The 60,948-nt window shown below is 44.3% G+C and overlaps 8 protein-coding genes and 1 long non-coding RNA gene across 14 annotated transcripts; 4 read left to right on the forward strand and 5 right to left on the reverse strand.

The window, feature by feature from the left end:
* Window positions 1-18,968: 18,968 nt before the first annotated feature.
* Window positions 18,969-19,805, forward strand: LOC136544403 (probable E3 ubiquitin-protein ligase XBOS36). The gene has a single exon (XM_066536581.1). The coding sequence runs from the start codon at window positions 18,969-18,971 to the stop codon at window positions 19,803-19,805; it is 837 nt and encodes a 278-aa protein (XP_066392678.1).
* A 2,181-nt stretch (window positions 19,806-21,986) lies between these two features.
* On the forward strand, window positions 21,987-29,376 carry LOC136542399 (protein ACCELERATED CELL DEATH 6-like). 6 transcript variants are annotated; one of them, XM_066534802.1, is made up of 6 exons: window positions 21,987-22,898; window positions 24,865-25,397; window positions 25,533-26,217; window positions 28,590-28,714; window positions 28,793-29,097; window positions 29,233-29,371. In XM_066534802.1, the coding sequence occupies exons 1-4, from the start codon at window positions 22,103-22,105 to the stop codon at window positions 28,616-28,618; spliced, it is 2,043 nt and encodes a 680-aa protein (XP_066390899.1). In that variant the 5' UTR covers window positions 21,987-22,102; the 3' UTR covers window positions 28,619-28,714; window positions 28,793-29,097; window positions 29,233-29,371. The 6 variants fall into 6 exon arrangements, with proteins under 6 accessions (XP_066390899.1, XP_066390898.1, XP_066390897.1 ...); XM_066534799.1 differs by having other exon boundaries at window positions 21,989-22,898; window positions 28,567-28,714; XM_066534801.1 differs by having other exon boundaries at window positions 28,590-29,097.
* LOC136544404 (protein ACCELERATED CELL DEATH 6-like) lies at window positions 28,674-30,219 on the forward strand. Its single transcript, XM_066536582.1, has 2 exons — window positions 28,674-29,069; window positions 29,233-30,219. Exons 1-2 carry the CDS (start codon window positions 28,674-28,676, stop codon window positions 29,965-29,967), a joined length of 1,131 nt encoding a protein of 376 aa, XP_066392679.1. The 3' UTR covers window positions 29,968-30,219.
* Window positions 30,220-30,973: 754 nt separating this feature from the next.
* Window positions 30,974-31,351, reverse strand: LOC136544405 (GDSL esterase/lipase At4g10955-like). Its single transcript, XM_066536583.1, has one exon. It carries the CDS (start codon window positions 31,349-31,351, stop codon window positions 30,974-30,976), a length of 378 nt encoding a protein of 125 aa, XP_066392680.1.
* A 219-nt stretch (window positions 31,352-31,570) lies between these two features.
* LOC136544406 (GDSL esterase/lipase At4g10955-like) lies at window positions 31,571-32,044 on the reverse strand. Its single transcript, XM_066536584.1, has one exon. The coding sequence runs from the start codon at window positions 32,042-32,044 to the stop codon at window positions 31,571-31,573; it is 474 nt and encodes a 157-aa protein (XP_066392681.1).
* A 3,550-nt stretch (window positions 32,045-35,594) lies between these two features.
* LOC136546862 (uncharacterized) lies at window positions 35,595-37,611 on the reverse strand. Its single transcript, XR_010781441.1, has 2 exons — window positions 37,197-37,611; window positions 35,595-35,847 (listed from the first exon to the last, which is right to left on the reverse strand). It is a non-coding gene; the product is annotated as an uncharacterized lncRNA (long non-coding RNA).
* A 10,915-nt stretch (window positions 37,612-48,526) lies between these two features.
* LOC136542401 (ankyrin repeat-containing protein At2g01680-like) lies at window positions 48,527-49,314 on the forward strand. The gene is made up of 3 exons (XM_066534803.1): window positions 48,527-48,657; window positions 48,736-49,040; window positions 49,176-49,314. The coding sequence occupies exons 1-3, from the start codon at window positions 48,617-48,619 to the stop codon at window positions 49,226-49,228; spliced, it is 399 nt and encodes a 132-aa protein (XP_066390900.1). The 5' UTR covers window positions 48,527-48,616; the 3' UTR covers window positions 49,229-49,314.
* A 1,600-nt stretch (window positions 49,315-50,914) lies between these two features.
* Window positions 50,915-51,292, reverse strand: LOC136544407 (GDSL esterase/lipase At4g10955-like). Its single transcript, XM_066536585.1, has one exon. The coding sequence runs from the start codon at window positions 51,290-51,292 to the stop codon at window positions 50,915-50,917; it is 378 nt and encodes a 125-aa protein (XP_066392682.1).
* A 219-nt stretch (window positions 51,293-51,511) lies between these two features.
* LOC136544408 (GDSL esterase/lipase At4g10955-like) lies at window positions 51,512-51,985 on the reverse strand. The gene has a single exon (XM_066536587.1). It carries the CDS (start codon window positions 51,983-51,985, stop codon window positions 51,512-51,514), a length of 474 nt encoding a protein of 157 aa, XP_066392684.1.
* Window positions 51,986-60,948: the final 8,963 nt, after the last annotated feature.

Consider the following 60,948-nt stretch of genomic DNA (forward strand, 5'->3'; position numbering starts at 1 on the left):
TACTCGTCAAGCTGCACCTACAACAGGGGTAAATAAACCCTGAGTACACATTGTACTTGCAAGACTTACCCGACTAGTGGGAATAATTTTCTGACTCCAAATGATATGATAAGCTTTATGGGTTGCTGGGTTTCCTTTTTGCAAAAAGCAATACTAGTAGTGAATCCTTATGTATGTTTCTTATTTGCAGTCATGATTAGTTCATTATCTAGCCATTCTATGTAAGCACTTGTTCTACTTTCAAACAAGAGTTGAGCAAATAGGTCCATTTCACCATCTTTCATCTTTCAGTTCTTACTACGGTGCTAGACTGTAGACAAGTCGTACTGGATTTTCTAGCAATTTGTGAATTAATGTGCCCAGCTGATTACCCCAAAACACACGCACCCGCTTGTACCCCAGGCATAAGCAGGACCAACCCATCACTCTTTTGTCAAGGGGTCTAGGTCCCCGCCAAACTTGGACTCCAAGCCCCCACACCTGAGTCCTAGACTCAGTGTGGTGCTTAGACCTCCACTATTGCCGCCTCCAATCAGTCGGTCTAAAAAGAGCCGAACCCCATGACAAGAGAGCAACGAGCCTTTTCTGCTCTCATAAACAAGTATGTGCTCAGGATAATAAATATGTGACTTGACTAGAACCTAATGCAATGGACAGTCCTTAACCGACATGGACAGGGAAATAGTGTAATCAAGGTATGCCCTGTTGGCCGCGGTACACAATCTCTTACACCCACCAATACCCGTATCATATCCCTGCCCGGTCTCCATTTCCTTTCACCATTTTATCATGAGAGTGATAATATTAATCACCTATTGTGAGTAACGGCAGGTTATGCTACCAAAAAGTCTAAGCATAGCAGCTACTCGACCTATGCTAGTAGAACTCATAGGTAGGTATATCTATACATGTAGTTTCCATAAAATGCCTATAACGTACATGCACATCACATATATATATTTAGTGATTATTCAAAATAAGGGTTATGCACCGGGGCTTGCCTTGGGCAGACGCGGTGTTATCTCAATCAGTCAGTGGCGGCTCCGGGACCTCCTCCTACACGAGGATCTCCTCCTCGTACTCTTCAATCACCTCCTCGAACTCGTGATCTCCGATGGCTACGATGTCTGCCAACTCGTTCTCTACATGCATGCAATGATGATGCAACACTTAGCATTTTGGCAACAGCAACTCTTAAAATAAGAATACACATGGTAAACTACTAAGCTAGCTCTAGTGACTATGATACTAAGCTAACTATAATCTTTATCAAGTAAAGTGTTGGGTTTAACTAACAAACACCTAGTATTACAATTGAAGAATATATCTCTATTTCTACTAATAATTTAATGCATATTTGAAACAAAGAGCATTTAACTACCCTTATGTTAAGTCTATTCTAAAGCTACAAAAATTACAGTGAGCATATAATAATACTATGAATCTACTATAAAATTCTTAAAGCTAAAGCTATCACCATTTTGCCACAAAAATTCCTACAATATTTAACCTAATAATATTAAGCACTCACAAATGATTTAATAGCCACTGGTATCAACAAATATATATATATATATGAACTAAATACACTAACAGGTAGAGCACGATTTTAAGAACCTAACAAAATTTATTTCACAATTTTTAGACAACTATGCGAATTGATATTAATTTTTAAAGTTCAGCTCAAAAATTAAAATATAAAACTATTTCTAATTCCTTAAGAAAAGGAAAAACGAATTCCACTAGGCGGCCCACATCGTAGCCCACGCGATGCTGCGTGCGCGCGTGCGACCGCACGGTGGCCCACGGTGAGGCCCACGCGAGGCGTGGCCCACGCGCGGAGGTGGCCCACGACAAGGAGCCCCGTGTGCTGGCACATTAACAAAAACGCCCCTAGACTACGAATAAAACAACCCTAAGTCCACGTTACTATTTCTAGAGACAACATTTATATGAAAGAACCCTCAGACCTTTCTCCTCTTTACAACGGTGAGGCCCTCGACCTTCCCCACACGCTCTGACACGGCGAGCAGTGGCACTAGCGCTTGCGCCAGCCACACGGGATCCCCGCTGACCTATCTATGAGGCCGACGCTCACCTAGGGTCCGACGCGAGACGATGGACGGTGGTTGCACGAGCCGGGACGCTGTAGAAGGACCTCTCCACGACGAGGGGCACCCTGCGGCAATGGCAACGATGTTCAGGTGAGCCACAGCAACAACAAGACGATATGGGTAGTGGGTGAGCAACGACAACTCACTAGTGACCTTATCAAGAAGTCGGCTCAGCCGGAGATGACCTGAGCGAGGCTGGCCACGTGCGCGCTGAGAGGTGAATAGCGGACCGCAAAGGCACAGCCGCGTCAGCGGTGAGAAAGCGGCACTAGAGCTACGACTAGCGTGCGCCCGACGAAGAAGGAGCTAAGATGAGCTAGTGGTGTAGAGGAATTGGCGTGGGGTGAAATGGTGGAGACTGGCCACGATGCGGGCGGCAACGGGCCTTAACGGCACGGCGATGGGCAAAGCTCCAAAATTGGAGCTCGGCGTGACGCGAGTCAAGGCAGGGTGAGGTGGCTAGAGAGGGGGCGTGAAGGTGGAGACGCAAGCACAAAGAATTGATGAGAGTTGCTCACTCTTTGGCTTCACCGTGACGCGACCCGACAGCGGTGGAAAGCAGAGGGAGAGAGAGACGGGGCGCGGTAGTGGGTTCGGCTCATCCACGCCTTGGCGGGACACAGTCGACTGAACTTAAGGCGGTGTCTGTGTGTTAACACTGGATTTTGGTCAATTCTGGAAGATGACAGGTAGGCCCACATGCGGGGAGAAGGGTGTTCGGCAAACAACGCAAGCGGTCGGCTAAATGCTTGTGCGGTCGGTTATTCTGGAAGGCGGTAACTCCATTCGGGAAAACAGAAGATGGCAGGCAAGACCGATCGGAAAGATGAGAGTTGTATTAATAAAGGAATTTATAAGTTTAGGGTAAGGAATCGTAAGTTTCCAAGTTTGTTTAGAAGTTCCTTTGTAGATCGTAGTCCTTTGGGACTCACATTTTGTCTAGGGTATAAATATTGACCCTCGACCATTGTAATAAGTGTTCACAACCAAATCAATACAACCGGCCCCGTGCCAACTTTCGAGTCTTCTTGTCGTGTCGTCGAGTTCTTCGAGAGGAGTCATCGATCCGTCGACCTCCGTAAGTTCCGACAACCTTGCTATCATGTTTAGTATCATGCGGTGGATTTAGACATGGTGCAAGTAGTCTTGTTTGTTTTCAATGATCGTGCGGCGGATCTTTGCTTGACAATCAAGAAGTCTTTGCTTATGCTTCGTTTATGAGTAGATACCGTGCGGCAGGCGTTTACTCATATGCTTAGTGAAAGCGAGATAGTTATCGGCTCTATATTAGATATGGCAAATCTAAATAGATTCATTAAGTTATCCAGTGTTGCATGTTTTAAACTTCTTATATATTTGTAACACACTTCTGCCCAATCTAGATTGATATTGTTCGGCCTTCTTTCTCTTGTGGTTTTATTCGTGCTTCAACGATCATTGTTTACTCTTATATTACCCCTGCAAAAACAGATAACATGCTCATAGTGGCTGAATTGTTTTAATCTAGATTGTCACATGTTGCGGGTTCATGCATGTTAATCACGTTTAAGCTTTAACGAAACTAGGTATCGTGCGGCAGATGCAGGTTTTAGTTTAGTTTAATCGCTTTTATTTGTATGTTCCTCCTTCATGGATCCCAATTCGGCTGGATTGCCGAGCTTGGTTATGCGTTAACTCATAATTAATTTCACTTGTTCAAACGTGTCTTCCCATGCACGTGCATTCGGCAATTAGGTCTTTACGTGTATTTACCCTATGATTAGCTGAATGTTTTATGAACTTGTTGGCAGACAGCTCTCTATAGCCGTATGTCGTTGTAAGTGGCTTCAGGGCCGTATATGTGGAACTGTCCGGTATTACCTGACATGTTCCCGGTTTGACATTTAATTGTTTTATCCCTTGTTAGTTTTCAGGTCAAACTGACTGGCACGCTTCCGGATCACGAAACACCCGGGAACCCGATTAAAGCTACGCTTTTCGGCTTGCTGTGTGTGAGGCACAGTGCGTCACATTTTGTGTCAACACACTTTTTGGCACGCTCGGTGGGACCATCTGCTAGTTCAAGATGGCATCTGAGATCAACAATGATCATGTTCTGGATGTAAGCATGGCAGAATTGCCAGATAATTACAAGGAGTTAGTGCTACAAGCATGTGAGCAATACCAACGGAAGTGCTTGATGTCTTTTTCCAAAAACAAGAGCAATAAAGTATTTCAAAAGCAGTCAATGCCAAGAGTTCTTCTTCCGCATCAAACTGATTACACTGAAGAGGATGATGCTCAGAAGATGGCAGCCCTGGTTTATAAAGCTATGGGAGAAACCATGACAAACCATCACACAGCTTTTCTGAATACCTTTCGGGCAATCATGATCAGTACTTTTGGCCCAATGGTTGATAAATACTTCGAGGAAAATATTGGACCACTCAGTGGGCCGACGCTTTTCAATGTTCCAAAGCATCAAGAGAAGCCTGTTGGAAAAGAAGTAGCGTCGCCTTCAAATATAGGTGGATTGACTCACACTGAAAAGCAATCACATCCCACCTATGGCCAGGTGACATTTGGTACCACAGGAGAAGTGCCACTTTCAGCTTATAGAGTTTCTCCAGCATCAAACAGATTGCAGAAGAATATGTATGGAGATGGATATCAAGAATTTACTGATTACAGTGCTATCAATGCTGTGCCAAATCCAGGGTATAGAAGTGTTTCAGGATTGCCTTCTGGAGTGCAAGTGCAAGGAAATCAGGATCCAGGCATTGATGTTTTGATGCACAGGATGGCTGATATGATGCAAAATCAGTTCGGCTTGAAGCCAAAGAATCAATCCTATTCATACAAATCTCCTTATCCAGAATGGTACAACAGAGTGGCATTGCCTCCAAGGGTGAAGCCTCCAACAGATTTGACCAAGTTTTCTGGTCAAGATGATACTAGTACCATAGAGCATGTCAGTCGGTACTTAATGCAGCTTGGAGAAGCTACTTCAGATGAAGCATGGAGGATTCGATATTTTCCTTTGTCTCTTACAGGACCGGCTTTCACGTGGTTCACGTCTCTACCAGCTCATTCCATTGGTACGTGGGCAGAACTAGAGCAGAAGTTTCATTCATATTTCTATACGGGTACTAATGAGAAGAAATTGGTTGATCTCATGAGTCTGAGGATGAGAACAAATGAAACACCATTGGAGTATCTTCGTAGATTTAGGGAGACCAAGAATATGTGTTATTCTCTAAATTTACCAGATGATCAACTACCTGGGATTGCTATAGCAGGAATGCTGCCGAATATCAGGGAGAAGTTGTTCGGTTTAGAGTTTGATGATCTCGGTCAACTTGCACAGCGTTTAGCAGCTATGAGTAATCAAGCCCAAGGATTCAGGAGAGATAATCGCTTTCAGAAGAACAATGCCACTAATGAAGTGTATCAGGGCTTTCTGGATGAAGCGACTGAGTATATTGATGAAGATGAGATAGCTGCAGCTGAGTTAAATTGGGCAAAGGAACCCACTCAAGTTAGTCAACGCTGGTTGAAACAACAAAAGGGAACCTATGATTTTGATGTTACTAAGGCAGACAGACTTTTTGCATTGTTGATAAAGGAAGGACGCATCAAGCTACCAGAAGGACATCCTATGTTACGTCCTGAAGGAGTGAAAGACAAAAAGTATTGTGGTTTCCATAACACTAATTCTCACTCTATCAATGATTGCCGAGTGTTCAGGATACGGATCCAGAAAGCTATCCAAGAGGGACATTTGAGGTTTGATGGCAAGATGAAAATTGATGATCAGCCTTTTCCACAAAATATGATTTCTTTCTCTATGAATATGGTCTCTGCCAATGATCTCAAAGGTAAAGGCAAGGTGAAGGTGTTGACTTCTGATAGAGCAAAGGAAAGTGGTGCTGTTGACCCGGATCGACAAATCACCAGTAGAGAGCTGCTGCATCGGGTTCGGTTTCAGAATAGCCGAACCGAGAAAGGTCAAACTTCCAAACCCAGAATCACATCACGTATTTTGCTAAACAAGTGGCAGAGGGAACAAGAGAAGGAATACTGTAAGAAGCAATGGTTTATGGAAGAATGCCGGAGGTATGAAGAAGAAGTATACCGAAGGGAGCAAGAAGAATACATGACAGAACAGGAGCAGTCTCATTGGGGTTGTTCGTTCTTTAGGCATTGTTGGAATGAAGGTTTGAGGTTGCCTGCAAGAAATAATTGTCCGGAGTGTAGTGCTCAGTACTCCGAGTATAGGCAATCTCGAGTCAACCGCCGTCCCGTCTATGAAAGACTTGGAACGAAGGTTCCTGAAGATGATCGGCGCTTAAAAATAGGTGGCTTTGAGAATCAGCGAAGGAAAAGAGTTGCAGGTTCAGGTTGGATTCATGATAGAGTGCATGATGAAGAAGCTGACTTCTGTAAATACGTGTGGCAAAAAGGACAGTGGTGTCCTCCAGGCCTGAAGAAAAGTCAGAAAAGAAGGGTGCAATGGTTGAGGAATAGGGAGTTGGAACTGGAAGTTACCGAAACAAAGCAGATATGGCGTCCTAAAAAGAAGCCTGATGGATGTGGTCCTTCGGCTAATGCTTGCATGGCTTTCTTCCTCCCATCAGAGTTTATAGCTCCCGAAAGCCAAGATGTCCAAGAAGAGGTATACTCTGATTTTGATGAAAGTGAATGTCAGGATTTGATGGCCCAGCTTGTATTAACACAGCAAGCTGTTTTTGACAAACCAATCAAGAATCGTCACTTGAGACCACTCTATTTAAAAGGATATGTTAATGGCAAGCCTTTGACCAAGATGTTTGTTGATGGAGGGGCTGCTATCAATATCATGCCTTATACTACCTTCAGGAAACTTGGGATGACTAATGAAGAATTGTTGAAAACTGACATGGTGCTCAGGGACTTTGCTGGCAATCCTTCTGATACCCGAGGTGCTATCCATGTCGAGTTGACTATTGGGTTGAAAACTCTGATTACCACCTTTTTTGTCATTGATGGCAAGGGGGCATATAGTCTACTCTTGGGCAGAGATTGGATCCATGCTAATTGTTGCATTCCTTCAACTATGCATCAAATTCTCATTCAATGGATTGGAGATGATGTTGAAGTTGTACATGCTGATAATTCGGTGAGTGTTGCTGCCACAGAGTCTACCTATTGGGAATATGAAGGCGTTGATTGTTTCTCCGGAAAAGTGTGGAAAGAAGGTCCTGTGAATGTTTTCAGCAAGGACCAACAGCCGATCCAAGCAGTCGGCTCTCATAGTAATTTTTAATGGGAAATCCTGTCGATGGCAACAAAGGAAAGTTGGGACGTGGTTTCATGTCGGCTGATAAATTGGAAGAAATTGATGTTGGTGATGATTCTAAGCCAAGGCCGATGTATATTAGTGCGAAGTTAGACCCAGAATATAAATCAAAGTTGATAAACCTGTTGAAAGAATTTAAAGATTGTTTTGCTTGGGATTACACGGAAATGCCTGGATTGGATCGTTCCATTGTTGAGCATCGATTACCCATTAAACCTGGATTTCGTCCTTACAAACAACCTCCACGGAAGATATACAAAGAGGAGGTATTGGCCGATGTAAAGAAGGAGGTTGAAAGATTAATAGAAGCAAACTTTATTCGGCCATGCAAGTATGCGGAATGGATTTCAAATATAGTACCGGTATACAAGAAAAATGGAAAAATGAGAGTTTGTATAGATTTCAGAAATCTTAATAAGGCAACTCCCATGGATGGTTACCCAATGCCAGTTGCCGATTTACTAGTAGATGCATCGGCAGGATATGAAGTCATTAGTTTTATGGATGGTAATGCTGGCTATAATCAAATTTTTATGGCAATAGAAGATATTTCTAAAACAGCTTTCAGATGTCCTGGTCATATTGGTTTGTTTGAATGGATAGTCATGACGTTTGGATTAAAGAATGCCGGTGCAACTTATCAAAGAGCTATGAATTATATTTTTCATGAGCTGATCGGCAAGATTGTAGAAATATACATCGATGATGTAGTAGTCAAGTCTAGAGATCATGAAAGACATTTAGCCGATTTAAGAAAAACTCTGGAGTGCACAAGAAAGCATGGTTTGAAGATGAATCCAAACAAATGTGCCTTTGGAGTTTCGGCTGGTGAGTTTTTGGGATTTTTAGTTCATAAAGGGGGAATTGAAGTTGGAAAAAAGAGCATGGAAGCAATAGACAAAGTTGTGCCGCCAACGAATCTCACAGAATTACAATCATTGTTAGGCAAAATCAATTTTGTAAGAAGATTCATATCTAATCTATCAGAGAGGGTTTTACCCTTTTCTCCGCTATTAAAGCTCAAGAAAGATCAAAAATTTGTATGGGGCGACGTGCAACAAAAGGCTTTTGATGAGATCAAGCAATATATGAAGGCACCACCTGTGCTGGTACCTCCACAACTTAACAAGCCTTTTAAGTTGTATGTGGCGGCCGACAGCCTAACGATAGGATCGGCCCTTATGCAAGAGTTTGAAGGAAAGGAAAGAGTCATAGCTTATCTTAGCCGAAAATTGCTAGACCCGGAAACAAGGTATTCGGCTATAGAAAAACTTTGCTTATGTGTGTATTATTCGTGTATCAAATCTCGGCACTATTTGTTGAATGCCGAATGCGTGGTAGTTTCTGGCTTTGATGTGATCAAACATATGTTATCAATGCCAATTTTGAATGGAAGAATTGGCAAATGGATTTTAGCATTGTCAGAATTTAATTTGAGATACGAATCGGCTAAGGCGGTAAAGGGTCAAATTATTGCCGATTTTATTACCCAACATCGGGATCTTTCTGTTGAGGCGATAAGCATTGTGCCTTGGGCCTTGTTCTTTGATGGATCATCTTGTAACAAAGGTGGTGGTGCTGGTATTCTCTTGATTTCCCCACAAGGAAAGACTTTTGAGTATGCGGTTCCTATTGACTTTCATGTTACTAATAATCAGGCAGAGTATGAAGCGTTGCTTAGAGGGCTTCGGTTTCTTATAGAAGTAAAGGCCGATGCTGTTGAAATTTTTGGAGATTCTGAGTTGGTGATTAATCAACTGAATGGTCAGTATGAATGCAAGAACAATGTATTAAGAGAATATTATGAGGAGTGTAGAGAACTGTTGAAGAATTTTCTGGTAGTGACCTTGCATCATATCCCTAGAGAGTGCAATGAAGAAGCAAATAAGTTAGCTCAAGCTGCTTCTGGATATCGAGAGAGTCGGGAAATTTTTGCTATAGAAGAAGGTGTTTTAAATACTGATCAAGTGGATGGTGATTGGAGATACGAAGTTACCAATTATCTGAAAGATCCATCTCAAAAGGTTTCCCGAAAACTCAGGTATAAAGCTCTCAAATTTGTGTTTCTTGATGATCAGTTATATTACAAGTCCATCGATGGAGTATTGCTCAAATGTTTAAGTCAAGAAGAGGCCAAGGAAGTGATGTATGAGGTTCATGAAGGATTGTGTGGTGCATATCAGTCGGCTTATCGGATGAAGTGGATAATTAGGAGAACTGGTTATTTTTGGCCAATTATGCTGGAAGATTGTTTTGAATATTACAAAGGGTGTCACAATTGTCAAAAATTCGGCAATATTCAAAAAGTTCCAGCGTCTGCTATGAATCCTATAATCAAGCCTTGGCCGTTCAGAGGATGGGGTATGGATTTAATTGGTCAGGTCAATCCTCCTTCTAGTAAGGGACACAAATTTGTGCTCTTGGCCACAGATTATTTCACCAAGTGGGTTGAAGCTATCCCTTTGAAGAAGGTAACGTCAGAGAATATGATCAGTTTTGTTAAGGAACATATAGTTCACAGATTCGGGATTCCTCAGACTATAACAACTGATCAAGGAACTCAGTTTACTTCTTCAGAATTCTGTGACTTTGCCAAAAGTATGGGGATTAAGTTATATAATTCTTCTCCTTATTATGCACAGGCTAATGGTCAGGCAGAAGCATCAAATAAGATTATGATTAAAATTATCCAGAAGAAGATTGATGAAAAACCAAGGAAATGGCACTTGGTTCTTAATGAAGCATTATGGGCTTACCGAATGGCTTGTCATGGATCCACTCAAACATCTCCCTATGAACTGGTTTATGGACATCATGCTGTGTTACCATGGGAACTACGATCAGAATCAAGGCGAGTTATTTTACAGAAAGAATTGGCAGAAGAAGACTATAAGAATCTGATGATGGATGAATTGGAAGATTTACATTTGATTCGTCTTAAGGCATTAGAAAATATTGAGAAAAATAAATTACGCGTCGCCAAGTATTATAACAAAAGGGTTAGGCTGAAGCAATTCGCAGAAGGAGATTTGGTTTGGAAAACTGTATTGCCGGTTGGAACAAAGGATAGAGCGTTCGGCAAGTGGTCTCCAAATTGGGAAGGTCCTTTCCGAATAGTAGAGTGTGTACCTGGCAATGCATATATATTGAAGACTTTATTTGGGGAGGAGTTTACCAGAGCTATTAATGGAAGATTTCTTAAGAAATACTACCCCAGTGTTGAGGTTGGTTCGTGAATATAGATCGGAAAAACCGACAGAGAGAAAATCGCCTTTGGCCTAAAAGATCGGATACAAGACTGAGAAAATAGCCGATATTGTTCATATCGCCTTTAGCCTAAAAAATCAGATACGAGATTGAAAATAGCCGATATCGTTTATATCGCCTTTAGCGCAAAATAGCCGATGCAGTTTGCATCGCCTCTAGCACAGGAATGTTTATCCGAAACTGGGTTGTTTTCGGTATTTTTCTGACAATCGCAAGTGGGATTTTACCGAAAAGAATCAAAGAAGTAAATATCATTCCAAAGGATGAGATTATTTATGAAAGTTCATCCTAATACAAACTACTCCTCAAATAACTTATTGAGGACGGATTGGGAGTTTGTGATTTCGGCAAGGGCAGCAGCATGATCGTCGTAGGCTTCCAGACGCTCATCGATGTCGTCGACTTCGTCCGGGCGTCCTTCAACAAAGCCAACTGGCTGGGAGGAGTAGTCCTCGTTGGTTTGGGAGGTCATTGCCGCCAGCCCGAGAGAAGCACCGAGGTGCACACCTTGGATGACGGCCTGATCAATGCGGCCGTCCACAGCATCAAGGCGTGCCTCGGGTGTCTCTCCCTGAGCATTCACCTTGTCGGCAATCTTGTTCGCCGCCGTCTTCAAGCGGTTATTCTCCGCGGAAAGAGCTGGGCATGAAAGAAGAAATGGGTCGGCAAGCAAAGGAAATCAGGATGATAAAACTAAATGAAGATATCAAACCGGTGATGGCGTCGCAGAATTGTTTCCGCTGATCTTCCCACTCGGCTTGATCGATGCCGAACTTCTTGGAGACGTCGCCTAGCTCCTCCCGGGCTTCGTCCCTCTCCTGGCGAAACTTAAGCGCCTCTTCGTGGGAGTATGGATGGTGTGCATCTGCTGGCTCTGCCGAACCCCAAGGGTTGGAATGGTAAGAGCCTGAGGAGCTGGAAGACCCGGAGGAGCCGGATGATGGAGTTCCCGGTTGAGCTGCCGACACCGGAGGGAGGAGATGGTATTGGCTGGAGCTGATGACTCTTATCCTGATGAATGGGGAAGGAGAAATCGGAATTAAGAGATGAACGAGGAAATTACAAAGGGGGCAAAGAACCGAATCATACCCGCGGCGCCGACAGCGCGATGCTCTGCTTCCTTCAGCCTCTCCGTCGGCAGAACGCTTGCCACGATTGCCGCTGTTCGTCATTTGCTTTGACGGAGGTTAGGGTTTCCTTCTGGAATGAATCGAACGAAGGAAGTGGAAGAGACGGATGTGAGAACGCTGAGGCAAAGATAGTGATAAAGACCAATGGAAGGAGCTATTTATAAGCCGAAGCGAAAGATCGTGGCGAATTCCACGGGGTTGTGGGACGAGAATCCCGAACGGCGGAGTAGGTTTGTTCCCTTTCGGATGGGCCGTTACTGGATTGGGCCAGGCCTGAGTTAAGTCGAACGCCGCTTGAATATCTCCATGATTTATTGGAGCCAACATCGTTCGGCTATACCCTCATAGTATTTGGATTGGATTCGTTCGGCTATCGGAAGGATGGAGACAATCGGCTACATTCTAATCGAGTAATTTAAGGGGAAATGGCCGATTACTTTTTTCCGAACGAATGAAAATAAATGAACATAAAGTTGTTTAATCAAGGACAAAGGGTATCACACTTAAAGTTTATTACAAGCCTAATGTCTACTGGTTCAGAAGATGATTGATTGCTTCTATGGCCTCGGTCCTGATTCGGCTAACATTATCTAGCACTTTTTGATCTTCATCTTCAGAACTCTGGATGCTGGATAACTTGTGTTTGATCTGCTGGTCTTCTTTGATGGTCGAAGCTATCTTTAGTGAAGTTGCTTCTATGTTCTTCGGCAGATTGGCTATATGTGCCCTGTGAGACTGAATTTTGGCATTCAGTTCGGCTAGTTGAGCTTCTAGTCTGATTTTTTCATCCTCCATGGATCTCAGTTCAGGCTCCAAGGTTGCCAAAGAATTTCTCGTAGTCTGGATATGAGAATGAAGATCTTTAATCTCCAGTTTTTTCAAAGATCTATCCTTCTGCAGAGCGGCCCTCGAAGATATGTTCTTGGTTGCCCTTCTCACCATAGCGAAGTGATCATCAAGATGGGCTGCAGATTCTAGGGGAGCCTTGAGAGCAGAAGGAATATCTTGATCAATGAGTTCAAGGAGGTCTTTTATCTGGTCTGCATCCTGAACCAGACTAATGGTATCCTTATTCAGCAGAATAATCACTTCTTTTAGCCGAGCCTGATTCTCCAGTGACAAAGTTTGATGAGAAGTGATCTCTTCACCTTTCTCAATAATGTAGTCCTCAATAGAGAAGGAGTAACTGGTGGTCAGTTTAGTGATGTTCTTCTAGACAAAGAGAAAGGAAGAAGGTGTTAGCCGATTGGGTAATTTTGCTAAAATATAGTATGAGGCAAGGCATTACCTGTTGGGCTGATTGGTCATCAGGATGGGTTATACCCTGGCTTGCTGGAGGACTTGATTGAAGGTTCAGAGGAGACGGATCTGGAGATTGATTAGGAGAAGTTTCCCTTGCCAGTTCATCTAAGATCTCATCTATTCTCAGTAAAGTAAATGATAATGTGCATAAGAGATAGATGTTGTTAAAGAGAAAGGAAAAGAGAATTGGTTGAATAATATTACCTATAGTCTCATCAGGTTTATGAGCCTTTAAACATTCAGCCTCATGAGTCTCCGAAATTTCTCTATCATGAATTTCTTCATCTTCAGTAGAGACTTCAGGGGTTGGTTCTGCAGGTGCTGAGGTATTGCCCAGTGTTGGAATTTCAACTTGTGGCTGCAATGGAAGTAATGGATATAAAGGTAGTCAGGCTTACTGCTAAGTGAAATTGTTGACCTGATAAAAAATAAAAGATTCATACCTTAGGAGGTAATCTGGCTTTCTTGGTCCTTGGTTTCTTGGGTAAGAGGAAACTTTCAGGTGTTTTCCTTTTGCTTTTTCCTCTTGAAGATGCAGCAGCTGAAGTAGTAGGAGTTTTCATGAATGCCTTTAAAGGTGCTGAATCCAAAGTTACAGGAGTTTTCATGAATTCCTTTAAGTCTGGAGCATCAAACCCCAGAGCAGGTTTGGGACCAGCCGGATAATACTGAATTGCTTTGGCAGGGGGAGTGAACTCAAGATCCTGTGCATGACCAGATGTTAAAATAAGAAGTGGATTCAAGAACAAGAAATGATGAGCATAATAAAATTACCTCACTGTCAGAAGCAAAATCGGGTTGCAAGTTTTTGCATAGAGAATGAGCTGATATATTGAAGATATGAGCATGCCATTCTTGCCACCAAGAGACAAAGAGGGGATGAGCAGCATCTATTAGCCCAAATGGAGATGGTTCATATATGGGTAATTCCCATCCTAGTTCAAAGACCTTCTTGGCTTCCATTCCTTCTGTTATTACTTCCCTTGATTTTATGATTGTTGAGAAGAGGAATTTTGGAGGCAGTTGGCCGCACCCTAATTGTCTGGCCACCATGTTTGGATAATAAAATTCATAGGTGGACTGTACTAATCTCCCATGATGAAATTCGGCTGGCAAAGTGCAAGGTTTGATAAAAGAATTGAAGATCTCTGTGGGTTCTTGGCCTGAACAACCAATTTCATAGCTAAACTTGCAGGGTAGAGTCAGATCTTCATTTTCTCTGTAAGGAAACCAGAGCACATTGCCGAATCCTTTGAAAAATAGCTTGAAGAGATGACCAATGTCTATATCAATGCTTATAGATGCTGCTGCTTCCCCATAAGTCTGGCAAGCCTTAACCTTCGCTGTGCTGCCTTCAGCATAGTTAACTGAGGGGAAACTTAGGTTGATGAGGCTCACAGGGGTTATCTGATGCATATATAATTGGAGCCACATTTGAATTAGCCACCAGGGACCATTCACACAAGAAATTTCTCCACTTTGGCGCATCTGAAGGGTGATTTGATGCATCATATGATAGGCCGACCCTAAAAGATATTTGCCTAATGGGATCTGGGTGCCTGCAGCTAGGTCTTCAGCCATTACCATGTGATTCAGGGTTGGTTCATTGGATTTTCCACAGAAGATGAATCTGCATAACCACATGTTCATGAAGGCTTTCAACTCTTTGTCAGAAACGGTGCCGGATGCATTCATATAGTTCTGGATATGTTTGACCCATCCACATCCAGAACTGACGGCTCTTTGATTACTCTTGCTTTTGTACTTATGAGGATATACTGGCAATGACACATTCAAACCAGTCATCATGAATATGTCGGCTAAAGTGATGGTCATAATACCATGACCAAAGATGAAGGCATTGGTAGCGTCAGACCAAAAATGAGAAGCTGCTATCAGAAGGGAATCATTCCTGGGTGTTTCAGCTAAAGATAACTCCAGACAATGACTGATGTCCTGACTTTCCCAGTGGCTGCTGCTCTTCTCCAACATTCTCCTATACCAGTTGCGCCATCCGGTGATTGGGGGAAATGGCCAATTCTTGAATGTGTTTGGCCATCGGTTTGGTGAAGTAATCCCAGACTTGAAAAGAATCCTTTGGGTTTCCTTCTCAATGATCTCAGAGGGGTCAGGATTTCCCATTGGGCCGAGGAAATAAGAATCGGGGTTGGCAGCATAAGGGATCAAAATCTGGCTCTTGTACTCCTGTAGAAGATGATTGAAATCAGAAGGGAGTAAATCAAGAAAGGAGCGGAAGAATAAAATGAAAAAATTGCCGAATATAAATAAGGTTTGCCTCTGGGATTTCATCCTGGGTCGCCATTGAAGATTTGAGGAAGGTCCGAGGTTGCGCTGAAAGCTTTTCTTGGGCAGCGACTGCGATTTTGAACGGTGATGACCTAAGAGGGTGAAAGAGCTTGTGGTCAATTTCAGAATAAAACAACTTTTATCCCGAAATTGAGGGGGCATGTGTTAACACTGGATTTTGGTCAATTCTGGAAGATGACAGGTAGGCCCACATGCGGGGAGAAGGGTGTTCGGCAAACAACGCAAGCGGTCGGCTAAATGCTTGTGCGGTCGGTTATTCTGGAAGGCGGTAACTCCATTCGGGAAAACAGAAGATGGCAGGCAAGACCGATCGGAAAGATGAGAGTTGTATTAATAAAGGAATTTATAAGTTTAGGGTAAGGAATCGTAAGTTTCCAAGTTTGTTTAGAAGTTCCTTTGTAGATCGTAGTCCTTTGGGACTCACATTTTGTCTAGGGTATAAATATTGACCCTCGACCATTGTAATAAGTGTTCACAACCAAATCAATACAACCGGCCCCGTGCCAACTTTCGAGTCTTCTTGTCGTGTCGTCGAGTTCTTCGAGAGGAGTCATCGATCCGTCGACCTCCGTAAGTTCCGACAACCTTGCTATCATGTTTAGTATCATGCGGTGGATTTAGACATGGTGCAAGTAGTCTTGTTTGTTTTCAATGATCGTGCGGCGGATCTTTGCTTGACAATCAAGAAGTCTTTGCTTATGCTTCGTTTATGAGTAGATACCGTGCGGCAGGCGTTTACTCATATGCTTAGTGAAAGCGAGATAGTTATCGGCTCTATATTAGATATGGCAAATCTAAATAGATTCATTAAGTTATCCAGTGTTGCATGTTTTAAACTTCTTATATATTTGTAACACACTTCTGCCCAATCTAGATTGATATTGTTCGGCCTTCTTTCTCTTGTGGTTTTATTCGTGCTTCAACGATCATTGTTTACTCTTATATTACCCCTGCAAAAACAGATAACATGCTCATAGTGGCTGAATTGTTTTAATCTAGATTGTCACATATTGCGGGTTCATGCATGTTAATCACGTTTAAGCTTTAACGAAACTAGGTGTCGTGCGGCAGATGCAGGTTTTAGTTTAGTTTAATCGCTTTTATTTGTATGTTCCTCCTTCATGGATCCCAATTCGGCTGGATTGCCGAGCTTGGTTATGCGTTAACTCATAATTAATTTCACTTGTTCAAACGTGTCTTCCCATGCACGTGCATTCGGCAATTAGGTCTTTACGTGTATTTACCCTATGATTAGCAGAATGTTTTATGAACTTGTTGGCAGACAGCTCTCTATAGCCGTATGTCGTTGTAAGTGGCTTCAGGGCCGTATATGTGGAACTGTCCGGTATTACCTGACATGTTCCCGGTTTGACATTTAATTGTTTTATCCCTTGTTAGTTTTCAGGTCAAACTGACTGGCACGCTTCCGGATCACGAAACACCCGGGAACCCGATTAAAGCTACGCTTTTCGGCTTGCTGTGTGTGAGGCACAGTGCGTCACATTTTGTGTCAACACTGTGCACACGCTATATGACACTACGGCCAAACCACATGCGCGCGTGCGGAGGCAGGTGGGGGCATGACATGCCCGGCCGCAGCGCAATTAAGGCAGGACGACGGCGCTGGGCAGCCCACGTGCGAACTGGGACAAGGCAAGTGGCAGCAGCATAGTGTCGCAATGGCGTTGGTAGCGGCAACATCGCAACATGAGGCAGGTCGGCAGTACGGACACGACGGCAAGTTGATGGCGCTGGCAGCGGCTCCGTCGCGGCACGTGCGGGGCAGTCAGCAGCAGCGGCGGCGGCTCCGCGCGGTAGGGCCAGCGGCAGCCGAGACCTGGCCAGGCCAGAGGCGGCCACGGCCGACCATGCGCAGCAGCGCGCGCACGCACACACGCGACCAACGCGGCGATGCCGAGCGCCCGAGCACGGTGATCGCGGCTAACCAGCCCGAAACAGTGACACACACGAATTTTAAAGCGTTTAACATGTCTAAACCGTTGATTCAATCCCCAAACCACTTTTGCTATACCTTAGAGGGTATATTAGGCTACTAAAACAAGCCATGATATAACCCTACTCCTTAATCCAATCTTTCGCAATAAATTGCTAAACATAGCAGTGTCTAACTGTCAATAGACTTGGAAATTTTAAGTTTTGAGTTGAACTCTATTTCAAATTGCATTTCTAAGCTATTGAAAATATTAGCTAGCAAGGTTATTTTTCAGCAGCAAGTATTTCATTGTCATCTATAAAATTTGTATTTCCAACTTTATTAAAGTTCACATACATGTTTTATAGCAATTTTGCTTAATAAAAATTAGTTTTAAACCCTAAGTGATATAACATGACTATCGAATTGACTTCCATTTAGCACTTTTGTCGATCGTTTCAATATTAAGAGCATCTTTGGTTCGTCAAAATTTCAATAAAATCAATTTATTTTCATAGAAGAAACTAAGGAACAGAAAATTTTGGCCTTAAATTAACACGACATTCACTTAGCTACTACTCCCTCCATTCTAAATTCAAGTCATTTAAACTTTCTTGGAGAATTAAAGCATATCAAGTTATAGAGAGAATTACAAAATTTATGACATTAAATAGGTATACTATATACTATAGAAATATAATTAATAAAAAATCTAATGATACTTATTTGGTATTATAAATGTTATTACTTTATTTTATAAATTTGGTCAAACTTGTGATATTTTAAATCTCCAAAAAAAATTACAATGACTTATAATTTGGGGTGGGAGAGTAAATACTAGTAGTAAAAAGCATGTTTTCTCCGAAACTAAAAACCTATCACATTCTCCTATTCTACCTTGTTCCATATAAAGCCAAGAGCAAGAAATTGGACCGTTTTGCTCCATGTAAAGTCAAAGAACAAGAAATTGGACTTTATCCATAATTATGAACATAAACGAGGACCGAAAAGCAAATACACTTCACAGTTCACAGCACAGCTCTGCAGTTCACAAGTCATCAGGCTATCCGCACTTGTCGACCTCTATTTTCATTTCTAAAAAAAATATTTTATTATAGTCATCGAAATTCTCTACTCTATACTAGGGCCTATTTGGTTGGCAATTTTTTTAGCGAAATGCTACTGTAGCATTTTGTTGTTATTTGACAATTAGTGTCCAATCATAGTCTAATTAGGCTTAAAAGATTCGTCTTGTGGATTTCGTCTAAACTGTGTAATTAGTTTTATTTTTTATTTATATTTAATGCTTCGTGCATGCGTCCAAAGATTCGATGTGACGAGGAATCTTGAAAAATTTGGTAAAATGAAGTGGAACTAAACTGGCTCCTAGTTTCTTCTGCAGCCATGTTATCTCTATCCCATCTTCTATACCAACTACTCCATATTTTATTTTCCTCCCTCCCTCTTTCTCTCTCTCCACATCTCTCTTTTATTGCTACAGTGGTGCAGTACTGGTGCTACAGCGGAGGCATAAATAAGTCCAAATGACACACCACCATCCGACGCCCGCCCGCACGATGGCCTCGCCGGAGGCGGCGGAGACATCACCGCCGTCCACGCCCACCACCAGCGCGTCCCCCTGCCCGACCCCGCGCCCGCTGGCAACCACACCGCCGACCATGGGCGCCACGCTTCTCCGCGCGGCGCGCAGCGGCGACGAGCGGCGGCTCGTCAAGGCGCTCCTGGCCGACCCGGCGGCCCCAGACCTCGAGACCGCGGCCACAGCCGGAGGGAACACGCTCCTCCACGTGGTCGCCGCGGGCGGGCATGCGGACCTCGCGTCGCTCCTCCTCCGCCGCGCCCCGCGCCTCCTCGCGGCGCGCAACGCCGCGTTCGACACCCCGCTCCACCTCGCCGCGCGCCTCCTCGCGGCGCGCAACGCCGCGCTCGACACCCCGCTCCACCTCGCCGCGCGCGCGGGGGCGCACAAGGTCGTCGCGCTCCTCGTCGCCTCCTCGTCCTCCCCCGCGTGCTCCCTGCGCGCCCTGACCCGGGCCACGAACCGGCGCGCGGAGACGGCGCTGCACGACGCCGTGCGGGGAGGCCACGAGGCCGCGGCGCGTGCGCTGGCCGCCGCGGACCCGGGGCTCATGGGGCTGTGCAGCGGCGCTGGGGAGTCGCCGTTTTACATGGCGGCGGCGGCCGGGTCCCTGGGGATGGTGCGCGTGCTCTTAAAGACATATAGGGACGCGGAGGAGGAGGAGGAGGTGCCCGGACTAGGTTCGAGCATGGGTCCGGGCGGCCGTACCGTGATGCACGCCGCTGTCCTCACGAGCAATGGTGAGTCCCTCCTGACTGCTAGTTTATGGTGCTATGTTTGTGATGAATTAATGAGCAATTTGGAGTGTATTTAATATCTAGGTTGTCAGATTTAGTTATTCTAGTTTGCTATGTTTGGGGGTTTGATGTACCGTGGGAAGCTTGTGAAAAATCTGGAAATGCTTCTTTGGGTAGAGTGATTGGACTATACTGTGGTTGGATTGTATGGAATTCAGCAGTTCAGATCTTAATTTGTTAAAGCGAGGATGCCACTTCTTCTAAAGCAAGTGAATGGAGTATGAGTTGGACGTTTTGAGTCTCTGTTTGATGTGATGACTCATGTTCACTGTATTATGAACGTTAGTGTACATTATCTAAACTCAAACATTTGAAATTGATGTAACCTGTAATCTAGTGATAGCGATCAAACACTGTGCACACGCTATATGACACTACGGCCAAACCACATGCGCGCGTGCGGAGGCAGGTGGGGGCATGACATGCCCGGCCGCAGCGCAATTAAGGCAGGACGACGGCGCTGGGCAGCCCACGTGCGAACTGGGACAAGGCAAGTGGCAGCAGCATAGTGTCGCAATGGCGTTGGTAGCGGCAACATCGCAACATGAGGCAGGTCGGCAGTACGGACACGACGGCAAGTTGATGGCGCTGGCAGCGGCTCCGTCGCGGCACGTGCGGGGCAGTCAGCAGCAGCGGCGGCGGCTCCGCGCGGTAGGGCCAGCGGCAGCCGAGACCTGGCCAGGCCAGAGGCGGCCACGGCCGACCATGCGCAGCAGCGCGCGCACGCACACACGCGACCAACGCGGCGATGCCGAGCGCCCGAGCACGGTGATCGCGGCTAACCAGCCCGAAACAGTGACACACACGAATTTTAAAGCGTTTAACATGTCTAAACCGTTGATTCAATCCCCAAACCACTTTTGCTATACCTTAGAGGGTATATTAGGCTACTAAAACAAGCCATGATATAACCCTACTCCTTAATCCAATCTTTCGCAATAAATTGCTAAACATAGCAGTGTCTAACTGTCAATAGACTTGGAAATTTTAAGTTTTGAGTTGAACTCTATTTCAAATTGCATTTCTAAGCTATTGAAAATATTAGCTAGCAAGGTTATTTTTCAGCAGCAAGTATTTCATTGTCATCTATAAAATTTGTATTTCCAACTTTATTAAAGTTCACATACATGTTTTATAGCAATTTTGCTTAATAAAAATTAGTTTTAAACCCTAAGTGATATAACATGACTATCGAATTGACTTCCATTTAGCACTTTTGTCGATCGTTTCAATATTAAGAGCATCTTTGGTTCGTCAAAATTTCAATAAAATCAATTTATTTTCATAGAAGAAACTAAGGAACAGAAAATTTTGGCCTTAAATTAACACGACATTCACTTAGCTACTACTCCCTCCATTCTAAATTCAAGTCATTTAAACTTTCTTGGAGAATTAAAGCATATCAAGTTATAGAGAGAATTACAAAATTTATGACATTAAATAGGTATACTATATACTATAGAAATATAATTAATAAAAAATCTAATGATACTTATTTGGTATTATAAATGTTATTACTTTATTTTATAAATTTGGTCAAACTTGTGATATTTTAAATCTCCAAAAAAAATTACAATGACTTATAATTTGGGGTGGGAGAGTAAATACTAGTAGTAAAAAGCATGTTTTCTCCGAAACTAAAAACCTATCACATTCTCCTATTCTACCTTGTTCCATATAAAGCCAAGAGCAAGAAATTGGACCGTTTTGCTCCATGTAAAGTCAAAGAACAAGAAATTGGACTTTATCCATAATTATGAACATAAACGAGGACCGAAAAGCAAATACACTTCACAGTTCACAGCACAGCTCTGCAGTTCACAAGTCATCAGGCTATCCGCACTTGTCGACCTCTATTTTCATTTCTAAAAAAAATATTTTATTATAGTCATCGAAATTCTCTACTCTATACTAGGGCCTATTTGGTTGGCAATTTTTTTAGCGAAATGCTACTGTAGCATTTTGTTGTTATTTGACAATTAGTGTCCAATCATAGTCTAATTAGGCTTAAAAGATTCGTCTTGTGGATTTCGTCTAAACTGTGTAATTAGTTTTATTTTTTATTTATATTTAATGCTTCGTGCATGCGTCCAAAGATTCGATGTGACGAGGAATCTTGAAAAATTTGGTAAAATGAAGTGGAACTAAACTGGCTCCTAGTTTCTTCTGCAGCCATGTTATCTCTATCCCATCTTCTATACCAACTACTCCATATTTTATTTTCCTCCCTCCCTCTTTCTCTCTCTCCACATCTCTCTTTTATTGCTACAGTGGTGCAGTACTGGTGCTACAGCGGAGGCATAAATAAGTCCAAATGACACACCACCATCCGACGCCCGCCCGCACGATGGCCTCGCCGGAGGCGGCGGAGACATCACCGCCGTCCACGCCCACCACCAGCGCGTCCCCCTGCCCGACCCCGCGCCCGCTGGCAACCACACCGCCGACCATGGGCGCCACGCTTCTCCGCGCGGCGCGCAGCGGCGACGAGCGGCGGCTCGTCAAGGCGCTCCTGGCCGACCCGGCGGCCCCAGACCTCGAGACCGCGGCCACAGCCGGAGGGAACACGCTCCTCCACGTGGTCGCCGCGGGCGGGCATGCGGACCTCGCGTCGCTCCTCCTCCGCCGCGCCCCGCGCCTCCTCGCGGCGCGCAACGCCGCGTTCGACACCCCGCTCCACCTCGCCGCGCGCCTCCTCGCGGCGCGCAACGCCGCGCTCGACACCCCGCTCCACCTCGCCGCGCGCGCGGGGGCGCACAAGGTCGTCGCGCTCCTCGTCGCCTCCTCGTCCTCCCCCGCGTGCTCCCTGCGCGCCCTGACCCGGGCCACGAACCGGCGCGCGGAGACGGCGCTGCACGACGCCGTGCGGGGAGGCCACGAGGCCGCGGCGCGTGCGCTGGCCGCCGCGGACCCGGGGCTCATGGGGCTGTGCAGCGGCGCTGGGGAGTCGCCGTTTTACATGGCGGCGGCGGCCGGGTCCCTGGGGATGGTGCGCGTGCTCTTAAAGACATATAGGGACGCGGAGGAGGAGGAGGAGGTGCCCGGACTAGGTTCGAGCATGGGTCCGGGCGGCCGTACCGTGATGCACGCCGCTGTCCTCACGAGCAATGGTGAGTCCCTCCTGACTGCTAGTTTATGGTGCTATGTTTGTGATGAATTAATGAGCAATTTGGAGTGTATTTAATATCTAGGTTGTCAGATTTAGTTATTCTAGTTTGCTATGTTTGGGGGTTTGATGTACCGTGGGAAGCTTGTGAAAAATCTGGAAATGCTTCTTTGGGTAGAGTGATTGGACTATACTGTGGTTGGATTGTATGGAATTCAGCAGTTCAGATCTTAATTTGTTAAAGCGAGGATGCCACTTCTTCTAAAGCAAGTGAATGGAGTATGAGTTGGACGTTTTGAGTCTCTGTTTGATGTGATGACTCATGTTCACTGTATTATGAACGTTAGTGTACATTATCTAAACTCAAACATTTGAAATTGATGTAACCTGTAATCTAGTGATAGCGATTTTTGTTTGGGGTGTCTTGACAACAGAGTGATTAGTGTGCTGTGAATCAGACTATGTGGGGATGCACATTTAGTGTTTGATCGAATAATTGGTTTTTGGGTGAGCGGTCGGGACTCATCAAATAGCCAGGGCACCCAATTTTATATTACTTCTACTGTCCCACATGTGAATCATGACACAAAAGAGAAAGGAAGGTACACGTCAAGAATCTTGCTGAAATGAATATGTGTAATCATGGACATGGCGGGACTACGGTTTAAGTAGTACTACTCTGTAGCAAACTGCGGGTGGTTCTATTGAGAAAAAGTAACTTGACAAAAGTAACATAACACTTAATTGCACCTTAGAAAACATAAACCAGTTGTGTCGAAAACTAATCATAATGTATCAAATATAGTTTTCATGATGACATTATTGTTAGGTCTCTTGCAATTTAGATTTAAAGTCCCGAAAGAAAATTGTGTAAATAAAAAAAAATTGTGTAAATCTTGAAATACATCTAGTTACTCCCTTCGTTCTAAATTATAAGTCATTCTAGCCTCTCTAGGCACATTGTTTTTGCTATGCACTAGATATAGGCTGTGTCTAGATACATAATAAAAGCTATGCATCTATAAGAGCCATAACGACTTATTATAATTTGGAATGGAGGGTATATATTTGAATATGAGGCATGAGTATGAATTTATTTATTTTTGATAAAAAATTACTTATAGCAATCTATCCAACAACAAAGCCTTTTAGTCCAATATTATTAGGTGATAACATCACTCTGTCCAATATTATTAAAACCTCTCTACAAGCAAGGCTTGTTGTTTAATTTGCACAGTGGGCTCCTTGTAAGATGACTCCTAGGGTTAGCCCCATATAAATTGATGACATATTTGATCAATTACTTTTGCTTTTGTGCTTCTCTTCTTTACTGGGCACCTTTGACTGCCTTAATTACAAGGTTGGTTTTGTGGACATGTATGAAATATGTTTCTTTTGTAAAAGCTCAAAACAAATCATTATTACTAATATTATGTGGGAAAAGGTGTACTTGAATTAATCATATGGGAATAATGCATACCTTCTAATTCTGATAGGCCACGGTGATAAAGTGCAGCATTTTATCTGGCCTATCTATGCCTGCTTCAACTATTTGCATGAAGTGTTAATTAGGTTAAAGACTTAACATCATCAATGGCGCTGAGTGACCAATGGCGTTGGGGTTAGAGTTTTGTTGGACATGCATCAGGAGGGTTAGAAAAATCTGCCCTCATGGGAGCTTTGGTGGAATTTGATGACTTGACACCCTAGCACATGTTCTGGTTAAATTCACTTCTCTGTCATTTCTGTTTTTCATCTGTATTTAAGAAATATTAGGTAAGATTTGGCCCTCAAATGCTAGATGATGTACCTTGAGGTCCATAAAGCTTTATAGAAAAAAGGCCTGCCAGATCATGGGCCTTCATTCAATCCTTATTATAAGACCATAGGGAGTGCATATATTATTTTTCTTAAGAGTGATAGTGTTTCAGGTCTTATACTTTCTATTTACTGAAGTTCTTTCGTAACAGAAATGATACGGGAATTGCTGCAGTGGAACCAAGCTCTTGTGAAAGAAGTTGATGACTCAGGCAGTACTCCTTTTCACTACATTGCATCTGTTGGAAATATTTCCGCAATGAAGCTCTTATTGCGCCGTGAGAGTTCTCTAGCCTACAGCTCAGATTCAAATGGTTTATTTCCTGTACATATTGCTGCTAAAATGGGATACGGACAATTCATCTACGAGCTTTGTAGATTCTGCCCAGATTGTAACGAATTGCTTGACAGTAGAGGAAGAAATTTCCTACATATTGCTATTGAGCATAAGAAATGGAAAGTTGTTTGGTGTTTCTCTGGTACTGAAGATCTTGGAAGGATGGCGAATGTCATGGATTCAGAAGGCAACACACCTCTGCATCTTGCAGTCAAGAATGCAGACCAGATGATAGTGAGCCTTCTTATGGCGACAAAAGGTGTACTGCCAAATACAGTGAACAACCAGGGCTTCACAGCCTTAGATCTTGCTGTACTGGCAACTGACAAAGGCATAAGTTATACACTGGTAAGCCTCACCTAATCTCCTAGGACTGCATTCTTCTTTGCATCTTCTAATTCATGTTCTCGGTCGATTTTAAATTTATTTCAGTTTTTAACTTGTATAGTTTGATTTCCTGAAATGTTGATTTTCTTCTGGTAGAATCCTCAGGTCATCATACTCCGCTGTTTGGCATGGACTGGAGCTGTCCTTAGTCCTCGTCGCCTCGATCATTTCATGGATGAATTTGGCGTTGGCAGAACTTCTGGAAACGAGTTCAAGAAATTCACCAACATTGCACAGAACTTAATTGTTGGGTCTGTCCTTGTCTCAACGGTCACGTTTGCAGCAGTTTTCACTCTGCCTGGTGGCTACATATCGGATGGGCTACATGCCGGTACACCAATTCTGTCGCACAGGTATACCTTCAAGGCGTTCGTGATGGCAAACACACTCGCATTTGTCGGCTCCACGTTGTCCACCATCTGGCTCACCTATGCTGGGTCAGAACACGTCCATCCACTGCTTCGTGCAATCTACATGTTCCTCTCGGTAATTTCGATGGAGCAGGCAACGAGAAGTATGGTTATAGGGTTCGCATTGGGCGCATATGTCGTCTTGAGCCCTGTCAGCGAGCGGATTGCCATTGTGGTCTGCATGTCTACGTTCATGACGCTCTTGCTTCGCAACCCTTCTAGCTGGCAGCTGTGGTTCCTGTTCATGCCGATTAAGAGGCGATTGGGATGGAAAGGAGCTTTCAAGACCCACTTGCCTCCGGAAACAAGGAGCCGTCTTACAGTAGGTGTTGGCTCCAATTTTGCTTGTCAATTCCTTCAGAGGATGCTTGGTATGTTATTTACGTACAGCTTTATCTTTCTGTTAGCATTGCTATGATGAGAATCACAATAGTGTGCCTCGGTGTAATATTCATGTTCCTTGGTGGAGCTGTATGTTTTGTACTTTTGTATATATAAAAAGTTCTTCCACGAGTGGTTGATTTAGTCCTAACGATTCTAATCATCTAATGAGATAGTGGAATTAAAAAGCTCAAAATTCTACGAGTGGTTGCCTTTTGGTTAACAATAATAAGGTATGTTTGAGAGAGCTCTAGCTGCTCTACATCTACGAAAAACAACTCTAGATTCACATTTCCAAGGCAAATGTCTTAGCTCCACGAAATCTAAATCCACCAAAATTCAGATTTTGTGTGTGTGGGTGGGTGGGTGTGTGGTGAGTCCCTCCTGACTGCTAGTTTATGGTGCTATGTTTGTGATGAATTAATGAGCAATTTGGAGTGTATTTAATATCTAGGTTGTCAGATTTAGTTATTCTAGTTTGCTATGTTTGGGGGTTTGATGTACCGTGGGAAGCTTGTGAAAAATCTGGAAATTCTTCTTTGGGTAGAGTGATTGGACTATACTGTGGTTGGATTGTATGGAATTCAGCAGTTCAGATCTTAATTTGTTAAAGCGAGGATGCCACTTCTTCTAAAGCAAGTGAATGGAGTATGAGTTGGACGTTTTGAGTCTCTGTTTGATGTGATGACTCATGTTCACTGTATTATGAACGTTAGTGTACATTATCTAAACTCAAACATTTGAAATTGATGTAACCTGTAATCTAGTGATAGCGATTTTTGTTTGGGTTGTCTTGACAACAGAGTGATTAGTGTGCTGTGAATCAGACTATGTGGGGATGCACATTTAGTGTTTGATCGAATAATTGGTTTTTGGGTGAGCAGTCGGGACTCATCAAATAGCCAGGGCACCCAATTTTATATTACTTCTACTGTCCCACATGTGAATCATGACACAAAAGAGAAAGGAAGGTACACGTCAAGAATCTTGCTGAAATGAATATGTGTAATCATGGACATGGCGGGACTACGGTTTAAGTAGTACTACTCTGTAGCAAACTGCGGGTGGGTCTATTGAGAAAAAGTAACTTGACAAAAGTAATATAACACTTAATTGCACCTTAGAAAACATAAACCAGTTGTGTCGAAAACTAATCATAATGTATCAAATATAGTTTTCATGATGACATTATTGTTAGGTCTCTTGCAATTTAGATTTAAAGTCCCGAAAGAAAATTGTGTAAATAAAAAAAATTGTGTAAATCTTGAAATACATCTAGTTACTCCCTCCGTTCTAAATTATAAGTCATTCTAGCCTCTCTAGGCACATTGTTTTTTGCTATGCACTAGATATAGGCTGTGTCTAGATACATAATAAAAGCTATGCATCTATAAGAGCCATAACGACTTATTATAATTTGGAATGGAGGGTATATATTTGAATATGAGGCATGAGTATGAATTTATTTATTTTTGATAAAAAATTACTTATAGCAATCTATCCAACAACAAAGCCTTTTAGTCCAATATTATTAGGTGATAACATCACTCTGTCCAATATTATTAAAACCTCTCTACAAGCAAGGCTTGTTGTTTAATTTGCACAGTGGGCTCCTTGTAAGATGACTCCTAGGGTTAGCCCCATATAAATTGATGACATATTTGATCAATTACTTTTGCTTTTGTGCTTCTCTTCTTTACTGGGCACCTTTGACTGCCTTAATTACAAGGTTGGTTTTGTGGGCATGTATGAAATATGTTTCTTTTGTAAAAGCTCAAAACAAATCATTATTACTAATATTATGTGGGAAAAGGTGTACTTGAATTAATCATATGGGAATAATGCATACCTTCTAATTCTGATAGGCCACGGTGATAAAGTGCAGCATTTTATCTGGCCTATCTATGCCTGCTTCAACTATTTGCATGAAGTGTTAATTAGGTTAAAGACTTAACATCATCAATGGCACTGAGTGACCAATGGCGTTGGGGTTAGAATTTTGTTGGACATGCATCAGGAGGGTTAGAAAAATCTGCCCTCATGGGAGCTTTGGTGGAATTTGATGACTTGACACCCTAGTACATGTTCTGGTTAAATTCACTTCTCTGTCATTTCTGTTTTTCATCTGTATTTAAGAAATATTAGGTAAGATTTGGCCCTCAAGTGCTAGATGATGTACCTTGAGGTCCATAAAGCTTTATAGAAAAAAGGCCTGCCAGATCATGGGCCTTCATTCAATCCTTATTATAAGACCATAGGGAGTGCATATATTATTTTTCTTAAGAGTGATAGTGTTTCAGGTCTTATACTTTCTATTTACTGAAGTTCTTTCGTAACAGAAATGATACGGGAATTGCTGCAGTGGAACCAAGCTCTTGTGAAAGAAGTTGATGACTAAGGCAGTACTCTTTTTCACTACATTGCATCTGTTGGAAATATTTCCGCAATGAAGCTCTTATTGCGCCGTGACAGTTCTCTAGCCTACAGGTCAGATTCAAATGGTTTATTTCCTGTACATATTGCTGCTAAAATGGGATACGGACAATTCATCTACGAGCTCTGTAGATTCTGCCCAGATTGTGACGAATTGCTTGACAGTAGAGGAAGAAATTTCCTACATATTGCTATTGAGCATAAGAAATGGAAAGTTGTTTGGTGTTTCTCTGGTACTGAAGATCTTGGAAGGATGGCGAATATCATGGATTCAGAAGGCAACACACCTCTGCATCTTGCAGTCAAGAATGCAGACCAGATGATAGTGAGCCTTCTTATGGCGACAAAAGGTGTACTGCCAAATACAGTGAACAACCAGGGCTTCACTGCCTTAGATCTTGCTGTACTGGCAACTGACAAAGGCATAAGTTACACTGGTAAGCCTCACCTAATCTCCTAGGACTGCATTCTTCTTTGCATCTTCTAATTCATGTTCTCGGTCGATTTTAAATTTATTTCAGTTTTTAACTTGTATAGTTTGATTTCCTGAAATGTTGATTTTCTTCTGGTAGAATCCTCAGGTCATCATACTCCGCTGCTTGGCATGGACTGGAGCTGTCCTTAGTCCTCGTCGCCTCGATCATTTCATGGATGAATTTGGCGTTGGCAGAACTTCTGGAAACGAGTTCAAGAAATTCACCAACATTGCACAGAACTTAATTGTTGGGTCTGTCCTTGTCTCAACGGTCACGTTTGCAGCAGTTTTCACTCTGCCTGGTGGCTACATATCGGATGGGCATCCACATGCCGGTGCACCAATTCTGTCGCACAGGTATACCTTCAAGGCGATCGTGATGGCAAACACACTCGCATTTGTCGGCTCCACGTTGTCCACCATCTGGCTCACCTATGCTGGGTCAGAACACGTCCATCCACTGCTTCGTGCAATCTACATGTTCCTCTCTGTAATTTCGATGGAGCAGGCAACGAGAAGTATGGTTATAGGGTTCGCATTGGGCGCATATGTCGTCTTGAGCCCTGTCAGCGAGCGGATTGCCATTGTGGTCTGCATGTCTACGTTCATGACGCTCTTGCTTCGCAACCCATCTAGCTGGCAGCTGTGGTTCCTGTTCATGCCGATTAAGAGGCGATTGGGATGGAAAGGAGCTTTCAAGACCCACTTGCCTCCGGAAACAAGGAGCCGTCTTACAGTAGGTGTTGGCTCCAATTTTGCTTGTCAATTCCTTCGGAGGATGCTTGGTATGTTATTTACGTACAGCTTTATCTTTCTGTTAGCATTGCTATGATGAGAATCACAATAGTGTGCCTCGGTGTAATATTCATGTTCCTTGGTGGAGCTGTATGTTTTGTACTTTTGTATATATAAAAAGTTCTTCCACGAGTGGTTGATTTAGTCCTAACGATTCTAATCATCTAATGAGATAGTGGAATTAAAAAGCTCAAAATTCTACGAGTGGTTGCCTTTTGGTTAACAATAATAAGGTATGTTTGAGAGAGCTCTAGCCGCTCTACATCTACGAAAAACAACTCTAGATTCACATTTCCAAGGCAAATGTCTTAGCTCCACGAAATCTAAATGCACCAAAATTTAGATTTTTTTTTGTGTGTGTGGTGGTGGTGGTGGTGGTGGTGGTGGGGGGGGGGGGGGGGGGGGGGGGGGCGTGGCCATGCATTTGAAACCATATCCTATAATTATCATGGGATATTTGCACAAGATATCCCCCAAGAAAGATGAAGCACCATGCATTTAATGGATTTTGAAGCGACCCAAGACAAAATTACAGAGCATCTTATTCATAAAATCTTTTACCATCCCTAAAGAGGTACGTACCCAAAGAATCATTACTTAGGGCAGTCCCAATGAAAGAAACCAATAGTTTCTATAACATAGGATACCGCACTAAAAAAGTACTGCTTTTTAACCCATGGTTTCTATGAGTAATAACTATTTTCTTTTTCTCTCTCCCAACTCTATCTTCTCCCTCCAACGGGAGTGCGACGAGCTCCCTAAAAACTAGTGGTTTCTCCCCAATGGCGATTTCATGGTTTCTTGGTGCATTGGGTCAAGAGTAGACCTGATTTCTTCATGAAGAAACCATTTCTATGATTTTTGCTCTCTTTCTTCATTAATTACGTTGCCATGTCAGCGTTTTGCCTACGTGGCAAGTCATTTAATGAGGATAGAAACCATCATCAATGCACCATTGGGACTGGCCCTTAGTAGTACCAAATTCTTGGACTTAGGACATAAGAATCACAGTTACACATTTTAGCATTGCACTCACGGTACCGTTAACCATAGAGAAGCTCTGCCTCAGCTCCACGATCGCTGTATCGCCTGGAGCTCAACCTCAGCTCGTTGTCAGGCTTCCACCACTGCTCAAGTCCGTGCGCGTAGTGGTAGCTCGAATTCTTCCATAGCCTCGCCGACGGCAAGAGGTGTGGGCGCACTCGCTGGTCCTCGCCGCTCTCGGCGGGGTCGGTGCTGTGAAAGGATATGAGCATGTCACGGAGAGACAGCTTCATGGCCACCTCGGCGACGGGCCGGAGCCGGTCCAGCATCTTCTGCCGCTGCTCGAAGTAGTCGATGAAGCCCTGGCAGACGATGTCCCTCTCGTGGACGTACAGCTCGGGCACCCACGGCGCCAGCGTCTGGAACAGCGGCTCCATGTCCCTCTCCTGTCGCTTCAGCACCGTCGACCCCAGCGCCGCCTTCACGTTCACGGCCTAGCTCGTCGGGTACACGACCCTCTTGGCGACCCTCCGCAGGGCCTGCGGCAGCATGCTGGGCGCCAGCGACACCTGCGGCGGGTTGAATTGGAACGTCGGGAGGTAGCACCCCTTGGCGGCCATGTCGCGCCCGACGTTCAGCGCGATGGACGCGCCGAGCTAGTGGCCCACGAGCCAGACGGCGGCGGGGGCGACATGGCTGCCGTCGGCGACGGAGTCCAGGAGCCTGCCGACCTCTTTACGGGCGTCGCGGAAGCGGCCGCAGCCGTGCTGCTTGTTGGCAAGTATCCGGAGGTTCAGGTGCATGTCGCAGAAAACCGTGTGCTGATGCTGCTGCTCGTGCTGGTGCTGGTGCCGCCGGAGAATGGTTCCCCGGAAGGCCACGATGTAGCGTGGAGCCGACGGGTGGCGGAGCACGCCGCCGGCCGGGGGCACGTGCTCTAGGATGGCTCCGTAGATGGAGCATGGCCGGTGGGCTCCGAAGGAGGAGGACAGCCTGGTCATGGTCTCGCAGAGCAGGCACTCGCATTCGTACCTGATCGTTTTGAGCCGCCGGAAGTTGAAGCTCTCCCACCACGCCGGCGCGAGAACCTCGCCGGTGTGCGTCCTGTTCATGTACTCGTCGCTCTCCATGGCGTAAGTCCCATTAACGATGCAGGCGGCGATACAGCGGCGGTGCTCGTGGCTGTCCCTGATGAAATCTTAAAACGCGGTCGTCAATCGTCGGCAACGCAATGCTACTGCCTACTGATTCATACGTACGTGAAATAAAATTAAAGGTAGACATGCACCAAACCCAACACTTAACAGCGCAGCACGCCATGCATTGCCATGTCTGTTCTCTACTACCCATAAGCCCATACCAGTTAACGTTTATCATGGTCGCCGGAGAAGAACCCGACCCAATTTTCACCGTCATATGCTTCGGGCCGGAGTCCGTAAATACATATGAGTCCATCGTGCAATGCAGTCGAGCCGAGGATAGGAATACCGAATACCGATCGGCAGACGTGCAGTGCAGTAGACTAGTGTGTGCTGCTAGCCTGTTTGTTGCTTCTGATTTGGCGTGAAAGAGCTAGCACTGTATCTGATGCATATTTATACACAGGGACGGGCTTGTTTTTTCCCTGCGAGAAAGGAATAATGACTGATTTTTATTAGCTGTAGAAGCTACTAGAAATAGCAAGATAAGTAAAATTTTACTACGCTTGGAAATAATGAGGGCCCTCCGTTTCGTTAGATCGGATGGTTTAAAAATACGGTAATGCTTCGACTCGAACCTCCGACGTTCCGGATGCGCGTCAGATAAGACTCGACCGAGCCGCGAGCGACGCGCCCCCCGGCTCCTTATCCGTTCCAATCCCGTCCCCCGTGACCCCCCGCGCCCACTCTCTGCTCCGCTCGCCCGCTCCCCCTCTCCGCTCTTCCGCGCTCCTGCGCTCGCTGCTGCTCTCCGGGACGGACGCCACGCTCGCATCCAGCTCGCTGCCGCCCCGCCTGTTCGCGCTTCCTCCCTCCCTCACTCCCTCCCTCCCTCCCTCGCTCCGCGACCTCCATGTCACCGGAGAGGAGGATGACGGCGACGGCTTCCGGCAAGGTAGGTGGGTTCTTCTCTGGATCTGAGCCATCCTCCTCCTACTACTCCTCCTCTGGATCTGAGCTATCCTCCTTCTTCTCCTCCTCCTCCTCTAGATCCGGATCTGAGGGACGCGGCGGTGGCTAGGGTTCCGGGGAGGTCTGTTGCAGTAGGCTTGTTTTGCTGTTGCAACAAGTAATTTTTTCTTTGTTTCATTAGTCTTTTTTTATGTTGCATCTCGCATCGCGCTTTGTTTCTCTTATTGCAGTAGCTTTGGTTTGCTGTTGCAACAAGTAAATTTTCTTTGTTGCATTAGTCTTTTTTTTCTGATGCTGCATCTCGCATTTCCTTTTTTGTTTCTGTTGTTGCAGTAGCGTTGTTTTGCTGTTGCAACGAGTAATTCTTCTTGGTTGCATTAGTCTTTTTTTCTGATGTTGCATCTCGTATTGCAGTAGCTTTGTTCTTTTTGTTGCAGTCGCTTTTGTTCTGATGTTGCTGTAGACTTGTTCTGATGTTTGATCTCGCATTGCACTTTGTTTGATGTTACAAACAATTTTTCTAACGGGAGCACGGTGAGGATGCGACACACCTAGCGTGGACGCGGCGGGGGGATGAGCGGGGCGACGGGATGGCGGGGGACGGGCGGCGCGGCGGGATGGGGGACGGGCGGTGTGGTGGGATGGGATGGCTGGGGGACGGACGGCACACAGTGGAATCTCCTGCGGGGGCGAGGCAAACAGATGGAGATGGGAATGGGGATGGGGATAAGGTGCGGAAGCGCGAGGTGTGGGCGTGTCGGGTCATGCGTGGGGGCATTCGATGGAAGCGGCTCCCATGCATGCGTCTGGGGGCGGTTTGGTTGCGGGCGGGCGCACATGCAGGGGCATCAGCGCGAGCGTCCGGACGCTAGCGCCCGGATCGGACATCCGGACGTCCAGGCGCTAGCAGTTCCAAAAAAACTAGATAGGAGGAACTAACAGCCTGTTCGTTTGGCTGTGGCTTGTCGTAAACGATCGTAAATTTTCAGCCGGAACATTATTTTTCTCTCACACAAACCAGCCAGCAGTACTTCTTCACGAACCAGCCAACCGAACATGATGTTAAGTGATGGGCCCGGAAAAAAAAAAGTGGACCCGAAGCTGGTTTCTAAACAAATTTGAAGGATATAACAGTATTTTAACTGTCTCACGAGCTGCTTCTCTGAATCCAGAAAAGAAACTGCTTCTCATCTCACATGATCTGCTTCTCATCTCCTCCGCGCGCTCTCTCTCTCTCTCGTTTATCGTCGAGCCGGCGACCTGGGAGGCGGCGAGGCAGGGCTCACCAGCGCGGCCCCCGGTGGGCAGGCTCCGCACCTCTCTCCCTCTCCTAGCGCGCGGGGGCTCACCGGCTCACGAGCTCTGGTCCAGCTCCGGCGGCAGATGCCCCAGGCCTCCAGCTCGGGCGTCGGCGCATGCGCATCCGAGGTGAGCGGTAGCGGCTGCTGCTCCAGCTCGGGTCGTCGGCTCCAGTTCCAACCTCCAGGTCTAGGCGAGCAAGCAAGCGTCGTAGGCTATGGCCAAGCTTCAGCTCCACGCATCCGCCTTGAGCTTTCAATTCTTAACTTTTAAAGAGTATCTGCTGCTACTGCATGTCAATTGAAGATTCATGAACACAATGACCTGTGTCAATAGTATTGGAGCTGTCTACTACTGTGTGTTAGTACATTGGATGCACCTATCACGTATATCTCTTGTGATTTAGCTTGTCTGGCTTCTTTTGGTTGAATTTGTTGGCAATCTCTGGTTACACAGACATTCGAGCTTGAACCTTCGTTCCCTAGACAGATTATTATTCTTGGTCTGTGTATCCGATTAATGGAAATATTGGCCCTGCAGCTGAGGCAAATGTGAGGGTTCTCTTTTAATTTCTATGATACATTCCATAGTCCTCAGTTATCATGTAAGTAAAGGCTGTCTCTGAGGCCTGTTAAGGCACAATCTATAGCCTCCAACAGAGTATTTATATGTAAGACCTATTTTGGGTGCCAGGAGAGACATAACTTAAATCTGATTATCCTCTCTCCTGGAGATCCATTTATAAAAAATGGTTGTCTTTTGGGTTTTGTTGTTGGAGAAGACCAAAAATAGATATTGAACCATTTGTCTATAGCGCTACCTAAAGGACGAATGTGTCTCGTAATTTGGGTCGCTGTTGTTAAAGACAGTCTAACTAGTTTCACTCGGGCTCTGCAAATGAGCTGGCAACTACCAGGATTGAGACAATACGAGTAACATTTTGTTAATTGGAGTTGTAACATCATGGCGCCGTAATGAATTTAGAGAAAAATAAAGTTCCCTCTAAATTAGGTGATGCTTAAGCAGCGCATCACTTTGCTTCTTGTTTCAGAGGCGTCGGTAACGGGTTCATGTTATCAACGGATATTTGGGGATCCTGCCGCGGCAGATATTGTGCTCACCTGCGGCGCTAAATGTAACACACCAAGTAGGTGTATCAGGTAATTCTGCTGCACTTAAGGGTTGCATTCTTTCTGCTCTGGATGTATGTTGCATCAAGAATCAAGAACTTCAGACTTACTAATGACTACATCATACACGCACAAGCATAAAGGATTAGAGTATTTTATAGCTGAACACAGTTTAGTTTAGCTGCCAGGTGAATCACACTGAAATTGACATTTACAAGTTCGGTGCATGTCTTACATCAAGGATTGAATTTTCCACTAAATTGTGAGGAATCACACAAAACAAATCTAGGCAGTAGGATCGCTACACGGCTTGTAAATAGAGGAAGGTAGCAATCTTCAGTGGGCTCCAGGAATCACATAGCCTGGACTCCAGAGGAAGAAGGGCCGGTACAACTGAAAAGAAAACGGAAAGGAAGGTTAACTAACAGTATGTCCGAGACATCAAAGTCATGGAGACATACAAGACGATGCAGCGCATGAAAGCAACATTTCAGATAAATTAATCGAAGATATATGCTCCTACTGCACCTGCCAAGTTGTTGCAAACATCATGGAACTAACTGATCAGTGACTACAGTCACAAGCCAAATAATTATGCAGTTACATATTTTGTACTACCAGCTTGGAAGAAAAAAAGAGACTCAATTAACAGATCCAACTTGAATTAGCAGAACATAAGTTAACTGCTCAGTTTAAAAATTGAGGAACTAGTCATAATATGCAACTAGCATTAGGATATATTTAACATGGCAGAAAGGAATTCTAATCTTGACTGTTGAATTCTGCAAACTCTGATTAACAAAGCCTTTTAATTACCGAGCACACAAGTCCTGCAACTACTTTTGTGAAGACACAGTGCAGCTGTACTTCATAATTAAGAGTAGCTTTGAAGCAAACAAATCTGAATAAGAAAAATTTTAGATAAACTTGCATACCCTTTAACCACTAAGTACAAGATGATGGCACATGCTCCTTGACAACATGGATTCGACAACAGTTCGAATCTAACATGCTTACATGTAATCAGGGTAAGCTAGCTCGAAAGACCAATTAGTATAATCCTCAATACCTCAATATGGTTTGTGAATGAAACTTGGAAGGCTAACAGACCAGCTAAAGTTGCCAGGCTAAATTACAGAAGCCACTGGAGTGGAGGAGCATTATATATCTAGATCACTTTGGCAACATTAATCTCTTCTTACAAGAAGACCATGAGCATTACATCAATGTACAAGGCTAAGGTTTGAGTAGCTGAATCTGCCATTTAATAACTAACACACAGAACCACTAACTCATCCATGCGACAACTGAAAACAACAAAATTGCACCGCAACACTAATGATGATGCTCTCATAAAGATTTGTACCTTAACCCTTTTTTCTTAGTGAACGATCGTACACGCATGTATGTCTCTGTACATTTACACAGCCAACAAGCAAAGGGGGTTAGCTGCTCAATTCACTTCAGATGGTATCTTTCTAATTCCTGTGCTACTTAATCATTCTGCATCTGAGAGCACTCATATCTCTGCCAATGCCCTCCTCTATTGAATTTTCATCAACTCACTACATCTAGTAACGATTCACTTACAGCCTAAACAGATAATTTAATCAAGCTAGGGATTTAAGATCCATGGAATTGATAATTTTTCACGCTTCTACCTATTGCCAAAATGATGGAAGATGAATCTAGTGATTGACACTGATGCAGATGAGGAGTAGGCAAAGGCAGAGATATCATACATGTAGGACGACGAGCACCTGCAAGCGCACCCCTCCGTCCTCCGCGACAAGGCCAAGCGCAGAAGGGCAGGCCTCCTGCCACCAATCCTGTCCCCACCTCTCTGCTGCAGCCGTCGGTTTATTGCAGCAGGCAGCCGGCGGTGACCCACACAGGTGGGCGGTGGCGAGCCTAGGGAGGCGCGTGGTGGTGGTGAGGGGGCCGCGGCCCTAGGGCAAGGTGTGCGGCGACCCTAGGGAGACGCGGTGGTGAGGACTGCGCCGACGCGATTGGCGGCGAGGCAGGCGACGAGCCGGCGAGCAGGGAGGCGGCGAGGCGGCGGCGCAGGGAGCAGCGATATCTTGCGAGTCGCGACGCACGGAGCAGCTTCTATGGAATTGGGTTAGGGAGTCAGAGATTAAGCGCAGAAGTACTAAACTACCCTTAACTATAATTAATTAATTTTCCTAATTAATATCTGCGGCAATTAATTTTGACGGGAGGAGATAAAATGCACAAGTTGCAAGCAGATAAAAATGTTTTTCCTGTAAACAATAATTCCACTAAGGGGAGTGAGGACTGAGGAGTACTCCGATATAAGATAAAGATGGAGAATAGACAAGTACTCAAGGGATGCATTTGGATTGACAAACGGAGCCATGCGGAATCATTGGAACCTAACAATATTGTTTGGCAAACCAACCATCAAGGATTGAATCGGTGCGGCACCAAACCGATCTTCTTGGCCTTCTGCCCTCCAGACATTGACCCACGATGGATCAACTGATTCTGGATGGAACCATACTGCAATCCAGACAGGTTGTAAGTGTGGTGGTAAAATTGTGGGTGCATGACTTCACTCACCGTGATTCAATAATTATTAGTTGGTGTCCATATAATATATGAAAGATAAAATGATCATGGTGCATCCTGATTAATGCTGATGTTGAAAAGATTAATAATTACATACACATCCTACATTAGAGCAATGTCAATAATAGAGCCAAGTGCATGGCTATAAATCAAGTTATAAGAGCTAAGCTATACAATAGTTAGTCTTCTATTTGTCTACAAACTTTGTATATTATTATACGTTTTCATTCTTTTTCCTATTCCTCCTCACATACATCCTTATTGAGACCCACCACTGCCTATGTTTCCATGCTGAGCTTGTTTCTTGCACAAGAGCCAAGATCTATTATCTCTCCTTTTTTTTTCTTATTCACATCAACAAAAATGCTAACTAGCTTCACTATAAAACAATTGCTGTACTTACTCTTATACGGGTTTGGGGGCGAGGCTCAAATTTCCTCGGAGAGTGGGTTTTGGGTTACCTACACATCCTACACGGCTGTGTGTGTGTGTGTGTGGCCATGTCCCTGTGGAGAAGAAAAACAATACGGGTAGGTCTGAGCTGAAGTAGAAGACTAAGACAACTAGACAAGAGACTCGATGGAGAATCAATAGCTGGTATGGTCACCTAACAAAGATATTACTTTTAATTAGGCCCTGATGAGCAGCATCTCCCTGAATTACCTCAATCTACTATAAAATTCGAAAGCACTTAAAAATATCTTGTGTAGTGGACACTTGATATTTTTTTTTTAGAGTTCAAGGACATTCGCCCCGGCCTTTCAATTAACATCAAAATACCATGAGTTATTATAGCACAGGAGTTTTAATCCAGAAAAGCGTCCACCAGGACTAAGCCAACCACAATAGAAACAGACTGAAAATTCTAAAGATGTAACTAACAGCTAACTCCGCCAAGGCACTATAACCAACATATCTTCACGCCAAGTTAAGCGAGATGTTCAGTCACTGGATCTTCAGGCAACTTGTGCTTCCAGGCCACATCTTCAACATCTCCTCTGTGGAACTTTAGGTGATGCTTTGGTTCACATAAGGGAGCCAGAGGGTCTTGCCTTCTGCTGATTTGATCTTGTAGATGTACTCCATCAGCAAATCCTTCTTGTCGGTTGGACAAAGAATAATCCAGTTCAGTAAAAGCCCAGAAATCCTAAAAAGGAGCATTTCCATGCTTCTCTAGCCAATTCTCTGAAGACAAAGGTCATTTCTAAGTTTCCAAACAGACCAAATGACAGCTGAGGTAATCATATTCAAAATGCAATGCTTCTTATTGCTTAGCCATATTATCCATGTGCATGTTTTATTTCACTGATTTTGAGAATAGGGTATACTTTTGTGCTTTATTTAAGACCTGTAGACCGTAGAGTACTAAAGCGGTTATACACTACTACAGAAGTTAACTGTAGGGGCGGTTCTAGAGCCTCTGTAGGGGCGGCTGCGCCAGCCGCCCTTCCCAGGGTGTTCCTACAGAGGGTGCCTCTGTAGGGGCGGTTTCCTGACCGCCCCTGCAGTGCCCTGGCTGGTAATATCAGCCGCCTCTGTAGTGGACTTCTATAAGGGCGGCTGTATCACCAGCCGCCCCTGCTGTGTGTATTTGTAAGCAAAAAAAAATTCAAATTCAAATCTGACCACATATATATATATATATATATATATATATATATATATATATATATATATATATATATATATAATTCAAATTCGAATCTGACCGCCACAAATACAAATGTTTGTGCTTGATCTGTACATATTAGCTGGTCCCGGCATTGGGAATTCGACAACATGACATCCTCCTATACTATGTGTTCACATATTACACAAGTCTATCTCCTAGCTATATTGAGTCCAGAGGAGTATAATACTAACTACACAAAAGAGGTTAACTGTACGCTTTGCCTTTTCATTCCAGATTAATGTTGTTGCCATTGCCTTAGTTGCCAACTTGCCAATCTCTATTATGAGAACCAAAAGCTTCATTTTCAGCATGGGATGACTCAGTAACCTACAAGGATGATTCAACTTCAGTTAATTGTGGGTGCATGACTTCACTCACCGTGATTCAATAATTATTAGTTGGTGTCCATATAATATATGAAAGATAAAATGATCATGGTGCATCCTGATTAATGCTGATGTTGAAAAGATTAATAATTACATACACATCCTACATTAGAGCAATGTCAATAATAGAGCCAAGTGCATGGCTATAAATCAAGTTATAAGAGCTAAGCTATACAATAGTTAGTCTTCTATTTGTCTACAAACTTTGTATATTATTATACGTTTTCATTCTTTTTCCTATTCCTCCTCACATACATCCCTATTGAGACCCACCATTGCCTATGTTTCCGTGCTGAGCTTGTTTCTTGCACAAGAGCCAAGATCTATTCTCTCTCCTCCTTTTTTTTCTTATTCACATCAACAAAAATGCTAACTAGCTTGACTATAAAACAATTGTTGTACTTACTCTTATACGGGTTTGGGGGCGAGGCTCAAATTTCCTCGGAGAGTGGGTTTTGGGTTACCTACACATCCTACACGGCTGTGTCTGTGTGGCCATGTCCCTGTGGAGAAGAAAAACAATACGGGTAGGTCTGAGCTGAAGTAGAAGACTAAGACAACTAGACAAGAGACTCGATGGAGAATCAATAGCTGGTATGGTCACCTAACAAAGATATTACTTTTAATTAGGCCCTGATGAGCAGTATCTCCCTGAATTACCTCAATCTACTATAAAATTCGAAAGCACTTAAAAATATCTTGTGTAGTGGACACTTGATATTTTTTTTTAGAGTTCAAGGACATTCGCCCCCGCCTTTCAATTAACATCAAAATGTTAGATTGATCTCCCAACCAATAAGTCCAACGGCCTATTGGGCCTTGGTCACGCGCTCTGATCGGGGGCGCCCAACCCTACATGGTTGGTGGGCCCCCGTCGCACTGCGCTATATATAGAGGTGGGGGGCGGCGGCTCGAGGTACGAGGTTCACCGTGAGCCGCAAACCCCACCGACAAACCCTAGACCAATCTAAGAGGGCGCACAGCCAGCGACGGGAAGCTCCACTGACTTCGCCATCGTCACTGCTACGCCGTCCGTCTGCACTGCATCGACGTCCGTGCCACCTCTACTCCACCCGTCGCTGCCTTCATCACCGAAGCTGACATGGCCAGCTCCACGACTCCCTCCGAGGGCTCAGGTTCAACACCAGCACCCCTCTCCTCATCTCTCTGTTCATCCCGTATTCAAAGAAACGAACCCTAGATCTACTGCTAGAGATCCTAAATGAACTTAACAATGGTATCAGACGCCTGCCTAGTCGTAGATCTGGATCGGGGAAGAAGAGAAAATTGAACCCTAACTCTAAATCAGGTTCGGGAAAAGAAAAGAAAAGTTACCCGAGAAGAAATCAAATCGGGGAAAAAGAAAACAGTGGCCATCCAAACCCTAACCCTAACCCAGGAAGGGGAAGAAAGGGAAGAGGGTAGCCTACCTCGCAGTTGCACGGCACTACAGTCACGCCAGCGCGTGGGGAAAAGATAGGCCGACCGGGGGCACAGCTCGCCGGGATCCGGCGCCCGCTCGGTGACTGACTGAGAAAGAAAAAGAACTGATTTCAAATCAGAAAAGCATCCAAAATCCAATCAAAACCCTAACCCTAGCATGAACAGAGAAAGGATGGAGGGGAAGGGATCCTACCCGGGTTCTCTCTCCCACCGTCGTCACCGCCATGGTGCGGGAATGGGACCGCGCCGCCTCTGCGCGCGGGACAGAGCCGAGATCCGCCGCGGTCATGGCAAAAGGGCACCACCATGCGGCCCCTCGATGGCAGCGTGCTCAGCCTAGGGCGAGCACGCACGCCGGCGAGAGGGCACTGAGCGGAGCCCCTCCTTTTCTTCTTCCTTGGCCACCGCGGACGGCTGCTGCTGCGGCTGTTCCACGAGCGGTGCTGGGTGGAGAGAGGAACGGGAGAAAGAAATGAGGGAGGGGATGCGGATCTACTGCGGCGGGGCATCACCTCACCGGCGAGGTGGCCGGGCGGCGGCGCCACCATCCTCTGGCCACCACGGCTACGCTGAGGAAAAGCTAAAGTGAAATGGAGGTTAGGGTTTCAGGGGATCGTCGCTGCTACCGATTTTATTCCTCCGAAATATGTGCTGTGCCGTCGGATCTCGTTGCCCTGAGATCAACGGCCAGGAGGGCTCGGGCCTCTTTTGGCCTAGGCGGGCGATGCTGCTCGGCCGAAATCCCGGCCCAGGCCCAGGTTGCGGCCTGGGCGCGGGGGAGCGCGCTGAAAGCCGCTGCAGCCGTAGGCCATGGGCCGCATTTCGCTGGGCCGCGCGCACTGTTGCTGGATTGGGCCGAAATGGCCAAACAAATAGTACAGTCATAGTTTTTTGATTTTCTTATTTTCCAGAAAACAATTTGATCAATTTGAATTGAATTTTTATGATAATTTTCTGTACAAAATTTATCCAACGATATTTTTTGTTTAGTAAATAGTAAAGTTGCTTCTGGAAAATAGGAAAATGATTATTGAATGTTAATGTTTCCGCTGCGTATTTAAAGTAATTATGGACTTTTAATTAAATTCGAACCAACGGGAGAATTTGATTTTAAGAGACAAGAGATAAATATGAGTTGATTATGATATTGTTATTTTCTGACCAACGTTGTTAATAGCAATATTATAATTTTAATGATTATGCATTATTTCTATTTCTGCCCAACGGTGATGTAGATTTAATGTATAAAATAATTGTATGTTTTAATTTTGACCAACGTTAAACTAAGGCATGCAATTATTGTTGTTATTATTTGTATTCTCACACTATTTGAATTGTGTTTTCAGGAGGATACAACTTGATGAGTTGTATCAAAGAGATCCCCACTCTAAAAGGTGATAACTATATTGAGTGGAAGAAAAAGATGGACCTGGCTTTCATCCTCGCTGAGGTGGACTAGGTTGTTACCACACCGTGCCCCAGAGAACCTGTGGCACCGGTGAGGGAAACTGATGAGACTGATGCTGCATGGCAGAACAGAGAGTGGGACTTTGCTCCCGTAAAGATGTCTTTTGATCTAAAAAACAGAAAGTGGGTCACAGCCAATAAGAAATGCTTGGCTGTGATAAAGAATACAATTGAGCCTGCAATAGTGGGTTCAATTCCAGACTGTGACACGGTCACAGAGTACCTAGAAAGAATAAAGAGTCAGTTCACTGGCTCTTCAAAGACATATGCAACCCAGCTGATCAAGCAGCTGGTAACAGAAAGGTACTCTGGTGGTGGCAGTGGCATTAGAGAGCACATACTGAGAATGAGCAATCTAGCATCTAAGCTCAAACCAATGGATTTGGCACTCAAGGATGAGTTTCTTATTCATTTGATTTTTGCTTCTTTGCCCAAAGAATTTGACACCTTTGTTGTTAATTACAACATACAACCTGAAAAATGGGATTTAGAAAAGCTCATAGCCATGTGTGTGCAGGAGGAGAAAAGAATAAAAATTTCACAAGGTGGTACTGTCAACTACCTAAAAGATAAGAAAAAGAACTATAATAACAGTTCTTCCTCCAAGTCATCTGGAAAAGGTCCCATGCAACCGTCTCAGAACAAGCAATTCCCAGTGGATAAAGACCAGTGTCTCTACTGTAAGAAGATGGGACATTATAAAAAGAATTGTCCCGATTTCTTAAAGATGATTATAAAAAATAAAGGTGAGAACATCATTACATTTATAAATGAATCCTTGTATGTAAAGTTTTCAAAATTTACTTGGTGGATTGATTCAGGCGTAACTATTCATGTTGTTAATTCATTACAGAGATTTCGTTCGATGAGAACTTTGCAAAGAAGCGAAAGTTTCATTAAAGTCGCAAATGGAGTACAAGCAGATGTTGAGGTCATTGGCGATCTTCCTCTAGAGCTTGCTGATGGCTTCATACTTTTTCTTCGAGATTTTCTTTATGTACCTTCTTTGCAAAGAAACTTGATTAGTGTATCAAAGTTGGACCATGATGGTTATGATTGCCATTTTGGAAATGGCAAATGTCAGATATTGTTTAATAATAAATGTGTTGGTCTTGCCTTCTGACAAGACGAGCTTTATTTGTTATCACTTCGTGAAAATGTGAATTTCGTATGTGATGTGAATGAGAATGTATCCTCATCGAACAATGCACACAGAAAACGAAAGAGAGCTCACGATGCGTTGTCGAAATTATGGCACTGTCGTTTAGGCCATATTTCGAGAGGGAGAATAGAAAGACTAGTTAAGAATGATATTTTTTCTCCATTAGAGCTCTCAGATTTAGAACAATGTAGAGATTGCATAAAAGGAAAGTATGTAAAGAAAATTAAGAAAGATGCCAAACAAAGCGCAGGAATTCTACAAATTATTCACACAGACATATGTGGTCCTTTTCCTGTGAAAAGTGTGGATGGTTATGATTCATTCATAACATTCACAGACGATTACTCTCGCTTTGGCTATATTTATCCAATTAAAGAAAGAACAGAAGCGTTGGATAAATTCAAAATATTTAAAGCAGAAGTTGAAAATCAGCATGATTTAAAGATTAAGATAGTCAGGTCTGACCGTGGGGGAGAGTACTACGGTCGACATACCTCATATGGACAAATTCCTGGATCTTTGCAAGGTTCTTACAGGAGAATGGTATAGTCGCCTAGTATTCAACACCGGGCAAACCTCAGCAGAATGGAGTAGCTGAAAGGCGTAATCGTACCCTGATGGATATGGTGCGTAGTATGATAAGTTACTCCACTTTACCGATAAGTCTGTGGATGGAGGCATTAAAAACCGCCATTCATATTCTCAATAGAGTACCAAGTAAGTCGGTGCCCAAAACACCGTATGAGTTGTGGACAGGAAGAGTACCCTCACTTAACCACTTGCGTGTGTGAGGGAGCCCTGCTAAGGCTAAAGTTTTTAACTCAAACATTGGGAAGCTAGATCCCAAAACAGTGAGTTGCCATTTCATTGGCTACCCAAAAAAGTCAAAAGGTTTTCGTTTCTACTGTCCTAACAGATATACAAAGTTTGTGGAAACGAGACACGCTGTCTTCCTAAAGGATGAAATGATTAGGGGGAGCATGGTAGCTCGAGAAATTGACCTTGAAGAGAAGCGGGTGTATGCACCCACTCCGATCATTCATGAGTTATTTTTCTCACTACCTGTTATTACTACACCGATAGTACAAGATACTATGGTGCCAGCACCTGTTGTTATCCCGCCTGTGGCAATAATGAATGATGATGAGGAACCTGTTCCTCAGGATCCTATAGAAACTATTGCCACACATGAGGGGGAGCAACAACAGCCTCAAACAGAAAATGTGTCAATTGAGGAGGCCCCTAGAAGGTCTCAAAGAGTCAGAAAATCAACTATTCCTGCTGATTATGAAGTGTACAACACTGAAGAATTTTAAATGGAGGATGATCCCACCTCATTTGAAGAAGCCATGAAAAGTGGTCATTCATCAAAGTGGCTTGAGGCCATGGAAGATGAAATGAGATCAATGAATGCAAATAAAGTTTGGGATTTGGAGATAATTCCTAAAGGAGCCAAAACAGTAGGCTATAAATGGGTCTACAAAATAAAACTTGACTCTCAAGGGAATATAGAGAGATATAAAGCCCGATTTGTGGCAAAAGGCTTTACACAAAGAGAAGAGATTGATTACAATGAGACATTTTCTCCAGTATCATGTAAGGATTCATTCAGAATCATAATGGCATTAGTGGCACATTACGATTTAGAATTACATCAGATGGATGTAAGACGGCATTTCTCAACAGAGACTTAAAAGAAAATGTTTACATGGCACAAGCGAAAGGTTTTGTCATGGAAGGAAAAGAATGTTTAGGATGCCGCCTAAAGAAATCCATTTATGGATTAAAAACAAGCTTCAAGACAGTGGTACTTGAAGTTTGATCAGACAATAAAGAATTTTGGGTTTTAAAGATAATATGAGGACAATTGTGTCTACGCAAAGTTTAAGAATGGGAAGTTTATCTTCCTTATCTTGTATGTGGATGATATCTTACTTTTCTAGTAGTGATGTCAGTCTACTACTGGAAACAAAGAAGTTTTTGTCCTCAAAAAATTTGATATGAAAGATCTTAGTGAAACTTCGTTCGTTCTAGGGAATCGAGATTCACTGAGATAGAAGTAAAGGGGTATTAGGACTGTCACAAAAGGCATACATAAAAAAAGTCTAAAGAAATTCAGTATGCACAAATGTAGTCTCTCACCTGCTCCTAGTCAAGGGCGACAGATATGGGGAATTAAAAAGCTCAAAATTCTACGAGTGGTTGCCTTTTGGTTAACAATAATAAGGTATGTTTGAGAGAGCTCTAGCTGCTCTACATCTACGAAAAACAACTCTAGATTCACATTTCCAAGGCAAATGTCTTAGCTCCACGAAATCTAAATCCACCAAAATTCAGATTTTGTGTGTGTGGGTGGGTGGGTGTGTGGTGAGTCCCTCCTGACTGCTAGTTTATGGTGCTATGTTTGTGATGAATTAATGAGCAATTTGGAGTGTATTTAATATCTAGGTTGTCAGATTTAGTTATTCTAGTTTGCTATGTTTGGGGGTTTGATGTACCGTGGGAAGCTTGTGAAAAATCTGGAAATTCTTCTTTGGGTAGAGTGATTGGACTATACTGTGGTTGGATTGTATGGAATTCAGCAGTTCAGATCTTAATTTGTTAAAGCGAGGATGCCACTTCTTCTAAAGCAAGTGAATGGAGTATGAGTTGGACGTTTTGAGTCTCTGTTTGATGTGATGACTCATGTTCACTGTATTATGAACGTTAGTGTACATTATCTAAACTCAAACATTTGAAATTGATGTAACCTGTAATCTAGTGATAGCGATTTTTGTTTGGGTTGTCTTGACAACAGAGTGATTAGTGTGCTGTGAATCAGACTATGTGGGGATGCACATTTAGTGTTTGATCGAATAATTGGTTTTTGGGTGAGCAGTCGGGACTCATCAAATAGCCAGGGCACCCAATTTTATATTACTTCTACTGTCCCACATGTGAATCATGACACAAAAGAGAAAGGAAGGTACACGTCAAGAATCTTGCTGAAATGAATATGTGTAATCATGGACATGGCGGGACTACGGTTTAAGTAGTACTACTCTGTAGCAAACTGCGGGTGGGTCTATTGAGAAAAAGTAACTTGACAAAAGTAATATAACACTTAATTGCACCTTAGAAAACATAAACCAGTTGTGTCGAAAACTAATCATAATGTATCAAATATAGTTTTCATGATGACATTATTGTTAGGTCTCTTGCAATTTAGATTTAAAGTCCCGAAAGAAAATTGTGTAAATAAAAAAAATTGTGTAAATCTTGAAATACATCTAGTTACTCCCTCCGTTCTAAATTATAAGTCATTCTAGCCTCTCTAGGCACATTGTTTTTTGCTATGCACTAGATATAGGCTGTGTCTAGATACATAATAAAAGCTATGCATCTATAAGAGCCATAACGACTTATTATAATTTGGAATGGAGGGTATATATTTGAATATGAGGCATGAGTATGAATTTATTTATTTTTGATAAAAAATTACTTATAGCAATCTATCCAACAACAAAGCCTTTTAGTCCAATATTATTAGGTGATAACATCACTCTGTCCAATATTATTAAAACCTCTCTACAAGCAAGGCTTGTTGTTTAATTTGCACAGTGGGCTCCTTGTAAGATGACTCCTAGGGTTAGCCCCATATAAATTGATGACATATTTGATCAATTACTTTTGCTTTTGTGCTTCTCTTCTTTACTGGGCACCTTTGACTGCCTTAATTACAAGGTTGGTTTTGTGGGCATGTATGAAATATGTTTCTTTTGTAAAAGCTCAAAACAAATCATTATTACTAATATTATGTGGGAAAAGGTGTACTTGAATTAATCATATGGGAATAATGCATACCTTCTAATTCTGATAGGCCACGGTGATAAAGTGCAGCATTTTATCTGGCCTATCTATGCCTGCTTCAACTATTTGCATGAAGTGTTAATTAGGTTAAAGACTTAACATCATCAATGGCACTGAGTGACCAATGGCGTTGGGGTTAGAATTTTGTTGGACATGCATCAGGAGGGTTAGAAAAATCTGCCCTCATGGGAGCTTTGGTGGAATTTGATGACTTGACACCCTAGTACATGTTCTGGTTAAATTCACTTCTCTGTCATTTCTGTTTTTCATCTGTATTTAAGAAATATTAGGTAAGATTTGGCCCTCAAGTGCTAGATGATGTACCTTGAGGTCCATAAAGCTTTATAGAAAAAAGGCCTGCCAGATCATGGGCCTTCATTCAATCCTTATTATAAGACCATAGGGAGTGCATATATTATTTTTCTTAAGAGTGATAGTGTTTCAGGTCTTATACTTTCTATTTACTGAAGTTCTTTCGTAACAGAAATGATACGGGAATTGCTGCAGTGGAACCAAGCTCTTGTGAAAGAAGTTGATGACTAAGGCAGTACTCTTTTTCACTACATTGCATCTGTTGGAAATATTTCCGCAATGAAGCTCTTATTGCGCCGTGACAGTTCTCTAGCCTACAGGTCAGATTCAAATGGTTTATTTCCTGTACATATTGCTGCTAAAATGGGATACGGACAATTCATCTACGAGCTCTGTAGATTCTGCCCAGATTGTGACGAATTGCTTGACAGTAGAGGAAGAAATTTCCTACATATTGCTATTGAGCATAAGAAATGGAAAGTTGTTTGGTGTTTCTCTGGTACTGAAGATCTTGGAAGGATGGCGAATATCATGGATTCAGAAGGCAACACACCTCTGCATCTTGCAGTCAAGAATGCAGACCAGATGATAGTGAGCCTTCTTATGGCGACAAAAGGTGTACTGCCAAATACAGTGAACAACCAGGGCTTCACTGCCTTAGATCTTGCTGTACTGGCAACTGACAAAGGCATAAGTTACACTGGTAAGCCTCACCTAATCTCCTAGGACTGCATTCTTCTTTGCATCTTCTAATTCATGTTCTCGGTCGATTTTAAATTTATTTCAGTTTTTAACTTGTATAGTTTGATTTCCTGAAATGTTGATTTTCTTCTGGTAGAATCCTCAGGTCATCATACTCCGCTGCTTGGCATGGACTGGAGCTGTCCTTAGTCCTCGTCGCCTCGATCATTTCATGGATGAATTTGGCGTTGGCAGAACTTCTGGAAACGAGTTCAAGAAATTCACCAACATTGCACAGAACTTAATTGTTGGGTCTGTCCTTGTCTCAACGGTCACGTTTGCAGCAGTTTTCACTCTGCCTGGTGGCTACATATCGGATGGGCATCCACATGCCGGTGCACCAATTCTGTCGCACAGGTATACCTTCAAGGCGATCGTGATGGCAAACACACTCGCATTTGTCGGCTCCACGTTGTCCACCATCTGGCTCACCTATGCTGGGTCAGAACACGTCCATCCACTGCTTCGTGCAATCTACATGTTCCTCTCTGTAATTTCGATGGAGCAGGCAACGAGAAGTATGGTTATAGGGTTCGCATTGGGCGCATATGTCGTCTTGAGCCCTGTCAGCGAGCGGATTGCCATTGTGGTCTGCATGTCTACGTTCATGACGCTCTTGCTTCGCAACCCATCTAGCTGGCAGCTGTGGTTCCTGTTCATGCCGATTAAGAGGCGATTGGGATGGAAAGGAGCTTTCAAGACCCACTTGCCTCCGGAAACAAGGAGCCGTCTTACAGTAGGTGTTGGCTCCAATTTTGCTTGTCAATTCCTTCGGAGGATGCTTGGTATGTTATTTACGTACAGCTTTATCTTTCTGTTAGCATTGCTATGATGAGAATCACAATAGTGTGCCTCGGTGTAATATTCATGTTCCTTGGTGGAGCTGTATGTTTTGTACTTTTGTATATATAAAAAGTTCTTCCACGAGTGGTTGATTTAGTCCTAACGATTCTAATCATCTAATGAGATAGTGGAATTAAAAAGCTCAAAATTCTACGAGTGGTTGCCTTTTGGTTAACAATAATAAGGTATGTTTGAGAGAGCTCTAGCCGCTCTACATCTACGAAAAACAACTCTAGATTCACATTTCCAAGGCAAATGTCTTAGCTCCACGAAATCTAAATGCACCAAAATTTAGATTTTTTTTGTGTGTGTGGTGGTGGTGGTGGTGGTGGTGGTGGGGGGGGGGGGGGGGGGGGGGGGGCGTGGCCATGCATTTGAAACCATATCCTATAATTATCATGGGATATTTGCACAAGATATCCCCCAAGAAAGATGAAGCACCATGCATTTAATGGATTTTGAAGCGACCCAAGACAAAATTACAGAGCATCTTATTCATAAAATCTTTTACCATCCCTAAAGAGGTACGTACCCAAAGAATCATTACTTAGGGCAGTCCCAATGAAAGAAACCAATAGTTTCTATAACATAGGATACCGCACTAAAAAAGTACTGCTTTTTAACCCATGGTTTCTATGAGTAATAACTATTTTCTTTTTCTCTCTCCCAACTCTATCTTCTCCCTCCAACGGGAGTGCGACGAGCTCCCTAAAAACTAGTGGTTTCTCCCCAATGGCGATTTCATGGTTTCTTGGTGCATTGGGTCAAGAGTAGACCTGATTTCTTCATGAAGAAACCATTTCTATGATTTTTGCTCTCTTTCTTCATTAATTACGTTGCCATGTCAGCGTTTTGCCTACGTGGCAAGTCATTTAATGAGGATAGAAACCATCATCAATGCACCATTGGGACTGGCCCTTAGTAGTACCAAATTCTTGGACTTAGGACATAAGAATCACAGTTACACATTTTAGCATTGCACTCACGGTACCGTTAACCATAGAGAAGCTCTGCCTCAGCTCCACGATCGCTGTATCGCCTGGAGCTCAACCTCAGCTCGTTGTCAGGCTTCCACCACTGCTCAAGTCCGTGCGCGTAGTGGTAGCTCGAATTCTTCCATAGCCTCGCCGACGGCAAGAGGTGTGGGCGCACTCGCTGGTCCTCGCCGCTCTCGGCGGGGTCGGTGCTGTGAAAGGATATGAGCATGTCACGGAGAGACAGCTTCATGGCCACCTCGGCGACGGGCCGGAGCCGGTCCAGCATCTTCTGCCGCTGCTCGAAGTAGTCGATGAAGCCCTGGCAGACGATGTCCCTCTCGTGGACGTACAGCTCGGGCACCCACGGCGCCAGCGTCTGGAACAGCGGCTCCATGTCCCTCTCCTGTCGCTTCAGCACCGTCGACCCCAGCGCCGCCTTCACGTTCACGGCCTAGCTCGTCGGGTACACGACCCTCTTGGCGACCCTCCGCAGGGCCTGCGGCAGCATGCTGGGCGCCAGCGACACCTGCGGCGGGTTGAATTGGAACGTCGGGAGGTAGCACCCCTTGGCGGCCATGTCGCGCCCGACGTTCAGCGCGATGGACGCGCCGAGCTAGTGGCCCACGAGCCAGACGGCGGCGGGGGCGACATGGCTGCCGTCGGCGACGGAGTCCAGGAGCCTGCCGACCTCTTTACGGGCGTCGCGGAAGCGGCCGCAGCCGTGCTGCTTGTTGGCAAGTATCCGGAGGTTCAGGTGCATGTCGCAGAAAACCGTGTGCTGATGCTGCTGCTCGTGCTGGTGCTGGTGCCGCCGGAGAATGGTTCCCCGGAAGGCCACGATGTAGCGTGGAGCCGACGGGTGGCGGAGCACGCCGCCGGCCGGGGGCACGTGCTCTAGGATGGCTCCGTAGATGGAGCATGGCCGGTGGGCTCCGAAGGAGGAGGACAGCCTGGTCATGGTCTCGCAGAGCAGGCACTCGCATTCGTACCTGATCGTTTTGAGCCGCCGGAAGTTGAAGCTCTCCCACCACGCCGGCGCGAGAACCTCGCCGGTGTGCGTCCTGTTCATGTACTCGTCGCTCTCCATGGCGTAAGTCCCATTAACGATGCAGGCGGCGATACAGCGGCGGTGCTCGTGGCTGTCCCTGATGAAATCTTAAAACGCGGTCGTCAATCGTCGGCAACGCAATGCTACTGCCTACTGATTCATACGTACGTGAAATAAAATTAAAGGTAGACATGCACCAAACCCAACACTTAACAGCGCAGCACGCCATGCATTGCCATGTCTGTTCTCTACTACCCATAAGCCCATACCAGTTAACGTTTATCATGGTCGCCGGAGAAGAACCCGACCCAATTTTCACCGTCATATGCTTCGGGCCGGAGTCCGTAAATACATATGAGTCCATCGTGCAATGCAGTCGAGCCGAGGATAGGAATACCGAATACCGATCGGCAGACGTGCAGTGCAGTAGACTAGTGTGTGCTGCTAGCCTGTTTGTTGCTTCTGATTTGGCGTGAAAGAGCTAGCACTGTATCTGATGCATATTTATACACAGGGACGGGCTTGTTTTTTCCCTGCGAGAAAGGAATAATGACTGATTTTTATTAGCTGTAGAAGCTACTAGAAATAGCAAGATAAGTAAAATTTTACTACGCTTGGAAATAATGAGGGCCCTCCGTTTCGTTAGATCGGATGGTTTAAAAATACGGTAATGCTTCGACTCGAACCTCCGACGTTCCGGATGCGCGTCAGATAAGACTCGACCGAGCCGCGAGCGACGCGCCCCCCGGCTCCTTATCCGTTCCAATCCCGTCCCCCGTGACCCCCCGCGCCCACTCTCTGCTCCGCTCGCCCGCTCCCCCTCTCCGCTCTTCCGCGCTCCTGCGCTCGCTGCTGCTCTCCGGGACGGACGCCACGCTCGCATCCAGCTCGCTGCCGCCCCGCCTGTTCGCGCTTCCTCCCTCCCTCACTCCCTCCCTCCCTCCCTCGCTCCGCGACCTCCATGTCACCGGAGAGGAGGATGACGGCGACGGCTTCCGGCAAGGTAGGTGGGTTCTTCTCTGGATCTGAGCCATCCTCCTCCTACTACTCCTCCTCTGGATCTGAGCTATCCTCCTTCTTCTCCTCCTCCTCCTCTAGATCCGGATCTGAGGGACGCGGCGGTGGCTAGGGTTCCGGGGAGGTCTGTTGCAGTAGGCTTGTTTTGCTGTTGCAACAAGTAATTTTTTCTTTGTTTCATTAGTCTTTTTTTATGTTGCATCTCGCATCGCGCTTTGTTTCTCTTATTGCAGTAGCTTTGGTTTGCTGTTGCAACAAGTAAATTTTCTTTGTTGCATTAGTCTTTTTTTTCTGATGCTGCATCTCGCATTTCCTTTTTTGTTTCTGTTGTTGCAGTAGCGTTGTTTTGCTGTTGCAACGAGTAATTCTTCTTGGTTGCATTAGTCTTTTTTTCTGATGTTGCATCTCGTATTGCAGTAGCTTTGTTCTTTTTGTTGCAGTCGCTTTTGTTCTGATGTTGCTGTAGACTTGTTCTGATGTTTGATCTCGCATTGCACTTTGTTTGATGTTACAAACAATTTTTCTAACGGGAGCACGGTGAGGATGCGACACACCTAGCGTGGACGCGGCGGGGGGATGAGCGGGGCGACGGGATGGCGGGGGACGGGCGGCGCGGCGGGATGGGGGACGGGCGGTGTGGTGGGATGGGATGGCTGGGGGACGGACGGCACACAGTGGAATCTCCTGCGGGGGCGAGGCAAACAGATGGAGATGGGAATGGGGATGGGGATAAGGTGCGGAAGCGCGAGGTGTGGGCGTGTCGGGTCATGCGTGGGGGCATTCGATGGAAGCGGCTCCCATGCATGCGTCTGGGGGCGGTTTGGTTGCGGGCGGGCGCACATGCAGGGGCATCAGCGCGAGCGTCCGGACGCTAGCGCCCGGATCGGACATCCGGACGTCCAGGCGCTAGCAGTTCCAAAAAAACTAGATAGGAGGAACTAACAGCCTGTTCGTTTGGCTGTGGCTTGTCGTAAACGATCGTAAATTTTCAGCCGGAACATTATTTTTCTCTCACACAAACCAGCCAGCAGTACTTCTTCACGAACCAGCCAACCGAACATGATGTTAAGTGATGGGCCCGGAAAAAAAAAAGTGGACCCGAAGCTGGTTTCTAAACAAATTTGAAGGATATAACAGTATTTTAACTGTCTCACGAGCTGCTTCTCTGAATCCAGAAAAGAAACTGCTTCTCATCTCCTCCGCGCGCTCTCTCTCTCTCTCGTTTATCGTCGAGCCGGCGACCTGGGAGGCGGCGAGGCAGGGCTCACCAGCGCGGCCCCCGGTGGGCAGGCTCCGCACCTCTCTCCCTCTCCTAGCGCGCGGGGGCTCACCGGCTCACGAGCTCTGGTCCAGCTCCGGCGGCAGATGCCCCAGGCCTCCAGCTCGGGCGTCGGCGCATGCGCATCCGAGGTGAGCGGTAGCGGCTGCTGCTCCAGCTCGGGTCGTCGGCTCCAGTTCCAACCTCCAGGTCTAGGCGAGCAAGCAAGCGTCGTAGGCTATGGCCAAGCTTCAGCTCCACGCATCCGCCTTGAGCTTTCAATTCTTAACTTTTAAAGAGTATCTGCTGCTACTGCATGTCAATTGAAGATTCATGAACACAATGACCTGTGTCAATAGTATTGGAGCTGTCTACTACTGTGTGTTAGTACATTGGATGCACCTATCACGTATATCTCTTGTGATTTAGCTTGTCTGGCTTCTTTTGGTTGAATTTGTTGGCAATCTCTGGTTACACAGACATTCGAGCTTGAACCTTCGTTCCCTAGACAGATTATTATTCTTGGTCTGTGTATCCGATTAATGGAAATATTGGCCCTGCAGCTGAGGCAAATGTGAGGGTTCTCTTTTAATTTCTATGATACATTCCATAGTCCTCAGTTATCATGTAAGTAAAGGCTGTCTCTGAGGCCTGTTAAGGCACAATCTATAGCCTCCAACAGAGTATTTATATGTAAGACCTATTTTGGGTGCCAGGAGAGACATAACTTAAATCTGAGTATCCTCTCTCCTGGAGATCCATTTATAAAAAATGGTTGTCTTTTGGGTTTTGTTGTTGGAGAAGACCAAAAATAGATATTGAACCATTTGTCTATAGCGCTACCTAAAGGACGAATGTGTCTCGTAATTTGGGTCGCTGTTGTTAAAGACAGTCTAACTAGTTTCACTCGGGCTCTGCAAATGAGCTGGCAACTACCAGGATTGAGACAATACGAGTAACATTTTGTTAATTGGAGTTGTAACATCATGGCGCCGTAATGAATTTAGAGAAAAATAAAGTTCCCTCTAAATTAGGTGATGCTTAAGCAGCGCATCACTTTGCTTCTTGTTTCAGAGGCGTCGGTAACGGGTTCATGTTATCAACGGATATTTGGGGATCCTGCCGCGGCAGATATTGTGCTCACCTGCGGCGCTAAATGTAACACACCAAGTAGGTGTATCAGGTAATTCTGCTGCACTTAAGGGTTGCATTCTTTCTGCTCTGGATGTATGTTGCATCAAGAATCAAGAACTTCAGACTTACTAATGACTACATCATACACGCACAAGCATAAAGGATTAGAGTATTTTATAGCTGAACACAGTTTAGTTTAGCTGCCAGGTGAATCACACTGAAATTGACATTTACAAGTTCGGTGCATGTCTTACATCAAGGATTGAATTTTCCACTAAATTGTGAGGAATCACACAAAACAAATCTAGGCAGTAGGATCGCTACACGGCTTGTAAATAGAGGAAGGTAGCAATCTTCAGTGGGCTCCAGGAATCACATAGCCTGGACTCCAGAGGAAGAAGGGCCGGTACAACTGAAAAGAAAACGGAAAGGAAGGTTAACTAACAGTATGTCCGAGACATCAAAGTCATGGAGACATACAAGACGATGCAGCGCATGAAAGCAACATTTCAGATAAATTAATCGAAGATATATGCTCCTACTGCACCTGCCAAGTTGTTGCAAACATCATGGAACTAACTGATCAGTGACTACAGTCACAAGCCAAATAATTATGCAGTTACATATTTTGTACTACCAGCTTGGAAGAAAAAAAGAGACTCAATTAACAGATCCAACTTGAATTAGCAGAACATAAGTTAACTGCTCAGTTTAAAAATTGAGGAACTAGTCATAATATGCAACTAGCATTAGGATATATTTAACATGGCAGAAAGGAATTCTAATCTTGACTGTTGAATTCTGCAAACTCTGATTAACAAAGCCTTTTAATTACCGAGCACACAAGTCCTGCAACTACTTTTGTGAAGACACAGTGCAGCTGTACTTCATAATTAAGAGTAGCTTTGAAGCAAACAAATCTGAATAAGAAAAATTTTAGATAAACTTGCATACCCTTTGACCACTAAGTACAAGATGATGGCACATGCTCCTTGACAACATGGATTCGACAACAGTTCGAATCTAACATGCTTACATGTAATCAGGGTAAGCTAGCTCGAAAGACCAATTAGTATAATCCTCAATACCTCAATATGGTTTGTGAATGAAACTTGGAAGGCTAACAGACCAGCTAAAGTTGCCAGGCTAAATTACAGAAGCCACTGGAGTGGAGGAGCATTATATATCTAGATCACTTTGGCAACATTAATCTCTTCTTACAAGAAGACCATGAGCATTACATCAATGTACAAGGCTAAGGTTTGAGTAGCTGAATCTGCCATTTAATAACTAACACGCAGAACCACTAACTCATCCATGCGACAACTGAAAACAACAAAATTGCACCGCAACACTAATGATGATGCTCTCATAAAGATTTGTACCTTAACCCTTTTTTCTTAGTGAACGATCGTACACGCATGTATGTCTCTGTACATTTACACAGCCAACAAGCAAAGGGGGTTAGCTGCTCAATTCACTTCAGATGGTATCTTTCTAATTCCTGTGCTACTTAATCATTCTGCATCTGAGAGCACTCATATCTCTGCCAATGCCCTCCTCTATTGAATTTTCATCAACTCACTACATCTAGTAACGATTCACTTACAGCCTAAACAGATAATTTAATCAAGCTAGGGATTTAAGATCCATGGAATTGATAATTTTTCACGCTTCTACCTATTGCCAAAATGATGGAAGATGAATCTAGTGATTGACACTGATGCAGATGAGGAGTAGGCAAAGGCAGAGATATCATACATGTAGCATTATATATTTATTGCAGCAGGCAGCCGGCGGTGACCCACACAGGTGGGCGGTGGCGAGCCTAGGGAGGCGCGTGGTGGTGGTGAGGGGGCCGCGGCCCTAGGGCAAGGTGTGCGGCGACCCTAGGGAGACGCGGTGGTGAGGGCTGCGCCGACGCGATTGGCGGCGAGGCAGGCGACGAGCCGGCGAGCAGGGAGGCGGCGAGGCGGCGGCGCAGGGAGCAGCGATATCTTGCGAGTCGCGACGCACGGAGCAGCTTCTATGGAATTGGGTTAGGGAGTCAGAGATTAAGCGCAGAAGTACTAAACTACCCTTAACTATAATTAATTAATTTTCCTAATTAATATCTGCGGCAATTAATTTTGACGGGAGGAGATAAAATGCACAAGTTGCAAGCAGATAAAAATGTTTTTCCTGTAAACAATAATTCCACTAAGGGGAGTGAGGACTGAGGAGTACTCCGATATAAGATAAAGATGGAGAATAGACAAGTACTCAAGGGATGCATTTGGATTGACAAACGGAGCCATGCGGAATCATTGGAACCTAACAATATTGTTTGGCAAACCAATCATCAAGGATTGAATCGGTGCGGCACCAAACCGATCTTCTTGGCCTTCTGCCCTCCAGATTCTGGATCAACTGATTCTGGATGGAACCATACTGCAATCCAGACAGGTTGTAAGTGTGGTGGTAAAATTGTGGGTGCATGACTTCACTCACCGTGATTCAATAATTATTAGTTGGTGTCCATATAATATATGAAAGATAAAATGATCATGGTGCATCCTGATTAATGCTGATGTTGAAAAGATTAATAATTACATACACATCCTACATTAGAGCAATGTCAATAATAGAGCCAAGTGCATGGCTATAAATCAAGTTATAAGAGCTAAGCTATACAATAGTTAGTCTTCTATTTGTCTACAAACTTTGTATATTATTATACGTTTTCATTCTTTTTCCTATTCCTCCTCACATACATCCTTATTGAGACCCACCACTGCCTATGTTTCCGTGCTGAGCTTGTTTCTTGCACAAGAGCCAAGATCTATTCTCTCTCCTCCTTTTTTTTCTTATTCACATCAACAAAAATGCTAACTAGCTTCACTATAAAACAATTGCTGTACTTACTCTTATACGGGTTTGGGGGCGAGGCTCAAATTTCCTCGGAGAGTGGGTTTTGGGTTACCTACACATCCTACACGGCTGTGTGTGTGTGTGTGGCCATGTCCCTGTGGAGAAGAAAAACAATACGGGTAGGTCTGAGCTGAAGTAGAAGACTAAGACAACTAGACAAGAGACTCGATGGAGAATCAATAGCTGGTATGGTCGCCTAACAAAGATATTACTTTTAATTAGGCCCTGATGAGCAGCATCTCCCTGAATTACCTCAATCTACTATAAAATTCGAAAGCACTTAAAAATATCTTGTGTAGTGGACACTTGATATTTTTTTTTAGAGTTCAAGGACATTCGCCCCGGCCTTTCAATTAACATCAAAATACCATGAGTTATTATAGCACAAGAGTTTTAATCCAGAAAAGCGTCCACCAGGACTAAGCCAATCACAATAGAAACAGACTGAAAATTCTAAAGATGTAACTAACAGCTAACTCCGCCAAGGCACTATAACCAACATATCTTCACGCCAAGTTAAGCGAGATGTTCAGCGAACTCCACCAGGGCATCTCCCTTAGCTTCAGTTCAGTCACTGGATCTTCAGGCAACTTGTGCTTCCAGGCCACATCTTCAACATCTCCTCTGTGGAACTTTAGGTGATGCTTTGGTTCATATAAGGGAGCCAGAGGGTCTTGCCTGCTGCTGATTTGATCTTGTCGATGTACTCCATCAGCAAATCCTTCCTGTCGGTTGGACAAAGAATCATCCAGTTCAGTAAAAGCCCAGAAATCCTAAGAAGGAGCATTTTCATGCTTCTCCAGCCAATTCTACGAAGACAGAGGTCATTTCTAAGTTTCCAAACAGACCAAATGACAGCTGAGGTAATCATATTCAAAATGCAATGCTTCTTATTGCTTAGCCATATTATCCATGTGCATGTTTTATTTCACTGATTTTGAGAATAGGGTATACTTTTGTGCTTTATTTAAGACCTGTAGACCGCAGAGTACTAAAGCGGTTATACACTACTACAGAAGTTAACTGTAGGGGCGGTTCTAGAGCCTCTGTAGGGGCGGCTGCGCCAGCCGCCCTTCCCAGGGTGTTCCTACAGAGGGTGCCTCTGTAGGGGCGGTTTCCTGACCGCCCCTGCAGTGCCCTGGCTGGTAATATCAGCCGCCTCTGTAGTGGACTTCTATAAGGGCGGCTGTATCACCAGCCGCCCCTGCTGTGTGTATTTGTAAGCAAAAAAAAATTCAAATTCAAATCTGACCACATATATATATATATATATATATATATATATATATATATATATATATATATATATATATATATAATTCAAATTCGAATCTGACCGCCACAAATACAAATGTTTGTGCTTGATCTGTACATATTAGCTGGTCCCGGCATTGGGAATTCGACAACATGACATCCTCCTATACTATGTGTTCACATATTACACAAGTCTATCTCCTAGCTATATTGAGTCCAGAGGAGTATAATACTAACTACACAAAAGAGGTTAACTGTACGCTTTGCCTTTTCATTCCAGATTAATGTTGTTGCCATTGCCTTAGTTGCCAACTTGCCAATCTCTATTATGAGAACCAAAAGCTTCATTTTCAGCATGGGATGACTCAGTAACCTACAAGGATGATTCAACTTCAGTTAATTGTGGGTGCATGACTTCACTCACCGTGATTCAATAATTATTAGTTGGTGTCCATATAATATATGAAAGATAAAATGATCATGGTGCATCCTGATTAATGCTGATGTTGAAAAGATTAATAATTACATACACATCCTACATTAGAGCAATGTCAATAATAGAGCCAAGTGCATGGCTATAAATCAAGTTATAAGAGCTAAGCTATACAATAGTTAGTCTTCTATTTGTCTACAAACTTTGTATATTATTATACGTTTTCATTCTTTTTCCTATTCCTCCTCACATACATCCCTATTGAGACCCACCATTGCCTATGTTTCCGTGCTGAGCTTGTTTCTTGCACAAGAGCCAAGATCTATTCTCTCTCCTCCTTTTTTTTCTTATTCACATCAACAAAAATGCTAACTAGCTTGACTATAAAACAATTGTTGTACTTACTCTTATACGGGTTTGGGGGCGAGGCTCAAATTTCCTCGGAGAGTGGGTTTTGGGTTACCTACACATCCTACACGGCTGTGTCTGTGTGGCCATGTCCCTGTGGAGAAGAAAAACAATACGGGTAGGTCTGAGCTGAAGTAGAAGACTAAGACAACTAGACAAGAGACTCGATGGAGAATCAATAGCTGGTATGGTCACCTAACAAAGATATTACTTTTAATTAGGCCCTGATGAGCAGTATCTCCCTGAATTACCTCAATCTACTATAAAATTCGAAAGCACTTAAAAATATCTTGTGTAGTGGACACTTGATATTTTTTTTTAGAGTTCAAGGACATTCGCCCCCGCCTTTCAATTAACATCAAAATGTTAGATTGATCTCCCAACCAATAAGTCCAACGGCCTATTGGGCCTTGGTCACGCGCTCTGATCGGGGGCGCCCAACCCTACATGGTTGGTGGGCCCCCGTCGCACTGCGCTATATATAGAGGTGGGGGGCGGCGGCTCGAGGTACGAGGTTCACCGTGAGCCGCAAACCCCACCGACAAACCCTAGACCAATCTAAGAGGGCGCACAGCCAGCGACGGGAAG

The sequence above is a fragment of the Miscanthus floridulus genome, chromosome 3, assembly GCF_019320115.1.
Source record: "Miscanthus floridulus cultivar M001 chromosome 3, ASM1932011v1, whole genome shotgun sequence".
In the NCBI taxonomy this organism is placed as follows: Eukaryota; Viridiplantae; Streptophyta; class Magnoliopsida; order Poales; family Poaceae; genus Miscanthus; species Miscanthus floridulus.

Coding starts and splice junctions, on each gene's coding strand:
- LOC136544403 (XM_066536581.1), top strand. CDS start 18,969: ATGGCCTCGCCGGAGGCGGCGGAGACATCACCGCCGTCCACGCCCACC.
- LOC136542399 (XM_066534798.1), top strand. CDS start 22,103: ATGACACACCACCATCCGACGCCCGCCCGCACGATGGCCTCGCCGGAG. Junction 22,899..24,864: donor CGCTGTCCTCACGAGCAATG/GTGAGTCCCTCC, acceptor CTTTCGTAACAG/AAATGATACGGGAATTGCTG. Junction 25,398..25,532: donor AAGGCATAAGTTATACACTG/GTAAGCCTCACC, acceptor TTCTTCTGGTAG/AATCCTCAGGTCATCATACT.
- LOC136544404 (XM_066536582.1), top strand. CDS start 28,674: ATGAAGCTCTTATTGCGCCGTGACAGTTCTCTAGCCTACAGGTCAGAT. Junction 29,070..29,232: donor CCTTAGATCTTGCTGTACTG/GCAACTGACAAA, acceptor TTCTTCTGGTAG/AATCCTCAGGTCATCATACT.
- LOC136544405 (XM_066536583.1), bottom strand. CDS start 31,351: ATGGAGCCGCTGTTCCAGACGCTGGCGCCGTGGGTGCCCGAGCTGTAC.
- LOC136544406 (XM_066536584.1), bottom strand. CDS start 32,044: ATGGAGAGCGACGAGTACATGAACAGGACGCACACCGGCGAGGTTCTC.
- LOC136542401 (XM_066534803.1), top strand. CDS start 48,617: ATGAAGCTCTTATTGCGCCGTGACAGTTCTCTAGCCTACAG. Junction 48,658..48,735: donor GACAGTTCTCTAGCCTACAG/GTCAGATTCAAA, acceptor CGAGCTCTGTAG/ATTCTGCCCAGATTGTGACG. Junction 49,041..49,175: donor CAAAGGCATAAGTTACACTG/GTAAGCCTCACC, acceptor TTCTTCTGGTAG/AATCCTCAGGTCATCATACT.
- LOC136544407 (XM_066536585.1), bottom strand. CDS start 51,292: ATGGAGCCGCTGTTCCAGACGCTGGCGCCGTGGGTGCCCGAGCTGTAC.
- LOC136544408 (XM_066536587.1), bottom strand. CDS start 51,985: ATGGAGAGCGACGAGTACATGAACAGGACGCACACCGGCGAGGTTCTC.